The sequence below is a fragment of the Nicotiana tomentosiformis genome, chromosome 2 (assembly GCF_000390325.3).
Source record: "Nicotiana tomentosiformis chromosome 2, ASM39032v3, whole genome shotgun sequence".
Classification (NCBI taxonomy): Eukaryota; Viridiplantae; Streptophyta; class Magnoliopsida; order Solanales; family Solanaceae; genus Nicotiana; species Nicotiana tomentosiformis.
The window spans coordinates 111949780-112012826 of NC_090813.1; the positions used below are offsets into that span (position 1 = coordinate 111949780).

Below are 63047 nucleotides of genomic sequence, written 5' to 3' on the forward strand. Positions count from 1 at the left end.
AAATGCAACTTCTCACTTTAAATGACTAGATTTTACGACAAAATTTAATCTATATCTATATTATAGATTTGTATAGACAATTTGGAATGCTAAGAGTGTATTTGAAATTGAAAGCTAAAATACACAACCTTTAATATTTTTATTAGATTATATAATTTCGAGATTTAGTATATATTTCGAGATTTTATATATATATATATATATATATATATATATATAAATAATTACAAGCAACATAGTAAAAAATATAAAAACCAAAACTATATATTGAAAAATAAAATAGAAGAAAAGTCTAATTTCTTATTACATATAATGCCGAAAACAATATTAAAGATATTGATACATTTTACACAAAATAATAAAATAACATCTTTTTTTGACGAAGTAAAAATCAAAATTAGTATTAACTATAAAATTATTTGAGTTATAGATTATAGATAATATACTAATTTAAATAAAAGAAAGTAAGTAAATAATACTCAATATATTATTGCTAAATTTAGACAATTGAAGAATTAAGAAAGCTTGAAAGTGAAGTCAAGCGTAGTCAACCTTGATATGAAGATAATATATTAAAAGTTATCTAAATTATATTAAAAGGATAGTAGGCAAACTTGATATGAAGCTAAGTAGCGTATTGAGAAAAAGTAAAAATAAAATGATGAGACTTATTTAAATTTGAGATGAGAAAGCGATTTTCAATTATGAAGAAACAAATACAATAGATAATATCACGTAATTAAAATCTTAATAAAATCAAAATCAAATAATATTGAATAATGAAAGAATTTCAAGTAACGATAAATAAACTTACTCATAAGAAAAATAAAAAAATTTATTATAAATCTATAGATAAAACTTATCTGAATTTGAGATGAAAAATTATCTTTTAATTTATAATGAGAAATTTCATACAAATAACAAAACATAACTAAAACCATAATGGATAAAGTCAAAAATAAAAAGATATAGAACAATTAATGAATTTCATGTAAAAGAGTAATAAATTAATAATCAACCTTCTCAGGAGTAAAAAATCTATATTATCTATATTATATTAAAGGAGGTAATAAGCAAGGACATTAAATATAAAGGCAAAGTAATAAAAAATTTACATGATAGTGCAATCTTACTGAGCAACGAATAAATCAATAACGATAATCGAGTAACAAAAGAAGAAAAAATGGTATAAATATAAAATGATAAGATGTATTAGAATTTAAATTCAGAAAGCGTCTTTGAGTTATAATGACATCAAAAATCATACATATGTATATAATCACGTAACTTAAAATCTTAATAGATAAAGTCAACAACCAAAAATATTAAGTAATGAAAGAATATCAAGCAATAAAGCATAATTTTAAAAGATAGTTGACTTGAATAATTAAATCTTAAAAATTAAAATTTTAATGAAAAGTCAAAGGAGAAGAAAATTTTAATTTCTAGGCATAGCATACAAAAATATCGATTATTTAAAAAATTGGTAGATTTATAACTAATAAAGAAATGTTATAAAATAAAGACTGTAAAGTAAAGACAAGTATAGAGAGAAACTGATATATTATTCAACTTCAAACTTATGTACATAATGAACTGAAATCTCCTCTATTTATAGAAGAAAGGAAGATGTTGTGTAAGTTGCTACTGCAAGCTGCTGGTAAGTTGTTTGTAAGATGTCATTGTATCAAATATAAATAATCTTCTACCGGAAGAAATATTTATCCATAACGGAGTACCGAAAGGATAAGCTTCTCCAGGAGGCTTATTTCCAATAGAGTACTAAATAGATAAACATATTTACGGAGGAATCCCATATGGATAAGCTTCTCCAGGAAGCTTATTTACAACAGATTACTAAATAAACATCCATAATATAATATATTTATAACACTCCCCATTGGATGTTCATTAAATAGAAAATGTGCCTCATTAAAACCTTACTAGGAAAAACCCCGTGAAAAAAATCCTATTAAACGAAAAAGAGTACACATATTTAGTAATACGCATAACTAGTTGTCTCATTAAAAATCTTATAAGGAAAACCCTTAGTAAGCGAAAAAGAATATAGCGCGTATTTTACTCCCCCTGATAAAAACCTTATTTTAAATATTTGAGTCTCCGCATTCCAATCTTGTATATCATCTTCTCAAAAGTTGAAGTTGGCAAAGATTTAATGAATAAATCTGTCGGATTGTCACTTGAACGGATTTGTTGCACATCAATGTCATCATTTTTCTGAAGATTATGTGTAGAATAATTTTGGTGAAATGTGCTTCGTTCTATCTCCTTTTATAAATCCTCCTTTTAATTAGGCTATGCATGCAACATTGTCTTCGTATAAAATTGTGGATATTTTATCACATTCCAAACCACATTTTCCTTGAATAAAATGAATCACTGATCTCAACCATACGCATTCCCTACTTGCTTCATGAATAGCTATTATCTCGGCATGATTTGAAAAGTAGCAACAATAGATTGATTTGTGGAGCGCCATGATATGACAGTACCTCCATATGTAAATACGTACCCGGTTTGAGATTGAGCTTTATGTGGATCAGATAAATAACCCGCATTTACATAATCAATAAGATCTGCACTACCTTTGTTAGAATAAAATAAATCCATATCAAGTGTTCCCTTTAAATATCGCAATATATGCTTAATCCCGTTCCAATGTCTCCGTGTAGGAGAAGAGCTATATTTTGCTGGTAAATTAACAGAAAATGCTATGTCAGACCTTGTAGCATTAGCAAGATACATAAGTGCACCAATTGCACTAAGATAAGGTATTTCGGGACCAAGGAGTTCCTCATCCTCTTCTGGAGGTCGGAACAGATCTTTATTCACTTCAAGTGATCGAACAATCATTGGTATATTCAATGGGTGCGCTTAGTCCATGTAAAAGCATTTTTAGACCCTTTATGTATAGGCACATTGATGGATAAAGATCTCATCTGCTAAATGTTCAATTTGCAGACCAAGACAAAGTTTTGTCTTTCCAAAATCTTTCATCTCAAATTCTTTCTTAAGATATTCAATTGCCTTTTAGAGCTCTTCTGGAGTTCCAACAAGATTTATGTCATCAACATAAACAACAAATATAATAAATTTTGATGCCATTTTCTTTATAAAAATACATGGACAAATAATATCATTTGTGTAGCCCTCTTTCAATAAATATTCACTAAGGCGATTATACCACATGAGCCTAGATTGCTTTAAACCGTATAAAGATCTTTGTAATCTGATTGAATACATTTCCCGATATTCTGAATTTTCTTTAGGCATTTTAAATCCTTCAGGTATTTTTATATAAACTCCATTATCAAGTGAACCGTACATATAAGATGTAACTACATCCATTAGATGTATTTCAAGCTTTTCATGTAGTGCTAAACTGATAAGATATTAAAATGTTATGGCATCTATAACATGTGAATATGTTTCATCAAAATCGACTCCAGGTTGTTGTGAGAATCCTTGTGCGACAAGGCGAGCTTTGTATCTTTCAATTTCATTTTTATCACTCTTTTTTCGCACAAAACCCCATTTATGACTAACTGATTTTATACTAGCAGGTGTTTGGACTACTGGTCCAAAGACCTCTCTTTTAGCAAGTGCGTTCAGCTCTGATTGAATTGCCTCTTGCCATTTTGGCCAATCAGATCTTTGTCGGCATTCTTCAACAGATCAGGGTTCAAGATCCTCACTATCTTGCATAACGTTAAGTGCAACATTATATGCAAAAATATTATCTACCATTATTTCAAATCGATTTAAATTAATCTCATCACCAGTAGAACTTATTAAAAGTTCCTCACTTACTTGAGTCTCGGATTCATTGATTTCTTCAGGTATCTCAGAACTAATCAGATCTTGGGTCTCTTCAAAAGATCCCTTCATAGTATCGTTTTGATCATTTGTCGATTTTCTTTTTCGAGGATTTCGATCCTTAGAACCCAAAGGCCTACCACGCTTCAGGCGTGCTTTAGGTTCATAGCTCTCATGCTAGTAGATGATCCTGTTGGGATATCAATTCGGATAGGCACATTCTCTGCAAGGATATATGACTTAGTTATCCTTTTCAAATCAGTAAATGCGTCTGACATTTGATTTGCTATATTCTGTAAATTGATGATCTTCTGGACCTCTTGATTACATATAGGGGTACGTGGATCAAAATGAGATAATGATGGAACTTTTCACACAATTTCTCTTTTGACTTCCTTTTTCTCTTCCCCTAATTGTAAAAAATTTGTTTCATCAAACCTGAGTAGATATCCACACCTTTTCACCAGCTCAGGTATTTTTCTAATTCTCTTCGAGGAAGAACGTTTATTTTAGAGGTGAAGAATGTGATGACCCGATAGGTCATCTTTAAATTTAATATTCACTTATGTGTTCTGAGACCTCAAATAGCATCATTCAGCTTTCCTCGACTTGCGTACACATTCCATATAATTTTTCGGGAAGCTTTTATGTGAAAATTTGATAAAAATATGAATTATGCTTTAAAACTCACTTAAGTTGACTACGGTCAACATTTTGATATCTGCAAATCGAGCAGTAAATAAATCTCTAGTCAATGGTTCAAGATAGCGAATAATAGAGGGTGATTCAAACACAACATATATTCCTAACCTTCTCTGTGGGCCCATCTTACTACATTGTGGTGGTGGTGCTGGCACATATACAGCACATCCGAAAATTCGTAGATGGAAAATATTTGGTTCATGACCAAAAACTAATTGTGACAGAGAATATTTATTATAATGTGTCGGTCTGAGACGGATAAGTGATGTTGCATGCAAGATAGCATGGCCCCAAACAGTAGTGGGCAATTTTGTTTTCATAAGTAGTGGTCTTGCTATCAATTGCAGGCGTTTAATAAATGACTCTGCAAGGCCATTTTGAGTATGAACATAAGCTACATGATGTTTAACTTTAATCCCAACTGATAGACAATGATCATCAAAAGTTTGAGATGAGAATTCTCGAGTATTATCAAGGTAAATAACCTTTATAGGATAATCTAGGAATTGTGTCCTTACTCGAATTATTTGGGCTAATAGCTTTGCAAACGCCAGGTTGCGAGATGATAGTAGTCACACATAAGACCATCTTGAAGATGCATCTATTAGGACCATAAAATATCTAAACAGCCCACTTGGTGGGTGAATAGGTCCACATATATCCCCATGTATACGTTCTAAACAGGCAGGGGATTCAATGCCAACCTTCATTGGTGATAGTCTAGTGATCATTTTGTCTTGATAACAAGCATCACAAGAAAGCTCATCATTTGTAAGAATCTTCAGGTTCTTTAATGGATGCCCACTTGTATTTTCAGTGACTCGTCTCATCATTATTGATCCAGGATGGCCCAAACGGCCATGCCAAAGCACAAAAATATTTGAATCAGTAAACTTCTTGTTTATGATAGAGTGTTCTTCAAATGTACTAATCTTTGAATAGTATAAGGCAGAAGATAAAGTTGGTAACTTTTCTATAATGCACTTCTGGCCAGAAACATCATTTGTAATACAAAGATATTCTACATTTATTTCATCTATCGTCTCAACATGATACCCATTTCGGCGGATATCTATAAAACTCAACAAGTTTCTTCGGGACTTGGAGGAGAATAATGCATTGTCTATAATAAGTTTTGCTCCCTTAGACAGAAATATAGTGGCTCTTCCAGAGCCTTCAATCAAACTTATATTACCAGAAATTGTTGAAACATTTGCTTTTTCCTTATACAAATAAGAAAAGTATTTCTGATCTTTGAATATGGCATGAGTTATTCCACTATCAATTACACAAATATCTTCATGATTGGTCTTTGATCCAAACATAATTTGAGGATTATCCATTTTCTTCAAAATGACATAAACAAAATAAATATGATAGTAAACATCATTATCAAAGCACAACTTTTATTTATGTACAACAATTACATAACCATATTATCTACTACAATCAACAAAAATTAAAATATTTATATTTTTACAAATTCATCACCGATCACATGACTTGCTTTTCCTTCCGAGAGTGCAAAGTAATCAGCACATCCAAATGCATGAAGTCTAAATTATCTTCAGAAATAAAATTTGCTTTAGCATTTTTCTCTGTCTTCTTTAGGGAGGCTTGATAAAGCTCAACCAGATGCTTTGGCGTACGGCAAGTACGTGACCAGTGCCATTTTCCTCCACATCTTTAGCAAGCATTTTCTGCATTTATTGTTTGCACCGCTTCATGCTTTTGTTCCTTCCTTTTCTATTGTTGGTGGTGAGAAGGGTTCTTTGGTGCATTATTATTACCATGATTAGAGTTTCTTCCCCGACCACGGCCATAACCACGACTGGGGCCACGACCTCTTCTACGCTTAGCTTGGTGGAAGTTCGTCTCATTCACTTCAGGGAATGGATAAGAACCAGTAGGTCGACTTTTATGGTTTTTCATTAATAGCCCATTATGTTGCTCGGCTATAAGAAGATGTGAGATAAGTTCAGAATATTTTTTGAATCACATCTCTCGATATTGCTGCTGCAGGAGCATATTCGAGGTATGAAAAGTGGTGAACGTTTTTTCCAACATATCATGATCAGTAATATTATCACCACATAATTTTAATTGAAAAATAATTCCGAACATAGTAGAATTATACTCACTGATAGATTTAAAATCTTGTAGCCTTAGATGAATCCAATCATGACGTGCCTATGGAAGAACGACCATCTTCAGGTGGTCATATCTATCTTTCAAATTGTTCCACAGTATGGTTGAATCTTTAACATTGAGATATTCCATTTTCAAGTCGTCATCAAAGTGGTGGGGTAGGAATATCATTGCTTTGGCACGGTCTTGGTTTGATGCTTGATTTTTGTCCTTGATGGTGTCTAGCAGATCCATCGCATCAAGATGAATTTCAGCATCAAGCACCCAAGACATGTAGTTTTTGCCCGATATATCCATGGCTACAAATTCAAGTTTAGAAAGATTTGACATTATTTAGAAAAAGAAAGTTCGTACCTCTGATACTTTCAAAGTATTTGCTCGAGATGATAGAGTCTCGTACTGATAACGTGTTATAAAATAAAGAATGTATAGTAAAGACAAGTATAGAGAGAAACTGATATATTATTCAACTTCAAACTTATGTACATAATGAACTGAAATCTCCTCTATTTATAGAAGAAAGGAAGCTGCTACTGCAAGTTGTTGTGTAAGTTGCTACTGCAAGCTGTTGTGTAAGCTGCTACTGCAAGCTGCTGTGTAAGCTACTACTGCAAGCTGTTATTGTACCAGATATAGATAATCTTCTACCAGTGATAATATTTATCCATAACGGAGTACCGAAAGGATAAGCTTCTTCAGGAGACTTATTTCCAATAGAGTACTAAATAGATAAACATATTTACAGCGGAGTCCCATATGGATAAGCTTCTTCAGAAAGCTTATTTACAACGGAGTACTAAATGAACATCCATAATATAATATATTTATAACATGAAAAATTAATTTATATTTTTGATGAATTCAAATGAAGATGTACAATGGAGAAAATGTTTCAAGAAAAAGTTTTAGAAGTAAGAAAATACACACACACACAAAAAAAAAAAAAAAAGAGATAATTAACAAAAATATTAAGTCAAGTAACAAACTAATAAAACGTCATAATATCTAATAAAATAATAATAATAAATATAGTAGATTATATAATAAAGAAAAATGAGGAACTGAAAAGTTATTCAATGACCATATGAATTTTGTTTTCCAATTTCATCTGATTTTTTTATTGGACATGTTTCATTGGATAAAAAAAGAAAATTGAAATTTAATTCAAACAATATGATATAATATGGTCAAACAAATTAAATCACACAATATGATTTATATTCTCAGCGCATGCGGGTGCTATACTAGTGCCTTTTAAAGGGTAAAGTGCTGAGTTCCTATAAAAACTTGAAGGGAATGGTGCCCTCTCTTTCAAGTTTTAACTTGTCAAACAGTGCCGCACGGTGTTATGGAGCCTAGAATAATTACAGCAGGAAACCACTATTGTCCATTTTGTTCTTTCCGATTGTCTTGAGACTTTTGATTTCACTAGCTAGTTAGTATCATTCCCATTGCTTTTCCATCACACAGCCGTGAAGTCGTAGATGCATCCGATATTATTCATTAGACTTATAGATTCTAGACAACACTGGAACTGGTTACATCTTTATAATTTTCTTTACGGGAGGAGGTGAATTAGTTATTGATGGTTAGACAATCGTAAAGTTCAAAATGCTCCATTAGTATTTTGCCCAGAAACTTGATGCATTTAGTTAAATGCTGGACCGGTCAAATTATAATACTCTTTTGAGAGAATGCAACCTTCCTTTTTTTTACTTGGGTGAGGGGTGAGGAGGGGGTGGGGGAGAGGAAGCTGAGGCCAATACCTGACACTGTGTCCATCATGTACATTTAGAGGCAGAGTCACGATTTGAAGCTTATATGTTCATGATTCTAAATCTTTTAAGTTATTGGGTTCTAAATTAATAATTTGTACACATTCAATGATTTTCTTAAGACAAATACATAGTTTGGTCTAAAGCTACTCCGTCCTTTCTTATCTCTTTACTAAACTAGTTGAAGAAACCAACAAGAGAGGAGATAAATTCAGACTTAGCTCAAGGTCTACATCACAAAATTGGTGGTGACTTTGCTGACCAAATGCTTTCCGTAAACAGCTCCTTCAAAATTCTTGGTGCCACCAGTCTTCTGTGAACACACATCTAGCGGCTCTATTGCAGCATCAAAGTTTGGCTAATACGGAAGATAAAACACATATCATCAGCAACTAACATTGAGCCATATCATATTTCTTTTACTTTTAACTGACACAAAAGAAAAAAGAGCTTTTAACCTCATAAAAGTAGGCCACGCAAACACGATATTTGGGAGAGTTATTGATGACCCGGTGCAATGTTGATTCATAAATTCCGTTTGATAGGATCTACCAATAGCCACCATACAAGAACAGCTTAAGCAGAGGGGTAAGAATGATAAAAAAAAAAAAGTTACAAAGCAAATTGCATACCTTCAACATATCTCCTATATTACACACAAATGTGCCTGGGATAGGTGGTGCTGATATCCACTCGCCCGATTTGTTTCTCACCTTAAAACAACCCAATATGATTAGTAGTTTGTAAATCGGGATGAACTTCAAATCATAAAACAAAGATGTAAGACGAGGCTTTACAAATTAAATCTAGGGAGTAGGCATGCTTTAAGGACTCGGAAGCCAATCTTCCTCAGTAGCTTTCAAAGAATGAAACAAAATTGGAACGAGGAAACATAATTGTACCTGAAGGGCAACTATGTCGTCATCTTGGTTGACTAATGTTAATAGCCCTGTAAGATAAGAAAACACTTATATCATGGTTGCTAATCAATGGGATAGTATGCTATCCTTGTAAAGATCAGAAGCTTTACCATAATCTGTATGGGCGCCACTGAGATTTATTCGGTTCGGAGAAAAGATATGGACAACAGCGAAAGCCAAAAAACATCACTCATTGGAAAAGAGATACACCAATAAGAGAACAGAAAAAGAAAAAAAAAAGAATATGATAAACAAGAAAAAATGTGATGACCGACACCAGCGACTTACCATCCAACATCATTGTCAGCCTTATCATGTCCATTTGAAATGGACACAGCAGGGTAGCCAATTATTCGCAAGACCCAAAATGGATCACCACCTACTTCACCCTCCATTTCATCCGCTGATCCACCCAATGCCAGAGCAATTCCCCTCATTATCTTTCGTGATAGATCTGTCAGCAGTAGAATACAAAAGTTCACCAACTTCTTTTCAGTTCCGTGCAAAAAACCTTTATCAGTATAGCCACTGCAAAAATGTCAAAGGAGTATGTAATAGAGCAAGGCACCTGTGCAACGGTCAACATACTCCTCCATTAACTGCTTGAAATTTGGAGGGTTACTTGGCCTGCATATGAAAACAATGTATGTAGACCAAACAAAATGAAGAAAGAACAAATCCAAAGTCGTCATTTAGCAGTCAGTAGCATATACCATGGGGAAGAAATGGCAAAGGTTTTAAGATGAACAAAGGGAAAGAAAGGAGGGGGTTAGTGCAAAGACCATGCATTATAAGTAACTCGCTAACCTACCATATGTTGGATCCTTGCATAGCTTTTCCAAGATTTCCATACATCCCATGTTTCACTTCTCTATAGCACTGCAACCAACAAACAAGATAGAGAAAAAAGTGCATCAAGGACGATTTAGTAACAGAAACAGTACAATTACTAATAATTATTAAACAAAGTATTCCTATAAAAGCTGTATCAAGACATATGTGCACATAGAAACTGATATTGAGAGGAGTTCACAACTATACCATTGCAAAACAGCAGAAATGTTGTCCATAGTTGAAGAATGGTTTTTACCAGAAAAAGCTTTTTTTTCTCATTTTTGAGAAGAGCTTAGTCAATTTGTAAATGAATTAATGATAAAGTTCGCAGGTGAGCCAGGAACCCAAATAATTGAAACAAGGCCTCACCTAAAAGGCAACGAGCCCCAATCCCAATAGGTAGAGGGTAAATAGGAATAACGTTACAATCTGTACATTGTTTAAAAGCTCTCTCTCTCTCTCTCTCTCTCTCTCTCTCTCTCTCTCTCACTCACACACACACACACTCTACGTAGAAGATATGATCAAGATGAGGCTAACAGCAGGAAAATAAGTCTTCTCTTTTGGTTTTAACAACTGGCATATCATTTGCTCCATACAAGTTTGATATTGCCATTTCTGGATCCAAAGACTGCATATTTATATACCTAGATTATCCTATAGCACAGTAATTCAATCAGTTCCAGTTTTACAAAACAATCAGAAACTGAGCACACACTTCGAAACCTCCAAATTGTGAGCAAATAATGGCAAACAGCTATCTAATGCATAATGTGTGAAAAATTCTACGCATCCAATCCAAAACATTAAATGGTAGAGTAAAGATAAGCCACAGAAATAGAATCAGTAGAAATAATATGCATTTGGGCCAGAATAAGAAAAGAATATAGCTATAAGCGCGGGCTTTCAGGTGAAACTGTGAAGAAACACAAGAATAATACAACAAGTGGTGCACTTATTTTCTGTAATATATAGACCGTAAGTAATTAATATAACCTACATCAATAGCTTCATGTATATCAGGTATGCCTTTGGTTATATTCTCTCCGATTCTTTGATATCCTCTGCATTCAAGATACATAAGCAATCATTAGTCAAGATAATATCTTGAATTTAAGATACTGGGTAATCACAGGAATAAACCTGTATCCAGTTGCTGCAGAAAGTTTGATTTTGAGTTTCTCCTCATAGGGTTGATGAAAATATTCGCGTGTAATGCTTCTAATCTCTTTCATAAGGGAAATAGGGATACCATGGCCCTTCTGCAAGAAGGGAAGACACAACAATTTAGTTTCTCTAATACAGAAAGTAACAATTAACATTACGAAAGATCCAAATATGACTTAAAACTCAGGAGAAGCTTAGCTTCTTTCACAGTGACAGCACACTGTTTTCCCCAATATTGTAAATTCAATAGATACAAAAAAAAAAATAGGCTGCAATTAAGACCACCAATAACATCAACAGAAAGAAAAATTAGCAGGAGAAGAATAATTACCACATAAAAGAATCCAGCTTCTCTACAAGCCTGACCCAATTGTCTAACAACTTGAGCTACACCTTCGTCATGAGCCAAATTTGGATGATCCCACTTCTCTAAAAGAGGACTTATATCTGTGTCATAGGAAAAAATAAAATTAATTCTCACAGAACCAATTGAACAGTTTTAAGCAAGGTTTGCACAGCCATATCCAAAAAGTGAAGATAAACAAAAGCAAAATAGAAGTAAGAACTTGTAAATAGGGCTTGGAATTGGCTTGAAATTTTCGACCTATTATTGGGATAGACTTGAAATCTGTTGCCATGGTGCTTGGAGTTTTGTGTCTAGGCTCAAGCAACTCTTGCTCTTGCTAGCTCTGTTAGGCGTTAGCAGATTTTTTTGGGTAATATTCCTCGGTTGGCAAATCTAATAATGTAGCCTAGCTGACTGCTCTCTCTCTCTCTCTCTCTCTCTCTCTCTTGACCAATTTTCTAAAATATGTTTATTTAAAAAGTACTTTTTTTTGTGAGAATCAATTTGTATTTGGTTAATTAATTTGAAAAATATTTTTGAGCAGTAATTAGTGTTTGGCCAAATTTTTGAAAACTGCTTCTAAGTGTATTTTTCTCAAAAGTGCTTTGGGAGAGAAGTTACATTTTTCTGTTTCTCAAAAATTATTTTTGATTCTCCACAAAAAAAAAATCTTCTAAAAGCTTGGTCAAACAATTCAATTTTGGCCAAAAGCACTTTTGACCCAAAAAAAAATACTTTGGCCAAACAGGCTATTAGTATATAAACACTCCAATCTATAATTATGGAGCAGTTTACCTGCTTTCACTTACCTAATTTTTACTGTGAAGTCCAACATCCTTTTACCGACTCTATTTAAATAAAAACTTCAAAAAGTACATAAAATCTAGTAGTAGTAATATTATTTTTGAAAAAAGAGAATACAATTTTAAATTAATTATCTATATTATTGTAATTCATCTTTACATTGTATATCCGTTATCCATGTTAGGTGTTTGCTTGGTAGGCCGATCTCCAAAAGATATTGTCTTGCCTATACAAATTGGGCGAGTTTGGTCCTCAAAACACACTTTGCGAGTTGAGCAAACGGGAAGGAATTTGTATGAACTTGTACACCCAAGGGCAGAGCTTGTATAGAGTTTACGGGATTCGATCGAATCTACTAGTTTTTGTTCAAATTTTATATTTATCTTAAAAGATATATTGTATATTAATTTAAAATTCAATAATTTAAAAAAACTACAACCAAAATTATAAGTTTCAAATCTTCTCATCTTTATATAAATCGATAAAAACTACCCTACCCTCTCATAAGGGGGTTGGAAAGTGTCAGATGCTCATTCTCACATTGACATATGAAATTTATAAAATTTAAATTTTGATTCTAATTCTGCTAGCAGTATGTGCAGGATAAAGAAAGGGAATAGGAAAGACATTATATTATCTTGCACCATTTCAATGTAAGATAGCAGCTTTATCATTTAAGTTATGACCATATTCTCCAAAAACCCTCATCTTATCGTTTTGTTCTTTATAAGAATATTATTGCAAATTATAAAATACTACACTGAAGTTCTTGCAACCAGATAGGAAAAAAATATATTTGAATGACGGAATTACATATATTTGTTTTTTGCGCATGTTCCTGCATTACATAATGCTTTATATATTCACTTATTAAATCCTTTTCGTACACAAAGCTTTCATTGTCTCGATTTGTGATTGATCCTTGTCGTTTGAAATAAGAATAATATATTTGTACAACCATCTCGCCAACCTATGAAACAGTCATGAGTCAACATATTGTACAACCACTCGAGTATTTTTTACCAGGAAGATGGACTTATATGTCATACTACTAATTTTTCGTTTCTCTCTACACTTTCGGTCTCAATTCGTTAGTACGTGTCACATCTCTTATATTGTACTTTTTTTATTTCAATTTATGTGAACGTTTGACTAAGCACGGATTTTAAGAAAAAATGAATGATTTTAAAATTTGTGGTCCTAAACAAGTCAAAAAGGGGTTCAGAGTTATAAAAGCTTCATTAAGGGTATTGTAACGCCCCGACTTGTCGTTTTAAGAATTAACGCCCCGTTCAGCAATTTAAGGTCCCGAAAAGTTTCGTAATATGTATTATGACCCGCGTGTGTGATCGAGTTTGATTTTCGAAAGATTCGGAATTAAATTGAGAAAAACAATTCTCATTTTTGAAGCTAATGAAAAGAGTTGACCGGAGTTTGACTTTTGAGCAAACGACTCGGGAATGGAATTTTGATGATTCCAATAGTTTCGTATGGAGATTTAAGACTTAGGAGTGTGTCTTTGTACATATTTTGAAGTCCGTAGTTGAATTTGGCTTGAAATGGCGAAAATAAGAAATTTAAGGTTTGGAAGTTTGACCAGGGAATTGACTTTTTGATATAGGGATCAGAATATAATTCTGAAAATTGGAATAGGTCTGTTATGTTATTTATGACTTGTGTGCAGAATTTGAGGTCAATCGAACTTGATTTGATAGGTTTCGACATCGAATATAGAAGTTGGAATTTCTTAGTTTCATTAAGTTTGAATTGAGGTGTGATTCGTGTTTTTAGCATTGCTTGATCTGATTTGAGACCTCGACTAAGTCCATAATATGTTTTGAGACTTGTTGGTATGTTCGGACGGGGTCCCGAGGGGCTCGGGTGAGTTTCAGAGTGATTTCGGACCATTTCTAGGCCAGTTATAGCTGCTGGTTTTTGGCTACAGCAGTGTGCTATGCGATCGCGTGGAATTGGTCGCGATCGCGATCACGATGAGTAAAATGGGAAAAATTGGCCAGTGATCCGCGATTGCGGAAGGCCATTCGTGATCGCGTAGAGGAAATTTTCTACTGCACTGACCCGACTTTGGAAGCTTATATCTCGCAGTCTATAAGGAATTTGGAGATGATCCAAAAATAAAAGTTGTATCTTTTGGTGTCTAGTTTTCAGAAAGTTAAATCATTTACAATATGAAGTTTTATATAAAAACTAATGGCCATTATACTAGAGGTTGTCTGGAAGAGCTGGGCACTTGTTCTTCGCGATCGAAAGGCAAATTTTGGGCTGAGAAAAATTTTGCTTCGCGATCGCTAAGAGTAAATACCTGGGCAGTAGCTATATTTTGAGGTTTCGGTCATTTTTATGGAGCTCGGATTAAAGCGATTTTTGATGCGATTTTTACTATATGGATTGGGGTAAGTGTTCTATATCAGAAAGTGATTATACTTTATGAATCTATGGTTATATTCATCGTTTAATTCGAGTTTTAATGGAGGAAATTGGGATTTTTGTAAAACTTTTAAAAAACGAAAATTCAAGATTTGGAGAACGATTTGTTATTGGAATTCGATAAAATTGGTATGGTTGAACTCGTATCAGAATGGGTGTTCGAATTTCCTAAAAAAATTATCTGGTTCTGAGAGGCGAGCCCCGCATTGACTTTGGTTGACTTTTTATAATAAAATTTTAAGTCGACGTTTTATTATCCGGAAATATTTATGATAAATTTTAATGAAGTTGTACAATTAATTTGGTTAGATTTGAGCTGTCTGGAGGTCAATTCAAGCAAGAAGACGATTTTGGAATATTAGACTAATTTCAAAACAAGGTAAGTATCTTACCTAACCTTGAGTGGGAGAATTTTTCCTTAGGCATTGAGTCATATGTGAAAATTGTGTAATTGAAACCATGTACGCGAGGTGACGAGTACGTACTTGGTTTATATGTGCAAATTACATTGGTTGAAATTCGTAGACGCCCTTATGTATTAAATTAAAAAATTGTTGGAACATAGTAAATCCTTTATTTGTCATGCCTAAATCCTTGTTTGTTGACTTTATTTTTATATGATAATTGGGTGTGATTGCCATTTTGATTTTTATGTGAATCCGTATTTTTGTTGAGTTGATATTTCGTGGAGATAATTTCATTATGGATTATTCATTTACAAATAACTTATTATGTAAGTTTAAAAGAAGGCATTAATCTATTTGCCAAAATTTTTGATTAAAGAAGGCGTTGTTCCTTGATGAATTACTTTCTAGTTTATGTTGTTGCAATTGGTATTGAGTTATAAAGGTCGTAAATAATATTTGAGGCAAAGTGTTAAATTGTGAAATATTATTTTGTTGAGTTGTTCGCTCCCGAATTTTTTTGTTTAGATTTTTGTGCATATTATGGTCGATCCATGAGCTCCCTATTGTAGAAAATGATGTATTGTCGATTTTTGTGGCAAGTTAAAATATTTAAGCACTTGAGATGCAATTTGCGATATGTTTTGATATTTGAGCACTCGATGTGCAATTTGTGATATGTTGTAATATTTGAGCACTTGAGGTGCAATTCATGAGATGTTGTGATATTGGCACATGATATTGTTGGAAGGATTGTTTGGGTGTTTGCACGAGGTTTCTGTCGTACTATTATTACTATGCGCGTGCAGCGAGACAGGGCAGGCATTTACTTTATTATTGCGCACGTGGCGAGACAAGGTGGCCTATGTCGGGGATTGATTTGTGATGACTTGTGATGGCCTCGGGGCATTGTTATTGTTGATATTTGTGTTGGGACTACGAGGCGGTATCTCGAGTGTGCCCTTTGCTGTACTTGCCTTTGGTTACTTTATTTTTCGTGATATATAAATTCTTGTGTTCTTCCGTGATGTATTATTTTATTTTATTATGTGTTTTGTATTCCTTGTTGTATTGTGTTGGCTTTGGCTCTTTGTAAAAGACTCTTAGGATTTATGTTTATGGTTTTTACTGGGTTTCGAGATTTAAGTTATTTCGAATAAAAGAAATTGCTATTATGTTTTAATTTAATAAATTATACATCCAAATTAGTAGTCATCGGATACTTCATTTTAACTGAAATATCATTTTCTTCACCCAAACGAGTTCAAAAATAAACTCATTTCTTTGATAATTTCGTACTTGATTTAAAAATTGCAAACTTACTTTATTGAAAATAAATTGATCATGCGGATCTTATATACATTGATATTTTGGTACGTGAGTTGTCCGTGCGGTTATGAAAGAAATATGGGCAGGAGGTGCCGTGGAAATATGAACGTGAGCTGAGACCCGTAATTTTTATGATTGTGAAATGAGGTGTCACATGGTGACTTTTACTTGAAAGAAGTATATTCGAAAGATAATTATTCGAAAGATATTTATCTTAAAGAGTTATATGTGAATGATTTATATTTTAAGGACTTGATTGATTGGTTGTACTTGTGTTCCTTATTCGTTTGAGCAATAATTATGATGTTCTTGTTGCCTTGTTGTTTATATCACTGGTTGATTTTATTGTTATCATTGCTAGTTATTTTTCAGCACTATTGTATACTGCTATATTGCACAGGTTATTTGACTAGTGAGTGTCTTGATTGTACCTCGTTACTACTCCACCGAGGTTAGTCTTGATACTTACTGGGTACCGACCGTGGTATACTCATACTACACTTCTGCATATTTTTGTGCAGAGCGAGGTATTGGAGATATCAGATTCGGACAGAGATTAGAGTATGATCGCAAGGATTTAAGGTAGGACTGCTTGATCGTCGCAGTCCCTTGGAGTCTTTCTATTTTATTATACTGCTAATTTCTTATTCAAACAGTATTGTATATTCGACCCTCGAGATAATTCCATGTATTCAGTTAGAGTTCATGACTCAGTATTACCAGTCTTGGGAGGTTGTTCGAATATTTTCGCTGTTAGTTTTGACACTTATCTAAAAAAATGGCTTGAATTGTTATTATAATTGGCTTACCTAGTCATAGAGACTAAGTGTCATCACAACGCCTATGGTGGAATTTTGGATAGTGACAAGTTAGTATCAGAGCTCTAGGTTCATAGGTTTTACAAGTCACGAATGAATCTAGCAGAGTCTTGCGGATCGGTACAGAGACGTATGTACTTATCTTCGAGAGGCTACAGAACTGTTAGGAAATTTTCACTTCTTCCATTCCTGTCATGCGGAATTTGTTGATCTTGGAATCTGAGCCTTTGTATCTCTATTCCCTCACAGATAATGAGGACACGTGCTACCGGGTGAGCTGAGCAGACACCCGCGCATACTGCTAGGGCCGCAAGAGGTAGAGGCCGAGGAAGAGCACGTGCCACAACTAGAGCACCTGTTAGAGCAACAGTTGAGGAGCCGCCAGTAGCTCCAGTTGGGGGACAGGCACCAGAAGCACCTGTTGTTACCCCGGACTTCAGGAGACTTTAACACAGTTATTGAATATGTTTGGTACGTTAACTCAGGCGGGATTGATCTCTGTTGCACCAAATATTTCACAGATTGGGGGAGTAACTCAGACTCCTACCGCCCGTATTCCATAGCAGCAAGTTCACATTGGTCAGGTTCCGGGTGTAGTACCGGTACAACCTATTATTCCGGTTCAGCCTGAGGTCAGGCAAGAGGCATCAGAAAAAGAACAAAAGAGACTAAAGCGATTTAAGAGGTATAGTCCACCTACTTTTAGTGGCACATCTACTGAGGATGCTCAGGGATTTCTAGAAAAGTGTCACCGTATTCTCCGTACCATGGGTATTGTGGAAGTGAGCAGAGTTGCCTTTACTATATTTCAGCTATCAGGCGCAGCGTATCAGTGGTGGCAAATCTATGAAGAAGGTAGACCAGCCGATGCAACACCACCAACTTGGGCTAAATTTTCGAAAATATTTTTGAAAGAATTTGCTCCCCAGACTCTCCGGGATGCATGGCGCACAGAGTTTGAACGGTTGCATCAGGGCACCATGACGGTGTCAGAATATGCTATCTGGTTCAGTGAGTTAGCCCGACACGTACCTATCGTGGTTCCTACAGTTAAAGAATAGGTCCGCAGATTCATTCAGGGACTCGATTATGATCTTAAAATATGCATGGCTCGAGAGTTACAAAATGATACCTCATTTCAGCAAGTAGTGGAGATTGCGAGGAGGATTGAGGGTGTCCTAGGTGAGGAAAGGGAGTCTAAGGAGGCCAAAAGGTCTTGAAGCTCTGGAGGGTTCAGTGGATTTTACTCTTCAGCTATGATCCATTATGGCGGAGGCTCGAGCAGTCGGCTAGCTTAGTCTGCACATTAGATTACTCGGTGTGCTCCAGTAAGTTCTTATAGTACACCACCAATACGAGATTCTTACAATGGTTATTCCAGTTATCCGGCACAGACTCAGTACGAGCAGTCACGACCTCAGAGGGATTGTTATGAGTGTGGTGATACTAGGCACATCATGAGAGATTGTCCCAGATTTGGGAAGGGTAGATTTTATCAGAACACTCAGGCTATGGGCCCCAATGCAGTTACTACCCCACGTTCACAACCAGTTAGGGGTGGAGGACATGCGGGTAGAGGGCGCCCTAGAGAGGGAGGCCCAGCACATTGATATATTTGCTATGGTGTGGCTGAAGCCACTACACCAGATGGTGTCGTTACAAGTATGATACTGATTTGTTATAAAAAGATATTTTTCCTTAATTGATTCGATTTTGAATATTGAGGCGAGTCCTCCTATTATGCTCCGCTTATGGGTGAGCTTTGTAATTTTGTGACCCACTTATATGTTTATTCCTGTTGGGAGGTTTGATGATGTTAGCCCGTATCTATCATTTTTATTTTTGTACACCATTGAGGGCTATAAGTCCAAAAGTAACTTTTTATTATTCACTGTAGTGGGTTTTGATGTGATTTCAGAATAATTGAATTCAATTTTATGAATTATATGCTCTACCGGTATGAGGGTTCATTATGTGTTGTGAAAATTATTTACGGAATTTATTAAAAAGAAGAAAGAAAGGAAATGGAAAATTTCAGTTGGTACAATGTGCAAAATACTTGTGATTCGGAGTTGAGGACGGGATCCTCACAATTGTTTTTATATGATGTGAAATACTTGAACTGAGCTACAAGTCGCGATGGAATTTATATAAGGACGAGATCCTTGTGGTGAAAAACTTATGAGTTTAAATTCTCCCTTTGTGAAATTAAAATTGTACTATAGTATTAATAGGGAGTCATTCCTGTTAGGCTTATTTGATAATTCTATTATGTGTTTATATGCATATTTTGCCACATCCGTGGTGTAAATATTGAGTTTTAGCCTACGAGATGAGTGTCCAGGTGGCATTAAATATGACTCGTTAATTCGGATAAATAATTATGAGGTCTTCATGACTTGTGTCTCGTTGTTAGTAAAGTGGAGGTTTGAAACGAGATTTTTGTTAACATGAGGTTAATTGGAGATATTGTAATCGATTATGAACAATTGTTTAAGACCAGAGATGTGGTTATGGGCATACGCATGTTGTGTGCGTAGGCACGAGTTGCTACAACCGGTTGAGACTAATATAGTGTGTTGATGTGAAAAATCGGGCTTTTTAGAAATGTTTGGAGTGTAACAAATTGGTTTTAAAGTTTATAAATATGGATCAAAGAAGTAATCTCAACTGAGATGGTATGTCGGACCCCTGTTAAATTTATGGTGACGTAGAATCACCCACGAGTATGTGTGCAGTAAATGCATTCAGTAAATTAAGTCCTCAGAAAGATTCTTGGCACGTTCGAGGACAAACGTATGTTTAAGAGGGGGAGAATGTAACGACCCGACTTGTCGTTTTAAGAATTAACGCCTCGTTCATCGGCTTACGGTCCCGAGAAGCTTCGTAATATGTATTATGACCCGCATGTGTGGTTGAGTTTGATTTTCGAAAGATTCGGAATTAAATTGAGAGAAACAATTCTCATTTTTGAAGCTTAAATGAAAAGAGTTGACCGGAGTTTGACTTTTGAGAAAACGACTCTCGAATGAAATTTTGATGATTCCAATAGTTTTTAATGTGATTTCGGACTTAGGAGTGCGTCTGGGTACTTATTTTGAAGTCTGTAGTTGAATTTGGCTTGAAATGGCAAAAATAAAAAATTTAAGGTTTGAAAATTTGACCGGGCAATTGACTTTTTGATATCGGGATAGGAATATGATTCTGGAAATTGGAATAGGTCTGTTATGTCATTTATGACTTGTGTGCAAAATTTGAGGTCAATCGGACTTGATTTGATAGGTTTCGACATCGAATGTAGAAGTTGAAATTTCTTAGTTTCATTAAATTTGTATTGAGGTGTGATTCATATTTTTAGCGTTGCTTGATGTGATTTGAGGTCTCGACTAAGTCTATAATATGTTTTGAGACTTGTTGGTGTGTTCGGACGCGGTCCCGAGGGACTCGAGTGAGTTTCAGAGTGGTTTCGGACTATTTCTAGGCCATTTGTAGCTGCTGGCTTTTGGCTACAGTAGTGTACTATGCGATCGCGTGGAATTGGTCGCGATCGCGATGAGTAAAATGGGAAAAATTGGCTAGTGCTTCGCGATAGCGTAGAGGAAATTTTCTGCCGCACCGACTCTACTTTGAAAGCTTATATCTCACAATATATAAGGAATTTGAAAATGATATAAAAATAAAAGTTGTAGCTCTTGGTGTCTAGTATTCAAAAAGTTAAACCAATTGCAATTTAGATTTTTGTACAAAAAGTTATGACTATTATACTAGAGGATGTCTGAAAGAGATGGGCATTTGTTCTTCGCGATCGCGAAGCATATTCCGCGATCACGAAAGGCAAATTTTGGGCTGAGAAAAGTTTTGCTTCGCGATCACGAAGCATTTTTCGCAATTGCAAGGAGTAAATACCTGGGCAGTAGCTATATTTCGAGGTTACGACCATTTTAAACATATTTGGAGCTATAGAGCTCGGATTGAATCGATTTTTGAGGCGATTTTCACCATATGGTTTGAAATAAGTGTTCTATATCCGAAAGTGATTATTCTTCATGAATATATGGTTATATTCATCGTTTAATTTGAGTTTTAATGGAGGAAATTGAGATTTTTGCAAAACTTTTCAAAAACGAAAATTCAAGATTTGGAAGATAATTTGTTATTGGAATTCGATAAAATTGGTATGATTGAACTCGTATCAGAATGGGTGTTCGAATTTCCTAAAAAAATTATCTGGTTCTGAGAGGCGAGCCCCGCATTGACTTTGGTTGACTTTTTATAATAAAATTTTAAGTCGACGTTTTATTATCCGGAAATATTTATGATAAATTTTAATGAAGTTGTACAATTAATTTGGTTAGATTTGAGCTGTCTGGAGGTCAATTCAAGCAAGAAGACGATTTTGGAATATTAGACTAATTTCAAAACAAGGTAAGTATCTTACCTAACCTTGAGTGGGAGAATTTTTCCTTAGGCATTGAGTCATATGTGAAAATTGTGTAATTGAAACCATGTACGCGAGGTGACGAGTACGTACTTGGTTTATATGTGCAAATTACATTGGTTGAAATTCGTAGACGCCCTTATGTATTAAATTAAAAAATTGTTGGAACATAGTAAATCCTTTATTTGTCATGCCTAAATCCTTGTTTGTTGACTTTATTTTTATATGATAATTGGGTGTGATTGCCATTTTGATTTTTATGTGAATCCGTATTTTTGTTGAGTTGATATTTCGTGGAGATAATTTCATTATGGATTATTCATTTACAAATAACTTATTATGTAAGTTTAAAAGAAGGCATTAATCTATTTGCCAAAATTTTTGATTAAAGAAGGCGTTGTTCCTTGATGAATTACTTTCTAGTTTATGTTGTTGCAATTGGTATTGAGTTATAAAGGTCGTAAATAATATTTGAGGCAAAGTGTTAAATTGTGAAATATTATTTTGTTGAGTTGTTCGCTCCCGAATTTTTTTGTTTAGATTTTTGTGCATATTATGGTCGATCCATGAGCTCCCTATTGTAGAAAATGATGTATTGTCGATTTTTGTGGCAAGTTAAAATATTTAAGCACTTGAGATGCAATTTGCGATATGTTTTGATATTTGAGCACTCGATGTGCAATTTGTGATATGTTGTAATATTTGAGCACTTGAGGTGCAATTCATGAGATATTGTGATATTGGCACATGATATTGTTGGAAGGATTGTTTGGGTGTTTGCACGAGGTTTCTGTCGTGTTATTGTTACATGCGGTATGATAAGGCGGGCTATATATGTGGGTTTGCGCATGTGGCGAGACAAGGTGGGAATACTATTATGCGTGTGCGGCGAGACAAGGCAGGCATTCACTTTATTATTGCGCACGTGGCGAGACAAGGTGAGCTATATCGGGGATTGATTTGTGATGACTTGTGATGGCCTGAGGGCATTGTTATTGTTGATATTTGTGTTGGGACTACGATGCGGTACCTCGGGAGTACCTTTTTTTGAAATTTATTTATGATTTGGGACTATGAGGCAGTATCTCGGGAGTGCCCTTTGTTGATATTTTTCTATGGATGTACTTGCCTTTGGTTATTTTATTTTTTCGTGATATGTAAATTCTTGTGTTCTTCCGTGATGTATTATTTGATTTTATTATGTGTTTTGTATTCCTTGTTGTATTGTGTTGGCTTTGGCTCTTTGTAAAAGACTTTGAAGATTTGTGTTTATGGTTTTTACTGGTTTTCGAGATTTGAGTTGTTTCGAATAAAAGAAATTACTATTATATTTTAATTTAATAAATTTTAAATCCAAATTAGTAGTCATCGGATGCTTCATTTTAATTGAAATGTTATTTCTACACCTAAACGAGTTCAAAAATAAACTCCTTTCTTTGATAATTTCTTACTTGGTTTAAAAATTATAAACTTATTTTATTGAAAATAAATTGATCCCGCGGATCTTATATACATTGATATTTTGGTACGTGAGTTGTCCGTACGGTTATGAAAGAAATATGGGCACGGGGTGTCGTAAAAATATGAAAGTGGGCTGAGACCCGTAATTTTTATGATTGTGAAATGGGGTGTCACATGGTGACTTTTACTTGAAAGAAGTATATTCGAAAGATATTTATCTTAAAGAGTTATATGTGAAGGATTTATATTTTAAGAACTTGATTAATTGGTTGTACTTGTGTTCCTTATTCGTTTGAGCAATAATTATGATGTTCTCGTTGCCTTACTGTTTATATCACCAGTTGATTTTATTGTTATCATTGCTAGTTATTTTTCAGCACTATTATATACTGCTATATTGCACAGGTTATTTGACTAGTGAGTGTCTTGACTGTACCTCGTCACTACTCCACCGAGGTTAGTCTTGATACTTACTAGGTACCGACCGTGGTATACTCATACTACACTTCTGCACATTTTTGTGCAGAGCGAGGTATTGGAAATATCAGATTCGGACAGATATTAGAGTATGATCGCAAGGATTCAAGGTAGGACTTCTTGGTCGTCGCAATCCCTTGGAGTCTTTCCATTTTATTATACTGTTAATTTCTTATTCGAATAGTATTGTATATTCGACCCTCGAGATAATTTCATGTATTCAGTTATAGTTCGTGACTCAGTATTACTAGTCTTGGGAGGTTGTTCGAATATTTCCGCTGTTAGTTTTGACACTTGTCTAAAAAAAATGGCTTGAATTGTTATTATAATCGGCTTACCAAGTCTTAGAGACTAAGTGTTATCATGACGCCTGTGGTGGGATTTTGGGCTGTGACAGGTATAATTGAAAGTTTAAGCTAAATTGTTTTCAAATTTAGAAAATGATCATTCTTTTAGAAACAAATCAAAATGGAAATAGGTTCGCATAAACTGGAACGGAATTAATATGTATTCTACTAGAAAGGAGTTCGGAACTAAAATATTATAAATTTTGACTCAAGAGACAAAAATAAGTGGAAAAAAAGTTTTGAGGACCATATTATGTATAATGCATTTAAAACATGTGTTCTACCTTAATGGCCAGTTACCTCGTTATAATATAGTGCATGTAATATATGTGTTATACTCAATATTTGAAGCCATAATAATTGACTACATAACGTATCAATTACATATGCTATGTATAAATATACCCCCAACCCCCACCTTCTTCATGATATACTTGTATAGAGGCTAAACTTAAGGGTTGTTTTTGGTTGAACATTGGAACTATCATTTTATGTTTGATCTCTAATGCAGTAATAGTCGAGTTGAGTGACTTGGAGACCTTTTTGTATTGGGCAATTAAAAATGATGACTTTCACAAAGAACAAATGATAACCTTCTTTCTAAAAAGCAGAGTATTAGCCTAACTTTTTATACTAACGACAAGTATGTTCCCCAGAAGATAAATTAGACTATGGCATTGAAATCTACGTACCTACCTCAATCTATTTATACTTAAATATTTATACTAATTCTTAATACACATTACGCCAGAGAGTAAAATAAGTCAAAAATTCACAAATACATGAAAATACAAAAATTCATAGAGTTACATGGGCTAATTTCCAAGTTAAATTGTTAGTTATACCGAAAAGATAACTCATAAATCATGTTTTATGTGATTTTCTTGAAATAAAGAACATATTAGAGATGATAAAGTATTGGACTAGGGCATTGAAAACTACATACCTACCTCAACCAGCTTACACTTAAATATTTGTACTAATTCCTAATACAGATTCTGCTTGAGAGTAAAATAAATCAAAAATTCACAAATACATGAATATATCACAAATACATGAATATACAAAAATTCACAGAGTTACATGGGCTAATTTCCAAGTTAAATTGTTAATTATACTGAAAAGATAACTCATACACCACGTTTTATGTTATTTTCTTGAAATAAAGAACATACCAGAGGATTTGGAGGAGTATGCATAGCGCATATAATTGATGCGCTATGCAGTCAATTATTACGGCTGCAAGTACTGAGTATAACGTATATATACATGCGTTATATCTTAACGGGGTAACTGGCCGTTAAGGTATAGTGCATGTTTTAGATGCGTTATACCTAATATGGCCCTCAACACTTTTTTCACATATTTTTGTCTCTTGAGTCAAAATTAATATTTTGGTTCCGGACTCGTATCTAGTACCTTTTTGAGTTTTATAAATATCTTAATAGAATAAAGTTAATGTTAGAAACTAAATGAAGTAAAAAAAAATATTTAGGAGTGAGAAAGAAAATTTTTGATTACAACATTGAAGGTTAGGCCGACTATTTTAGTCTTTGAGATATCTTAATAAATCATTGTAGGTAGTCTTTGGAAGAAAAATGGATCTCATATTGTGACCTTTGAGAGGAGAGGGCAAAGAAATTTGATGATAATGAATAGGACAAACTGGCGGATGATGCAAAGGAAGGAAATCCCACACCATACCATATGCTTTTGAGCTATTTTCCAGCAAAAGGCAGATCTAAGGGCAATCATGAAAGGATGCCCAAAAGTAAAAAAGCTTTTTACTCAAAACAAATATCCCTTTTTCCAATATTTTAATGCTCTTCATCAATTTTCTGTTTGTTCTTCCATTTGTTTTTGCTGAAACTGCATCATCACGAGGAGAACGATTTTCTAAATATGTTTTGTAAACGTATACAAATTTTTGACAAAACAGTTGCCTTTTTCATTCAAGGAAGAATACATTTGACAATACCAAAAGAGAAGTTATTTTTACGCAGGATCCCTCCTTCCCCCTAGCATAACAAGTCCAAAAATTTGCAACATCTTTAAATAAATGACACAGAAAATGAAACTGATATATCGCAATTACAACCAATATGCTAAGAAGAGGAATTCGCCATTGTCGAGTTATGGTTGCGACAGAATTGAAAGCTGTTAGCATCCATTCTTTCCAACACAAAATGCCCCAACATGTCCTTTGACTTCACCAAATTCTCTTTACATAAGAACTCATCACTTGTAATTCTATCCACTTGCTGATTAAAATCATGCACAAAAATATGTGTCTTTGAATTACCACCTTTCTTGCTCCGCGCCAAAACGCTAGCAGTAAAAATAGCTGACATTCGGCCAGGTGCCTCAGGCCAGTATCCTCTTGGACCATCTACCAAAATAACATCCCAATCAACTTCGTAAAATTGATTTGGCAAGTCATTTAGCCCAAGTTTGCACTCTGAAAACAACAAATTCTGCACTGGCCTGCACTCGTTTCGCACTTGTTCCTTAACTCCTGCAATCAGTTCCTTCATTTCACTCAATTTGGTTGTGTATTGCACGTCATAAGCTTCAATTTCTGGATATTTTTCCTCTATATAAGCCGCATAATAACGATTTTCGTCAATAAAAACCGTTCGACCATTGTGATTCAGGGCTTTCCAGAGACGAGTCTCGTGGGTAAGTCCAAAAACAAGTAAATTACAAGGTTGAGAACATTTTTGGAGAACATCAGCAATATATTTCATATCTGTATAAGACATGTGTTCTGTATTGTTAGAATTTGAAGCGTAATGGACAAGGGCCATAGCCACAGCCTTTGACAATGGAGGGGTACTTGAACTAGTAATTGTAGATGCAGAAACTACAGAGGCCGTGATTTTAGATTCTCTGGTGTAAATCACAGTAAGGAGCGAGGCAAGTGTCAAGAATGAAACAAAAGCCAAAGCCCAAAAACGATTGGAACTTCCCTGTTTTTGGATATAAGGGTGAAGGAGTATTAGCTTTGTGCTACTTCCAAGACTATTCTTCATCTTTGTGTTTGTAAGGAAAAATAAAGATTTCCCTTTTTGTAAAGATGGATTTGGAAATTCTTGGAAATTGGAATGAGTTTCTGAGAGAAACAGAAGCTGAGTTTTAAAGTAGAATAGACATGAATTGGCAGATTGTGGAGATTAATACTAATCATGACATTACAATCTTACCAATATTTGATTAAGTAAAGCAAGGTCTCCTTGGCAAAGAAGAAGTTGACTTGTTGACCATCTGGCTGTGATTGGCTAACTCAAGCTTTGTCTAACCACCTCATTTTTTTCTTGCTAGAATTGGTTTCATATTGAAAATGGAGTAGTTGGAGAGAAGGTATTTGGTAAGTTGCTAGCGACTCAGTAACTAATTTACAAGCAGGAAGTCGCTTTTCCTTGCTCATTCCATCTTCATTTCTCACGTAACCTCTACTTAATAAATAAACACACATTTTACTCTTGGGAGTAGACGAATCAGTTGCCAGCAGATTCCATTTCCGCAACATAATAAATACATTAAAATACCTTCACATGTATCGTACAAAATTAGAGTTAGCTGACGACATATACTAGTTTTTAAAAGAAGGATCTAATTTGTTGCAACTTCCGCTCTTTGATTATTGAATATTAAACTGAAGTTCTGAATGCAAGGTGCCAACTATAATATTAGTTCAGTTAGAACAATCAACTAAAGTTGAAAATTCTCTAAATTTAGTACAGGTCATTTGCTACTGACTTTAATTGAAAATTTTATTGTCAGTCCTAAGGTTCAAAATAAAATTTAATGAGTCCCTGTTGCCCCACTATGACACAGTGCAAAAGGGTTCAATTTTCATAAAACGTATGACAATGCAACTTATCTAGAACCTCTTATATTGAAGTTTGGGCAGTTCGAGTAAGAATTCAAAAACGGTTAAAATGACGTATTGAAGCCTTAAATATTAACATACGTTTGCTCGTTTTTTGGTTGGTATGCTTTAATTTTCTGAATTGTCTCTGTCATCTATGAATTTCCGAACGTTAGTAAATTAATGTAGTAATGGCAAGACCAGTTTCAAGAATAGTAAGAAATGTTGAGGCCTTGTTCAGAACCAATTATCATTGTGGGCCTTGTGATGTCATTGATATTGGCGAGGACACAGTTTTGGGTCCGGGTCATAGAAATTCAGCCTCAGCCTTGTCATGAGTAATTGTCTGGATCCTTGACCAACACTACACCAAGCACTGTAATTCGTTTTGGATTCAAAAAATTAAGTTAGCACGTCAAGTATAACTACATTTAGGGGTGTACATAAGTCGGGTTGATTCGAATTTTTTAATTATCAAACCAAATCAATCGTGTAGGGTTATTAAATCTAAAGATCAAATCAAACCAATAAAGTCGGGTACTCGGATTTTTTAATCTCGGGATTTTCTATTTTTTTTCTTCATAAAGTCTTCATAGTACAAAACATAGAATTTGTGCTCCAGAAATTTCTTTGATCCTAGTAAGACATATCTATATAAGGTGTTTTTCAAGAAAATAACATAAAATATGAGATGAGCTATGGCATTGTACTAAAATATTCAACAATAAAGCTAATAAAATCGCATAAAACAAATATTATTAATAAGTCATAATGAAAATAAACATAATCTAAAATTAGTAAGTTGCTAAAATAAGTACGAGTAACAAGTACTATTTTTACATGACTAAATACTATAAAAAATAAGTTGTGCATTTTATCTAAACCATGAAAAAACTTAAAAAAATAGATATCCAACACTATTGTCATTCCTAGTACAATTTAATTGAATGTCTTTTATTAGCATTAATATTGACTATAAAACTTATTGTAGCATTCAAGAAATATAAGTTCAAGTTTAAAATTATACGTTAAAAGATAAAATTATGAAAATATTTAAGAAATATTTATAAACTACACTACAATAAATATTTTTATGTATTAAATATATTTAAAACTTCTATAGAAGTAATGTCGGGTTGGTTTGGTTTCGATTTGACTTTTTTTAGTTAAAACCAAACCAAACCAATTATGGTAGGGTTTTTTTCCCCTAACACCAAATCAAATCAAACCAAACCATAGGCGTAAAATTAGTATAAATGGATATTTACATATATGTATGTAAATGGATAGTTTGAACTACATATATTGTACTAAGTCAATAATAGTTTGCATAGGCACACCCCTGCTAGAGCTATAGATGCCGTTGGTGTATAGATATATCTATGGCACGTTAAGTAGAGATCAAAACACTCACTCCCTATCAAAGTAGTTTTGTTTAGCGAGCAAATGATGAGTAATCGCCCCTTTCCACAAGAGTTGCTTCTACTCAAGTGTGCCATAATTGCTAATAAAGCGAGGAAGTGGTGATGGCCAAAAATCAGTGTCATATTGAGCACTCAATTTGTGCTTTGTTTTTTATAGCCGCAGAAGAATTATTGGCAATTAGAAGTTGCTCAATTGCCAAAAAAAAAAAGAAGGTAAAGCATTCTCTTTAACTTTGTAAATTGGCCCACGGTGGAGGAGAAATGACAACTCTAGAGGTAAAGGAACTTTGTCGTGCCTCAATACATTTGTGAGGGATTAGTATCGTCTTTTTATGAAATAAAAGACGCTACTTTTTGGGAAAAGAAGGATTAAGGGTGGCAAACTTTGGTTGACGCCTTTGAAGTTGAAAGTTGAAAGTTTGGACTTTAAGAAAAGGAAAGATGCCATTTTCCTCCGCGGTCTCCAATTCTCGCAAAGAAGCTAAAGAAAACAAAGAGAAAAGAAAAGGAACAGCTTAACGATATAATACCACTACAACGCCCTGCCCATTTTCGCTTAATTGGGAACTCTATCTGAATCATTCAACTCTTCGAGATATTAAGTGTATCTATTTATTTTCACCACCACCAGCTACTATCGCCATTAGCTTTTAGAGTGTGCTTTATCAAATAAATTATTCCTAAATACTGTATAAATTAAAATTTTCTCTAATATTTTGTGGATATACTAATATTTTGGTTTTAAGAAACAGTTTTGTACACTTTTTGAAAGTAAGCTCGAGTGCGCGGAGAGTAATCACTTACCTCAGAAAATCACGCCATGATTCTCTTAAAATGGATGTGCTCCTAGTCAAAAAGGCATATAGTAGTGCCACTGCCAGGTCCCTATGGCGACTCTCTTCTAGTGAAATAGTGTTGCGAAAGCGAATTCAATGTTAGCATAAATGCCAAATATTCTGAATCAGTCTTAACCGAACTACAAAACATCCAATTGTGTGTAATATCATTTAGAAAAATAATACTATCTTTTAAAACATTTCTTTTCTTTTTACTCTGTTTATTACACAATGTGCTATTGATACGTGAAATTGATGTTTATTTGAAAGATTTTGTGATATCCATGAGTACACCAATGCGAACCTTTTGAGAATTAGGTGAAATTGAAAAAAAAAATTATATACGGTCGACCGATTTCATAGGCACGAGGAGCTGCCTCGAGAGTAAGCTCGTAATAGATTGGGCTCGAGCTCAATGGCAGAGTATGGAGCATGAAGATCGAAGTGCTCGCTGAAGATCGAGACCGAGCATAATAACGGAATGGCGAGATATTAGTAACCGACCGAATATCTCGGCGAAAATTCCGGAACAGATCGAATCAAGCGGTTATTGATACCAATCATGAGATTTGTTTCTGTTATTAGAATTATAACTTATTTAGGATTCATCTACTATATAAAGAGGGACCCCATTCATTTGTAGGGAGGATTTTTGACTGATAAGAATATATACAAATACTGTTCTCTATTTCACTTACTATCCATTACGGTTCATCATTGTTTATTTTCTGTTCTTTACTGTTCTTGTTACCCAACCTCGAGACCATTTTAAATCGAGGTCGAAAGCACTGCTAGAATACTGGTTTGATTTATTTTACTATTCAGATTATCTATTCAATTTCTTGTTTATCGATTGGTATTAGATTAAATCACGTATCCTTAAAATCACTAAATAAGTTTAATTGTTACTCGAATTTCTGGATAAACGGTTTGGCGCCCACCGTGGGCTAAGGATAATAGTGATTTTTCAGTACTGATTCTGATGAAATACACTATTTTACGCTTGTTCTTGTCAAGTATCTTTGCTTTCAGGTTAAAACATGTCAAACTCACAAAACGCATCCACACACGATGATAATGGCCTCGGATTCCATGATGAAAACAAAAATGTGATTGCTCCAGGAATCGAAGTGCCACAGGCTAATCACGAGGGAGCACCGGTTGCTAACCCTGTCGATGTCAGTTCGCACGTTGCTCTAAATGCGGACCTAGGCGCAGATCTCGATAGGAGTGTATGCAGAGAAGGACGATCTAGTAGCCAAAGAACACAGGGTAGAGGAGGCGAGGGAGTCAGTCTCTAAGTAATATTCGAGATGCTTCAGGCTGAGCAAGCCGCTATTGCTCAGTTACAAAATCAACATAGAGCTCTGAATAGGGTCGAGCCGAAAATTACTCGTCGTACAGAGCCAATACCAGAGAGGCCGAATGGTAACGAATCGGGAACTGATCCTATGATAATTAAAATGCTCGAGGAGCTCACCAAAAGAATTGAATCAGGGGAGAAGAGAATCGAAGCCAACGATAAAAAAATGGAGACATACAACTCTCGAGTTGATCAGATACTGGGGGCACCGTCAATCTTAAAAGGGATGGATTCAAAGAAGTTTGTACAAAAGTTATTTCCTCCAAGTGCGGCTTCGAAGCATATTCCAAAGAAGTTTCGTATGCCAGACATACCCAAATATAATGGTACCACCGATACCAACGAGCATGTTACTTCATATACATGCGCTATCAAGGGTAACAATTTATAGAATGATGAAATCGAATCTGTGCTGTTGAAAAAATTTGGAGAGACCCTTTCGAAGGGAGCAATGATTTGGTATCACAACCTGCCACCAAATTTCATAGACTCATTTGCTATGTTAGCAGATTCTTTCGTAAAGGCACACGCAGGGGCCATAAAGGTCGCAACGAGAAAATCAGACCTTTTCAAGGTAAGACAAAGGGATAATGAAATGCTGAGGGAGTTTGTGTCCCGATTTCAAACGGAACGCATGGAGTTGCCACCGGTCACAGATGATTGGGCCGTTCAAGCTTTCACCCAAGAGTTGAACGAGCGGAGTTCGATAGCATCACGTCAGCTGAAACAAAATTTGATCGAATATCCAGCTGTAACTTGGGCAGTTGTGCACAACCGATACCAATCGAAGATCAGGGTCGAGGACGATCAATTGGGAGCCCCTTCCGGTTTAGCACATCCAAACAGGTCGGCAGTTAAAAACCAGAGGGACGTTGACAGAGAGCCAAGGTCGAACAGAGACCGATATCAACCATATACCGCATATCGAAGAAACAATAAGGATAATAGTTCAGGACATAATTCCGCCCATAACGATCGAAGAAGTGATCGAGGACAGAATTCTCGGGGACTTATGAGCAAGAGTGGTTTTGACAAGTACGTTGATCCCACAAAAGCACCTCGGATATCGGAATATAACTTTAGCATTGATGCATCAGGCATTGTATCGGCAATCGGAAGGATCAAAGATACTAGGTGGCCCAGATCCATACAAACTAATCCTTCTCAAAGAAACCCAAATTTGATATGCAAGCATCATGGCACGCATGGTCACAAAACCGAGGATTGCAGGTAATTAAGGGAGGAGATAGCCCGTCTATTCAATGAGGGCCACTTTTGAGAGTTCCTCAACGATCGAGCCAAGAATCATTTCAGAGAAAGAGACGCCAACATGAAAAATGAACAGGAGGAACCCCAACATGTCATTCATATGATCGTCGGTGGGGTCGACATTCCACAGGGACCCATATTCAAACGCACTAAGGTATCAATCACTAGGGAAAAACGAACCCGATATTATGTGCACGAAAGCACTTTATCATTCAATGACGAAGAAGCAGAAGGCGTTTCCCAGTCCCACAACGACGCTCTGGTAATTTCTATCTTATTAAATAAAGTTCAAGTTAAGCGTGTTTTAGTGGATCTAGGTAGCTCGGCGAATATCATCCGATCGAGGGTCATGGAGCAGCTCGGCCTACAAAATCAAATCGTGCCCGCAGCTCGGGTCCTAAACGGCTTCAATATGGCCAGTGAAACAACTAAATGGGAGATTATTTTACCGGTGAACGTGACTGGAACCATTCAAGATACTAAGTTCCACGTGATCGAGGGCGACATGAGGTACAATGCCCTAATCGGAAGGCCTTGGATTCACAATATGAGAGCAGTCCCTTCGACTCTCCACCAAATGATAAAATTTCTAACATCAGATGGTGTAAAAACAATATACGGGGAGCAGCATGCTGCAAAGGAAATGTTTGCGGTCGATAAGGTAACAACGATATCAACATTATCAACCTCGGAAAGGTCGAGCATCAAAGATAAATAGGAAGTCAAATAGCAATCACAGCCACCAGTCTCGACCGAATAGGGGAAGCGAGAGATATAAGAAGAAGAGGAGGATTTTCTGACCCCTCGAACTTATGTTGTTCCCGAAGATATTGACGCCACCAAATCAACGGTCGAAGAGCTGGAATAGGTTATATTGATCGAGTACCTGCCCGAGTGAAAGGTATACCTGGGAACGGAATTAACCCCCGAACTCAGGAAAAAACTTATTCAATTTCTTGTTGATAACATAGATTGTTTTGCCTGGTCCCATTTAAGATATGACAGGGATTCCACCGGAGGTAACGACACATCGGCTATGCCTGGACCCTAGATTCAAATCGGTGAAGCAAAATAGAAGACCCCAGTCCGAAGTAAAGCACGCATTCATAAAGGACGAGGTAACTAAACTTCTCAAAATAGGATCCATTCGAGAGGTGAAATATCCCGAATGGTTAGCCAATGTAGTTGTAGTCCCTAAAAAGGGGATAAACTTAGAATGTGTGTAGATTATAAGGATTTAAACAAGGCGTTCCCCAAAGATTCTTTTCCACTGCCTAACATCGATCGCATGATCGATGCCACGGCCGGACATGAGATCCTTACTTTTCTCGATGCCTATTCCGGGTACAATCAAATCCAAATGAACATGGAAGACCAAGAAAAGACTTCATTTATCACCAAGTATGGAACATATTGTTATAATGTAATGCCCTTCGGGCTAAAAAATGCAGGAGCTACTTACCAACGCCTAGTGCATAAAATATTTGATGAACAAATAGGTAAATCAATGGAGGTTTATATTGATGACATGCTAGTTAATTCCCTGCGCGCAGAGGACCATTTGGCTCATTTGCAGGAAACGTTCGAGATTTTAAGAAAATACAACATGAAACTCAACCTCGAGAAATGTGCTTTCGGGGTTGGTTCGGGTAAGTTCTTTGGCTTCATAGTATCGAATCGGGGGATCGAGATCAACCCCGATAAAATCAAGGCCATCGAAGACATCGCCGTCGTGGATAGTGTAAAAGCCGTACAGAGGCTAACTTGACGGATAGCTGCCTTAGGCCGATTCATTTTGAGGTCATCGGATCGAAGCCACATATTTTTCTCTTTACTCAAAAAGAAGAACGATTTCGCCTGGACCCAGAATGCCAACATGCATTGGAAGAGTTGAAGCGATACCTATCGAGCCCACCACTTCTTCACACTCCAAAGGCAGATGAGAAACTTTACTTGTACTTTGCAGTATCGGAAATAGCGGTAAGTGGTGTCCTAGTTCAAGAAGAGCAAGGTACGTAATTTTTCGTTTATTATGTAAGTCAAACCTTAGGAGAAGCAGAAACTAGATATCCACACTTAGAAAAAATGGCACTTGCACTGATAAACACCTCTAGAAAGTTAAGACCATATTTTCAATATTACCCAGTATGCGTATTAACCACTTACCTACTTCGTAATATTTTGCACAAGCCCGAACTGTCGGGCCGATTGGCCAAATGGGTCGTCGAACTCAGTGGGTACGACATCGAATATCATCCTTGGACGTCCATCAAGTCTCAAATTTTAGCGGACTTCGTGGCCGATTTCACGCCAACCCTCGTACCCGAAGTTGAAAAGGAACTGTTGTTTAAATCGGGTACGTCATCGGGGGTATGGACCCTTTTCACAGACAGTGCTTCAAATATGAATGGGTCCGGGCTAGGCATCATTTTGAAGCCGCCCACGGGTAGCACTATTAGGCAATCTATCAAAACTTCTAGGTTGACTAACAATGAGGCCTAGTACGAGGCCATGATTGTAGGTCTAGAGCTAGCTAAAAGCTTGAGGGCGGAAGTCATTGAAGCCAACTATGACTCTTTACTGGTTGTAGGCTGTAGCCTTTAGTTTGGCAGTAGCCTTCGGGTATGCCTCTTAGGATTATTTTCCAATAACATTTCGAATTTGTTTGAAATGTTAGTCCCCGAGAACGGTGGACTTGGCCTATAGATCGAGGGGCGCCTCTTTCAGGTCTTATGAATTTGAATTTAGATAACTCGAATATGCCTATCATCGATGGCAGTCCCCGAGTGCATATTTACACTTTGGCTCTTGAGCCGTTTCTCACAATTTCATAAGCTTGAGGTTTGTATAGTAGAGAATTTTCTTCGAGACACAAAATGTTTAATGAAGAGAGAATGCTTCTTTGAATAATTTATACATGCGCACATGATTTGCCATCGGGGCTCGACTAATCTATATAGACACGGTTTACTTGACCGTTTGGCCCATTACAAAGCTTCCCTATCGAGGCCCTTTGATACTATTCTTGAGAATATAACATCTGAGGGTGATGCCCTCCAGTATTCGAGGTTGATTGCAAAGAAGCCTTGTGTCACAACTCGCATTTTGGAGTTGTGATTTCGGCCAAGAACTGGTGAGAAAAGGTCCTTCTAATGGTCTGACGTAGAGCAGTCTACTCGGGAAACTTGGGATTTTTCATTTTAAGCATATATAAGGGGGGGGTATAGGTGATGAAAGTTCCGACCTGCCTCCCCCATGCGTGCTGTCACCGAGCCGTATAGAACGAGCTACCTTGGGGGCAACCTCAAGGGCCTGCCTAGATAACTCAAAAGGAGTGTCAAAGGCACCCATACGAGTTAGGGAAACTCTATGGGCGGCGCAACGCCTTCGGGCCTGCGTTGGGCATCAAAGTGGTGCTGGAGGATCGATGTGTGGAACGGCCAGCCCCGCGGGCTGCCGAATGTTAGAACGAGACCTTCGTGCCGATTGGATACTTGACGCACCTGTCATAGGGGCATCATGTGTCGACTTGTGAGCATGGCTTTGGTTCAACCATGCAAGCAAGGGTCCGTTGGCCTAAAGGTGCAGGTATGGGCGACACTGCACTACTTCAGAATGGAAGCATGCTGTAAGAGGGCTATGTATGGGCATGGCACGAAAGACGCGCATGACAATGGCCAAGGGCTAAAGGTTGCCTTACTCGGGCGAGGCACGAGCTAGTCGCGGATGCACTAGGCGAGTGTCAAGCTTGAGGATTGGGCTGTGCACGCGGGAGTGATGCTCAGTCTTAGGCTAAGGACAAGACATGTCCTAAGCCAATCCCCCAGGGCGCGCATGGATTGTGATCCTAAGATGAAGAGCCACGACATGTCTAGGGCCAAGGACCTAGGCATCTTACGGGCGGCACAGGTTGGGGCGAGCCTGCGGGTGAGCCCCACCAACAGGCACAAGATCGTGCTTGGGGAATCCTGGGACAGGAAGTAGGCTGGCCCACGGCGAGGAGAGCCGCGGGCGCCGCACGGGCGAGCAGGTGCCGCTACCCAACGTGAGGATTTGGGCCCGTGACACTTGGATACTATTGAATTGTCCTCAGGTAGCACATAATTGTTGCCTCACCGGAAAAACCCAGTTGGGATAAAAACCAATCTAAGGAAAAAAGAGTGCAACACGTACTTTAAAACCTGAGGTATCGATGTCATTGGTCGAACTCCTACAATGAGTTAGCGTCGAATATATATAAACGAAAGAAGGGAGAAAGTCATACCTTAACAATAATATCGTTTGAGAAGTGATATGTTCCAGTTGTTTGGCAGTGGTTCGCCGTCCATCGTTCCGAGTTTATAAGACCCTTTTTCCGACTATATCAAGGACTTGATAGGGTCCTTCCCAATTCGAGACGAGCTTCCCTTCATTAGGATCTCGAATGTTGATGGTGACCTTCCTTAGGACTAAATCCCCGACCCCGAAGTAGCGAAAGTTAGTTCTTCTATTGTGGTACCTTTCGATTCGTTGCTTTTGTGCAGCCATTCGAACGAGTGTCGCTTCTCATTTTTCATCTAATAATTCGAGGCTAGTATTCATAGCCTCGTGGTTCGATTCCTCCGATGCATGTCGAAACCTTGTGCTGGGTTCTCCGACTTCGACTGGAATTAAGGCTTCAGAGGCATATACTAAGGAAAACGGAGTTGCCCCTATACTGGACTTTGATGTTGTTCGATATGCTCAAAGGGCTTCAGGCAGAATTTCTCTCCATTTCCCTTTAGCTTCGTTCAACCTTTTCTTCAGGTTTTGGATGATAGTCTTGTTCGTCGATTCGACTTGTCCGTTCCCACTAGGGAGATACGGTGTTGACAATATCCTTTTTATTTTATGGTCATCGAGAAATTTTGTCACTTACTGCCGATAAATTATTTACCATTGTCGCATACTATTTCTGCGGGTATCCCAAATCGACACATGATATGATCCCAGATGAAGTCTATAACCTCTTTTTCTCTCACTTTCTCGAACGCCTGTGCTTCAACCCATTTAGAGAAATAGTCAGTCATAAATAAAATGAACTTAGCTTTACCTGGGGCCGATGGAAGAGGGCCGACGATATCCATCCCCCATTTCATGAATGGCCATGAGGATAAGACTGAATGAAGTTGTTCTCCGGGCTTATGGATCATCGGTGCAAACCTTTGACATTTATCATATTTTGGAACAAACTCCTTAGTATCTTTTTCCATGTTATCCCAGTAGAATCCTTCTTTAATGATTTTGTGAATCAGTGATTCGGCGCCGGAGTGGTTCCCACAAGTGCCTTCATGGACCTCTCGTAAAACATAATCGGTGCCTCATGGTCCTAAGCACACTGCCAATGGTCCATCGAATGTTCTTCTGTATAATGTTCCATCTTCAGCCAATGTGAATCGAGCAGCTTTGGTTCGTAGGGTCCTCAACTCATTAGGGTCCTATGGGAGCTTTCCATTCTTCAAGTATTCAATATATTTATTCCTCCAATCCCAGGTTAATCTTGTAAAGTTTATCTCGGCATGACCTTCCTCGATCACAAATCTCGAGAGTTAAACGACAGTCCTCGAGTTGATCTCATCTTCCTCGATCGATGACCCCAAGTTTGCAAGTGCATCAGCCTCACTATTTTGTTCTCGAGGTACATGCTATAAAGTCCATTCCTTGAAACAGTGCAAAGTTACCTGCAGCTTGTCCAAATACCTTTGCATTCTATCCTCTCGAATTTTGAAGGTTTTGTTTACTTGGCTACAGCCTAAATAACGCGGCTCGGACACATCCGAATTCCGCAATAACGATAGACCTTCAAGTTCTTTGAAAAAATGGTTAAAAAAGGCTACCCTCGGCAAATAATCAAATGAGCTTCGATAAAAATAGCCCTCGAAAAACCTTAAGCGGTATCAAATTATCTTAACACAAATGTACTAAGGAGCAAAAAACAAAAGGGTTTCAACCGACATCGGACCCTCAAAAACCCAATGGGTAAAAAAAAAATACATGCTAAGGCATAAAGAAATTTTTACTAAGTCTTTTAAGCCGTAAGGGGAAAATAATAGCCATATTTTAGAGGCCATATGGGCCCAACCTAAAAGGGCCTATGGGCCAATACATTTAGAGTTCTAGACCTTGTTCTCACTCAACTCGGACCTAAGGGATCCACTATTCCGAGTTCAAATAAAGCTGACTTGAATTTAGCTCAAAGATCCGCCATAAAACCTTAAGGGATATGTTACTGTAAGTTCAAAAATTACCCATTATTTGATAAAAAACCTAAGGGTTTGTTCTATTCTAAGTTCGAAACTTACTCGAACTTAGTTATAAAAATAGTGCGGTCATGGCATCGATCAAGCCATCCGAAATCTCAAACATATTATTGAGCTCAGGGACTCGCCCCTTGCGTGCCTACAAAACCTAAGGGTTTGTTTTAAGTTCGAGCTAGTGTTCACTCAATTACAAAGGCTGTAACAACAAAATTTTCACAAGGCAAAAGCACAAAATATGTTTGAACATAAAACTGAGAAGACATTCAAAAGAAGTTTTTTTATTATATATTGATAAAAAAGGTTATGTACAAGAGACCGATCAAGGTCTTACAAAAAGAGAAACTAAGTCCTAACTACGGCCGGTTTCGACCTCTTCTCCGGGAGCAACTTCTTCTTCAGGCCCCTCATCAGATCCGCCTCGACTGCCTTCTTCATCATCGTTTTCGTCATCGAAGGAGGCAAACTGCTTGGCTTCAGCTTCAAGCACCTTGCCTCGGGCTATCTCTTCGGAGAGGTCAAAACCTCGAGCATGGATTTCCTCGAGGGTTTCCCTCCGGGATTGACACTTTGCCGAGTCAATGATCCATCGCTCTCGGTCAGAAGCCTCCCTTACCTGCATTGGAGCAGCCTCAACATCGGCCCGATATATGGCAAGGGACTTGTCCGCCATGACCTTTGTCTTTTCGACCACTGCCTTGGCCTCAGTAAGCCCGGTTTCAAGCTCCTCGATCCTCTTAGCTTGGGCCGAACTTTTCTTTTTGATGCCCCGAAGTTGAACCTCGGCCGATGATAATTTGTTCAAGGTAGTTTCGTTTTCTGCAGCCAGGCGGTCTATATTCTCCTTCCACCGATCACAATCGGCCTTGACATGATCGACTTCTCCCCGAAGCAGCTCGATCCTTTCGACATTTTGTTGCAGCTTAGATAGTGAAGTATTAGCCTCCACAGTTGGGTCGAGTCCATACTCTATCAAAAGGATGGTTACCTGCTTATCTAGCTCGGCCTCTTCCTCATGAACCTTGGCCAAATCCGTGTGAAGGTCCTTTATAGTTTCGTCCTTTTTGGCCACAAAGAAACTTCAGAGCGTTCCTCTCTTCCGAGACCTTTTGGAGCTCGGTTTCACACTAGCTAAGGTCAGTTCGAAACTTGGTGAAGGCCTGTACAAAAAAAGGAAAACACAAGTCAGATTTAGAGAAAAAAGAGTAAAGAAAAGAAGTGCAGTAACTGATTCTTACCCGAGATAAGAGACGTTGGGCCTCTTCTAAAAGAATAGAAACGTCACTAGTATCAGAGGCATCATCGAATCTAGTAAAGCAATCCCGAAAGGGATCCCCTGCACTAGAGCCTCCGCCTATATCAAGGGTCTTCAACTCTCGAGCCTCACTTAGTGCCTCCTGAGAAAAAGTCGGAAGAGAAGGCAAGTGACATGCTGTCATGGTCCCGAACAAGTCGCTCAGGAAGCTCTGACCGATCTTCGGGGTCTCAGAACCGGCCCCGCCCGGTGTAGTTGCAGATGGCCGAGAAACGATCTCAACCTCTGATGATTCGGGATCCTCACCCGATTTTTTTTGGAAGCCTCCTCAACACGGGGCTTGATTTTAGCAGCCGCCATTGGCTCAGAAGGTTTGGTGACCTCGACGGCTTTCCTAGGTCGGGCCGTCTGTGCTAAGGCATTTTCCTTTTCTTCCTCTTCTTCGTCTCTCAGTTTTTGGACCGAGTCTATCATGAGAGCGATTACTTTTATCCTTACCCTTCGAGGTTTGGTCTTGGGGTCCTCGGACTGCGAGGCACTCTTCCGCTTCTTGTCTTTCCCCGGCTTCGGAATCGGGGACTTGGTTACCTCTTTGCCACTCGAGGGCCTCAAAATGACATCCTTGGTCAGTCCTGCATGAATGAAAATTAGTGATGAATGAAGTACAAAAAGTGTTTCAGAACATGAAAAATGAGATCCTTACCATGGTTCTTGGTCTCCCATATGCCCCTTGCCAAATCACGCCATGCGCGTTCGGCATAAGTGGAAGTTGAGGCTAACTTCCGAACCCAATCTTCGAGGTCAGGCACCGCTTGAGGCATCCAAGGAATAGCTGCATGTCGAAAGGGTATATTAGGTGAAGTCGAAGAAGGGACGAAGAACAAAGTTTAAATGATCACTTACGGTCGAAGTTCCACTCCTTAGGGAATGACATCTTCTCCTCCGGGACAATGTCGCGAGTCCTTACCCGTATAAAATAGTTCATCCAACCCCGATCCTTGTCATCGTCGATGTTTGAGAACAAGGCCTTCGTTGCCCGGCGTTGGAGCATGATTAGTCCTCGATAGATTCGAGGCCGTTACAACCGCATGAGGTAATTTAAAGTAAACTCCAGCCCCTCGGCCTTGTTAGAAAAGAAGCGCAACATGATTACTATGCGCCATAGAGAAGGGTGGATTTGGCCAAGGGTGATCTGATATCTTTTACAGAGATCAATAATCACTGGGTCAAGGGGACCCAATGTGAAAGGATAAGTGTAAACACTTAGGAACCCCTCCACATAAGCGATGATGCTTTCTTCGGGGGCAGGAATATACACCACGACCTCGGCCCCCCAGTTGCAGTCCCTCTTCATGGACTTGAGGTGGCTCTTCGTTATCGAGCACATGTACATCGATACATGCTCGCATCGGCCCAGGATCGATGAAGGGTTTTTGACCTTAAAGTCAGATTTTAGAGTGCACGGGCCGGGAACGTACTCGTGGGGAAGCGGCTCCACCGGCGCCTTGTCGCCGGATGGCCGGGAAGAGGAGCAAGAAGCTTTCTCCTTCTGCGGTACAGTCTTTGAGGTTTTTTCCATTGGTATAAGTAAAGAAGGGCGAAAGAAGATGAAAAACTAGTGGTTTTGGTGCTAATGAAGGTGGCTCTACAGACGACGAAAAGGAGAAGACGAAAAGAGTGAGAAGACTTAGAGGTTTGATTAGAGCAAAAGTAAAGTTTGATTCAATGAAGGAACGGGTATTTATAGGCTCACGACGACGGTTCGGTGGCGCTAGTGGCCGATCGCTAACTAACAGGCATTAATGATTTGGGGAACTGAACTGATAGGACGTTTCGGTCACATCCGTCGCTTACGTCATGAGGACGACGTCATGATCGAGGTTTCAGAAAATTGAGGCTCAATCCGTTTCTTATCATTTTATTCCAAGAAACGCGGGGGCTATCTGTATACGGTCGAAATCGGGCATGTCCGATTTCATAGGCACGAGGTGCTACCTCGAGAGTAACCTCATAATAGATCGGGCTCGAGCTCAATGGCAGAGTATGGAGCATGAAGATCGAAGTGCTCGCTGAAGATCGAGACCGAACAAAATAACGGAATGGCGAGATATTAGCAACCAACCGAAGATCTAGGCGGAAATCCCGGAACAGATCGAATTAAGCGGTTATTGATACCAATCATGAGATTTATTTCCGTTATTAGAATTATAACTTATTTAGGATTCCTCTACTATATAAAGATGGACCCCATTCATTTGTAGGGAGAATTTTTGACTGATAAGAATATACACAAACGCTGCTCTCTATTTCACTTACTATCCATTACGGTTCATCATTGTTTATTTTCTGTTCTTTACTGTTCTTGTTACCCAACCTCGAGACCATCTCGAATCGAGGTCGAAAGCACTGCTAGAACACTGATTTGATTTATTTTACTATTCAGATTATCTATTCAATTTCTTGTTTATCGATTGGCATACGATTAAATCACGTATCCTTAAAATCACTAAATAAGTTTAATTGTTACTCGAATTTCTGGTTAAACAAAAACAATTCTAATTCAATGAAAATCCACCTTCAAACAAAATTATAAACTTAAAAATTGATTAGCACATAATCTTTTATATATATATATATATATATATATATATATATATATATATATATATATATATATATATATATAATTTATTATTTTACAATGTCCCAAGTATTTGACACATTTTTATCAAACTTGAAAATTTCATAATTAGCTTCATTTAACTATTTAAATCCAAGTTGGTTACTATAAGAATTTAGCATTCTGTTCATTAATGCAAAAGCAAAGAATTTTAAATACAACAGGAATGGGGAATGTAGGTAGCAGTGTGTTAAGACATTCAAAAATGTGAAACATTCACGGGCCTTTGAATAAACAAAATGACTATAAAATTAGCAGAAGTTTCAGAGCGACGGACGAATGACTATACCCAAACAATTTCCAAATTTTCTTCAAAACTCTTACCTTTCACGTGACAACTGACCCATGTTTTAAGCCAGCTGCTCCGCAACAAAGTACTACTTCTCCTTCACCCCCTACTACCCCCCTTTTCTCCCCCCCTCTCGGAAACCGATAGCTCACTGTCTCCCAAAATTCAGTCCATTTTTTCAAACCTCGTTTCTTACATTAAACCAAACAACATGACAAACAAACACTAACTTGACCTTTAGTCACTAAACCAAACACTGGCTTTTGTTAGTTGAAAACTTGCAATGTTCCCATTGATGCTTGTTCTCTGCTTCCTTCAACTATTTTCTAGTTTCTACTTTTGTTCTTCTTCTACTACACCATCTGCACCTTTAAACTCTTTACTTCCCTCCGACGCTGTTTCTTTATTATCCTTCAAATCCAAAGCTGACCTTGACAATAAGCTTCTTTACACACTTAACGAGCGTTTTGACTATTGTCAATGGCAAGGAGTGAAATGTGTGCAAGGTCGTATTGTACGTTTTGTTCTTCAAAGTTTTGGTCTTAGAGGTACTTTCCAGTCCAACACTTTAACTCATCTTGACCAACTCCGAATCCTTAATCTTAGGAACAATTCACTTTCTGGTCCTATCCCTGACCTTTCTGGTCTTACAAACCTTAAAACTCTGTTTCTTGATCATAACTTTTTCTCTGGAACTTTTCCTCTTCCTCTTCTTTCTCTTCACCGCCTCATTATCCTCGATTTGTCCCATAATAATCTCTCCGGTTCACTCCCTGTTGAGCTTACTGTTCTAGACCGGTTGAACTATCTCCGGCTTGATTCTAACTGGTTCACCGGTTCGATTCCGCCCTTGAACCAAACCCAACTTCAAATCTTCAATGTGTCAAAAAATAACCTCACTGGTTCAATACCTGTTACTCCGACTCTGAAGAAATTTAACGAACGCTCATTCTTATGGAACCCTAATCTTTGTGGTAAAGTTATTAATACCCCTTGCCCGTCAACTCCATTCTTTGATTCGCCTTCAGCTGCTGCCTCCCCCCGGCCCTCACCGTTATACCAAGATGCACAGTCACAGGGTCTACTTCTTACTCCTCCGCCTCAGCATAAGCACAAAAAAGTTGGTGTCGTTTTGGGTTTTGTGGTCGGAACTTTGATTTTAATTGCAGCTGTTCTGTGTCTTTTTGCTTTGGTGAAAAAGAGAAGAGAAGAAAGTGAAACTGAACCGAAAGCAACAAAATGTGCCATTGAGACCATTACGAACAATGCAGTGAACGCGACTACTTCTGCTCCAGCTGATAATAGCCAATTATTAGAGATTAAATTAGAAAAGGAAGTGAAAGTGGCTCAAGTCTCTCAACAGCAATTAAAGAGTGGAAATCTGATATTTTGTTCAGGGGAAACAGAGTTGTATAATTTAGAGCAACTAATGAGAGCGTCAGCAGAGCTACTTGGGAGGGGCACAATTGGAACAACGTATAAAGCTGTAATGGCTAGTCAATTGATAGTTTCAGTAAAGCGATTGGATGCTTGTAAAACTTCAATTACGAGCGGGGAAGCGTTTGAGCAACACATGGAGGAAGTAGGAATGTTACGGCACCCGAATTTGGTAGCAGTTAGGGCATACTTTCAGGCTAAACAAGAAAGGCTTGTTATCTATGATTATCAGCCTAATGGCAGTCTCTTCAATCTCATTCATGGTAAAAGTTTCTAACTTTGCTGATTACTCATTTGAAATGGTTTTATTTTTCATTTTTTTTGTGTGTGTGGTCATTTTGTTAATTGGTCTATGTGGACTGTGGAGTCAATTTGGTGGACCTGTGGAAAGAGGAAGCAGTGGAAGAGTGAGTTGTCTGCACCAAACAACTAGTAGCATTTTTCTCTTTTGTGGACAGAAGTGGGCTGTAGTCTTTTGGATCATTCAGTGGTTGCAGTAGCAGAGAGTCTTTTTTTAGCTTTTAGTTTGGATGCTTAATATGGGATCCCACTGAGCTCACTACCGACAATTGCAATGTTTGCGTTCACAGGGCAGTCAAATAGTAGTGTGTTTTGGTTTCAGGCTGTCACTGACTGATCCGTATGGGTTGATTGCACTAGTCTATTTCCCCCAACTACCTTTCATTTTTTATTAAGGCAAATGGTCCTTGTGTCTTTCTTTTGATATTTATGTTTATGTGTTTGCTCCGTCTCTCCTTTCTGTTGACTAGAATATTTTCCTTAGTTTTGTTTTCTCTCGAGCCCGCGCACACTAGCACATGTACCGGTTTTCATCCACTTTTGATTGTTAGCCACACCCTTGGGTTAATGTTGTTTATGTTATCCTTAATTTTTGTGTTTCTTTTCCTTAACCAAAATGTGCTTACATTCTTACATATTCAACTTACCTATGTGAAAACCGTTAGATGAAAGGTTGTTAATTTAGAGAAGAAAAAGTTCAATGATACTATTCTAGAGCACCCTGTTCCTTCGTGTACATCGGATAAAATTAGGAAGATACATAGGAGCACTCTATATCGCTCTTCCATGTTCGTTGTTATCAATGGACTTTTTATGTAATTTGTGTGTTTAAAATGATGCTTCCTTCACCTAAATACTAAGATTTTGTTGTATCTTACCTATTGTGTCCTATTTTCTGTTTTACGTGGCAGGGTCAAGATCGACAAGGGCAAAGCCCCTTCACTGGACATCGTGTCTAAAAATAGCAGAAGATGTGGCTCAGGGTCTTGCTTACATACATCAAGCATCAAAGCTCACTCATGGCAACTTGAAGTCCTCAAATGTGCTTCTAGGGTCTGATTTTGAGGCCTGTCTAACAGACTACTCCCTCATCGCGCTTGCAGACATTTCTTCCGATGATGATCCTGATGCAGCTCGCTATAAAGCACCAGAAGTTCGCAAATCTGCACGAAAAGCCACTCCAGGGTCTGACGTCTATGCCTATGGCATTCTGTTATTAGAGCTTTTAACGGGTAAACCTCCATCTCAGCATCCGTATCTCTCTCCCCCTGATATGGCAGATTGGGTTAGAGCTATGAGGGAGGATGATAATGAGGAGGATAGATGGCTCGCAATGCTAGTTGACCTTGCTAGTATATGTAGCTTGACATCACCAGAACAAAGACCAACAATGAGGCAAATCTTGAAAATGATACAAGATATAAAGGATAATGCAATGGTGGAGAATAACAAAAGGGATGAACATACTGGATATTCATAGCTTCTTCTGAATTGCAGTTACACCATTAACCAGCGAGGGTGCATGGTCAATTGTAAGTGTCACACCTGAAAACAATTCGGATAATGAAATCATTTATCTGTGTCTCCTCCTTTGGCAAAGTGCCATTAATTGACAACAGATTGGCTATTGACTTTTGCCCAGATTGACCAAATGACTCTTCAGCTGTTAATGGTGCTTGTATCTTACTACTCAGTAAACAACCTAAAACCGATAGGTTAAGGTCGATCTGCTAGAACATAAGACAACTTAGTCATTGATGATTATGGCACACATTTTGTACCCCTCCTGAAATCCTTCTTTTTTTTTTTGTCACAAACATATGGAGGCCAATATTTTCAGGGAGAATTGTTTGCATCTGCATAGTCTATATATTACTAGGCGGTTTTGGTTAGTTCTTTCTCTAAGGAACTTTAAAATGCACTTGCTTTATCCTTAATGGCAGAAGGATGTTGTATAATCTTGAATGGTAAAGCTACCCAAATCTGCAAATCCTGAACTTCTAGTGGAAAGCCTTTTCTGCATGGCTTGGTATCAACTTAGCAGAAGAAGAGGATAGTAAAGTGTGTATACCAAGAGAAATCATGTATCAAAGTGTTGCGAGTTTTTCCTTTTGTTCGTTCATAGCACGAGTATTGCCACTAGAAGGGGGCAGTCAGTATCTATAGGGTTAGAGAGTCTAATGACTATATAAGCCCCTGGGAAATAAGAATAGTCATACACTCGGTCTCAAACAAACAGATGGGAGTTATCTAAAAACCTGTCTGAATCGAATTAGAACAGCTCCGGGGTTTAATAATATTTTTTTTTGGTAAGTAAAATGATTTTATTTACCAAGTATAATTATTTACAATTCATACAGATCAGACTATCCTTAGCGCAACTCCAACTGGACATGGTGCCCCAGGTATGAGTTGTCTATTCGTTCCAGCATTTCCTACCATAGTACTTCTAGTCTTTCTAGTATTAGTCAGGATACCAGTTCAGCTTGTTCAGGTTCCTCACTAGTTTAGGAAACAAACTTGCCCTGACATGGATCTCCTGAATGATAAGTCTTAGGATTGCTGTGGCCGACCTCTTCTTACTCTGGAAATCACATTGTTCCTTTCTTGCCAAAGATGATATACTGTTGCTGCTAGAGTCATTCTGCATATTGATGCCCCTCCACTCTTGCCTTTGCCAACCTGCTCTATCCATTTCAGCTCCTCTTGCCAATCCTTCTTCCTTCTCTATATGCTTTGCCATTGCAGCAACTTCTGCCATATATAACCAGTCACTTCACACTTAAAAAATAAGTGTTGCAGTGTTTTATTCTCACGTCCACACAATGAGCATATGTGGTCTGAGATAATGTCCTATTTTGCTAATCTCTCTTTTGTAGAGAACCTGTCTTGCAGTGCTAGTCGTAGGATGAATATCCATTTAGGTAAAATCCCTGGTAGTTGCAAATCAGTTTCCTCCATGGCACCTTCTAAAATTCTCCTTGCATGGCTTTGTACATTCTCTTAGTAGAGAATACCTCCATCTGTTGAACATCTTCCATGATATATCCTGTTGCTTCTAGGTAATGCTTTGCCTTGAAGATCTTTTGGATAACCCCATGATGCACTCTTTGGGCATGTATCCCATACAATCTTTGCTTTGATGCAGTAAGAGTGCACCCATATTACCCACAATTTCTCCTCCTTTGTGCATATATTCCATAAGAGCTTGCAATGGCTGCTTTATTCCATAGTTCCACATTAATGAAGTTCAACCCACCTGCCACCTTTGGGGTGCACATCTTGTCCCGAGCAATCAGTGCCTTCTTTGTAGGCTCAGCAACACCAGTCCACAAAAATCTCCTACAAATTGCCTCTATGAACTGAATGATTTTCTTAGGCATGATGAACACTTGGTCCCAGAATATTTGGATAGAGAATAATACACTCTTAACTAGCATTGCTCTTCCAGCATATGACAAAAACTTTGTTGTCCAGCTATTGATTCTTCCTAACATCTTCTCTATCAAGGGTTCACACTGGATAACTGTTAATCTTTTTGTGCTCAGTGGTACTCCCAGGTACCTAAAGGGTAGATCCCCTTTAGAGAACCCCAACATATCCATAATGTGTTGCTGAGTCATGCTACAAACACCACCAAAATAAACACAACTCTTGCTAGCATTTTCTATTAGCCCTGAAGCTGCAGAGAAAGCCTGGAATTTTTTGTGGAGAACCTTCACTGATTGCAGGTCTCCTTTGCAAAATAGGAGGAGATCATCAGCATTTCCTAATTGTACTATGTTGACCTTTGCACATTTAGGATGAAATTAAACTCCTTACTGTCCTTCACGGGCTTCAGCAGTCTGCTTAGGTATTCCATAGCCATCACAAAAAAGGAATAGGGATAAGGGGTCCCCCTTCCTCAGTCCTTTCTTTGCCTCAAAAGGTTCAGATGGCCTACCATTAATAATTACTGAGTAGGATACTGTGCATATAAATATCCATTTGACAAAGATCTCAGGGAATCCCAGAAGCTTCATACTTGCTCAATGTATACCCACTCAACATAGTTATATGCGTTCTGCATGTCTATTTTGAGCATGCATCTTGGTGAAATATTCCTCCTTCCATATCCTTTGACTAGCTCATGGATCTTGATGATGTTGTCAGTAATCATTCTACCTGGCACCAAGGCAATCTAACAATTATCTATAAGATCTTCCATAACTCCTTGTAGTCTAGATGTTAGGACTTTAGATATTATCTTGTAAAGCACTGTGCAGCATGAGATTGGTCTGAACTCCTTAATGGTGGAAGGGTTCTTTACTTTTGGTATCAATGTAGTGGTAGTGCAATTGATAGCTCTGTACATTTCTGTAGAAGTAAAGAATTCCACTACTGCTTTAGTGACTTCCTCCTCAATAATTGGCCGTGTCTTCTTGAAGAAGAAAGCATTGTATCCATCACCCTGATGCTTTGTTATCAATATCCATTACAACCTGCTTGATTTCCTCCTTTGTGGCTGGTTGAATGAGCTGCAGTTATTGGCTTCGATTGAGTGTGTATCCATTATGCATTATATCTGGTACCACTGCAGGTAGTTGAGGTGCTGCAGTGCCCAGCAATCCTTTGTAGAACTTTAATATTTTCTCTTTCACTTCATCCACATTATGTATTATTTGCCCTGCACTGTTGATCAACTTGCTAATATGATTTTGTGTCTGCCTGTTTTTCATGCAAGCATAGAAGTATGTAGTATTTGAATCTCCTAGTTTAAGCCATTGTACGCTCGACTTTTGTTTTAATATGCTCTCTTCTACCATCGACCATTTTTCCAGTTCCATTTTGGCTATCTTCTCCTGTTGGATAGCCTCTGAATAATTGTCTGGGGTACTCATCTGTGCTTGTATGGTCTCCAACTTCTCCTAGCCAGCTTTATATTACTACCTACAATAAATTCTTGTTTGTTCAGCTGTTGTAGGGTCCACTTCAGTGCTTTGAGTTTTTTTCTAGACATTAATCATAGTTGACCCCTTGCCATTGCTTGTAAAGCATTGTTCTACCACTGTATTAAAGTACTTGTGGCTTGCCAGACAATTGAAAAATCTGAAAGGTCGTGTTCCATCTTTTGATACACTTCTGAAAATTTGAATAGCTATGTTATGTCATTTATGATTTGTGTGCAAAATTTGAGGTCAATCGGATTTGATTTAATACGTTTCGGCACGAGTTCTGTAAATTTGAAACTTGAAAACTCATAAGTGCGATTCGAGGCGCAATTCGTAATTCCGATGTTGTTTGATGTAATTTGAAACCCCGAGTAGGTCCGTGTTATGTTACGAGACTTGTTGGTATATTCGGACAAGGTCCCTAGTACCCCGAGTGTGATTCGGATCGAAATCGGATTAATTTTTAGACTTAGGCAAATTCTGAAATTTTGCAGCTTATGATGTCATCGCACCTGCAGAGAGATTGACCGCAGGTGCGGACTCGCACAAGCGAGCTGTGGCTTGCAGAAGCGGACAAAGGGTTGCCTAGTTGGAGTTGCAGAAGCGGAACAAGCTCCGCAGAAGCGAAGGCACTTCTGCGATGGAATGAACCGCAGAAGCGGGAGATGGGGTCACACCTGCAGTTGCGGAGAAGAGGATCATTGTCCGCAGGTGCGAAGGGAGCTTTCCAGTGCTTCTTCGCAGAAGCGGAAATGCGGTCGCAAATGCGACTCCGCAGAAGCGACAATTGGTCCACAAATGCGAAAATACCTGGACAGAACATATAATTCGGGGGTTAGTCATTTTTACCCATACTTGGATTTTAAGAGCTCGTGTGAGGTGATTTTTCAAGGAAAACATTAGGATAAGTGTTCTTAACTCAATTTTGGTAAAAGTACCCGAATCTATGATAATTGTTAACATTTAATTGGTGGATTATGTTGGAAAAATTGTGAAGATCCCTAAGTTTAGATTGAAGATTTAAAGGTCGAGTTGATGTCAGAATTTAGTAATTTTATTATGGTTGAACTTGTGGTTGAATGAGCGTTTATATTTTGTAACTTTTGTCGGGTTCCGAGACATGGGCCCCACGAGCGATTTTTGAGTTAAATTTCGGATTTTGTTGGAAAATTAGTATTTCCATATGGAATTAATTCCAATAATTTGTATTGACTGAATCGAAATTATTATGCCTAGATACGAGGCTTTCAGAGGCCAATTCACGAGACAAAGGCATAACAGAGTAAAAAATTTCACGGTTCAAGGTAAGTGACTTGTCTAACCTTGTCTAACCTTGTGGGGGGGAAATTTCCCTTAGAATTGGTATTGATATGATAATTGTGATGTGTTGAAAGTCATGTACGCGAGGTGACGAGTGTGTACACTGACTAAATGTGGAAAACTCTGGTTTTAAATTGTGTAGATCTCTGTTACACATTAATTAAATTATTTTATCCAGTTATATTAATCATTGATCTATTTTTATATTTTGAAATTTGCCTGACATTTTTCCTGCTAATTGCTTTACCTGTTTAGTTGAAATTTTGTTTCTTTTATTTTGTGCTCATTATTTGAAAGTTGAATTTCTTAATTGAATTATTATTAATATGAAGTATTTGACATTAAAAAAATTTGGTATTAAGGCAAAGTGTTAAATTTGTGAAATATTATTTTTGTTGAGTTATTCACTTCCGAATATTTTGTGAGATTTTGTATTCATTGTGATTGAGCAGTGAGTTCCTTATTGTGGAAATAATGTTGCTGATTTATATTGGCAAGTTGAAATATTTGGGCACTTGAGATTCAAATTGTGATATATTGTGATATTGATACGCATGTGGTGGTATAAGGTCTGAGTGTTGAAACGCATGCAGTGAAATAAGGGTGGCTTGTTACGCGTGGCTAGTAAGGGAACTACTAGAAGTCATGCGGTGTGATAAGGGTGGCTAAAACGCGGGATGTTATTTCGGAAAAAATATTTTCTATAAAATTAAATGTGAAGGCTCCCGCGGTGATATAAAGAAAAATAAGATATTGCGATTTTATTTATGATTTGGGACTACGAGGCAGTACCTCGGGAGTGCCCTTGTTGATATTTCTTTTTGGCTGCATTTGCCTTTGGTTATTTTGTATTTTCCTTAAAGTTATAAATTTTTGTTTTTCTTCTGCGAGGTATTATTTGCTCTTATTCTTTGTAGTTAAATTGTAACATACTATTTACTTGATTAATTTCCATTGTTATTTTATTATTATTATATCGTTAAACTTTTTATCCTGTCTTTTATTATTTTCAGGAGGGCTTGATCTGATTTCGTCACTACTCTACCGAGGTTAAGCTTAGCACTTACTGGTACCGTTGTGGTGTACTCATACTGCGCTTCTGCACATCTTTTTGTGTAGATCCAGGTACTTTCTATCAGGTCAGGCATCAGTGAACTAGTCGTATGCGGAGACTTAAAGGTACATCTGCCAGCGTCCGCAGGCCTCGGAATCCCCTTCTATCTTTATTATGTTGCTTTCCTTATTCTCTTTAGACCCTGATGTATAGAGACACTTAGAATAAATTGTTAGAAGCTTGTGACTTATTTCTACCGGATTTTGGGAGTTGTAACTATTTGAATCGCGGTTTGATTTATTTTATATGTTGAGATTTGAGTTTCAGTTTTGTATCCGCATAATTGATAGGCTTACCTAGTCCTAGAGATTAGATGCCATCACGATATCCTATGAAGGAAATTTGGATTGTGACAAGTTGGTATCAGAGCTCTAGGTTCATAGGTGTTATGAGTCACAAGTAGGTTTAGTAGAATCTCGCGGATCGGTACGAAGACACGTGTACTTATCTTCGGGAGGCTATGGAATTGTTAGGAAAATGTTCACTTCATTGATTCCTTATCGTGCACATTATTGACTTCGAAATTCTAAACCCTTGCCTTTCTATTCTCTCATAGATGGTGAGGACACGCACAATTGGATCCGATGATCAGACACCCGCGCCCTCTGTTATAGCCACAAGAGGCCGAGGCCGAGGAAGACCACGTAGTGCGGCCAGGGCACCTGCACGAGCTGCTGCAGAGGAATCACCAGTAGCTCCAGTTGGAGAGCTGGCACCTGAGACGCCTGTTACTACCCCTGCACTTCAGGAGACTCTTGCTTAGTTTTTGAGCATGTTTGGCACTCTAGCTTAGGCATGGTTGATTCCACTTGCTCCTCCCACATCTCAGGCCAGGGGAGGAGCACAGACTCCCACCGCCCGTACCCCAGAGCCACGGGCCCAGGTTGACTATGCCCCAAAGACTATACCAGTGCAGCTAGTTGTCCCAGTTCGGCCCGAGACTAGGGCAACAGTTTTGGAGGGGGAGCAACTTAGGCTCGAGAGGTACAAGAAGTACCACCCTCCCACTTTCAGCGGTTTGGCTTCAGAGGATGCTCAGAGTTTTCTTGAGGAATGTCCTTGTATCCTCCGTACTATGGGTATTGTGTAGTCTAGTAGAGTTTCTTTCACGGCATTCCAGCTTAGAAGAACGGCCTACCAGTGGTGGCGAGTATACGAGTTGGATAGTCCGACTGAGGCAACTTCACTCACTTGGACTCCGTTTTCAGATATGTTCTTGAGGGAATATGTTCCTCAAAGTCTTAAAGATGCATGGCGCATAGAGTTTGAGCAGTTGCGCCCGGGTTCTATGACCGTGGCAGAGTATGCGGTCCGATTCAGTGATTTCGCTAGGCATGCACCAGCCCTGGTTCCTACTATTCGAGAGCGGGTTTGCCGATTTATTGAGGGGCTCCACCCTAGTATCATATTCAGTATGGCCCGAGAGCTAGAAATGGACATCGCATACCAACAAGTGGTGTCAATTGCTAGGAGATTGAAGGGTATGCAGATCCGGGAGAGAGAAGAGAGGGAAGCTATGAGACCCCGAGATTCTGGCACATATAACAGTTCTCGTGCCCCAGCTGCAGCCCATCATGGTAGAGGCTATGTGAACCGTCCTATTTATTCAGCACTTCCAGCTTCCAGCGGTATTCCGGCTACTCCCAGACCCCAGGTTCTATATTATGCATCGCCAGTGTCTACTGTACCTCCTGTATGGGGTGCTTTCAGCGGGCAGTCCAGTCAATCAGGCCCGAGCCAGTTTCAGCAACCACGTCCTCCGAGGGCTTGTTTTGAGTATGGTGACACTCGTCATATAATGAGGGATTGCCCAGATTTATGAGGGATTGCCCAGATTTATGAGGGGTGCATCTCCACAGATTTCTCAGGCCCCACCCATTTCACAGGGCCCTTAGGCTTTTCAGGCCATGATTACTGCACCAATTGCTACTCCACCTGCACAGCCAGCTAGAGGTGGAGGTCGGACAGGTAGAGGTCGCCCTAGAGAGGGAGGCCATGCCAGATATTATGCCCTTCCTGCTAGGACGGAGGCAGTTGCATCCAATTCTGTTATCACATGTATGGTTTCAGTCTGTCATGGGGATGCATCAGTCTTATTTGATCCAGGCTCCACTTATTCTTATGTGTCATCTTATTTTGCCCCGTATTTAGGCATATCCCGTGATTCTTTGAGTTCTTCTGTTTATGTATCTACACCTGTGGGTGATTCTATTATTGTTGTCCGCGTGTATTGGTCGTGTTCGATTGTTATCAATGGTTTTGAGACCATAGCTGATTTATTATTGCTCAATATGGTGGATTTCGATATTATTTTGGGCATGGACTGGTTGTCGCCCTATCACGCTATCCTTGATTGTTACGCCAAGACGGTGACATTGGCTATGCCAGGTTTACCGCGGCTAGAGTGGAGAGGTACCTTAGATTATGTTCCTAGTAGGGTTGTTTCATTTCTTAAGGCTCAATGAATGGTTGAGAATGGGTGTGATGCGTATTTGGCCTATGTGATAGATGTTAGTGTTGATACTCCTACCGTGGAGTCAGTTCAGGTAGTAAGGGATTTTCTAGATGTATTTCCAGCGGATCTTCCGGGTATGCCGCCCAACAGAGATATTGACTGGCATTGATTTATTATCGGTCACTTAACCCATTTCTATTTCACCATATCGTATGGCCCCGGCAGAATTGAAAGAATTAAAATAGCAGTTACAGGAACTGCTTGATAAGGGTTTTGTTCGGCCTAGTGTATCACCTTGGGGTGCTCTTGTCTTATTTATGAAGAAGAAGGATGATTCCATGCGTATGTGTATTGATTACTGCCAGTTGAACAAGGATACAGTGAAGAACATGTATCCATTGCCACGTATTGATGACCTATTTGATCAGCTTCAGAGTGCTAGAGTATGTTCGAAAATTGATTTGCGGTCAGGGTATCATCAGTTGAAGATTCGGGAACCAGATATTCCAAAGACTGCCTTCATGACTCGGTATGGTCATTACGAGTTCCTTGTAATGTCATTTGGGCTGACCAACGCCCCAGCAGCATTTATGCACTTGATGAACAATGTATTTCAGCCCTATCTTGACTCCTTCGTCATTGTGTTTATTGACGACATTCTGGTGTACTCCCGGAGCCGGGAGGATCATGAACATTATCTGAGGACTGTGCTTCAGACTTTGAGAGAAAAGAAGTTGTATGCAAAATTTTCAAAGTACGAATTCTGGCTAGATTTAGTGGAATTCTTGGGTCATATAGTTTAATGCAAGGGGATTAAGGTGGATCCGAAGAAGATTGAGGCAGTGCAGAGTTGGTCCAGACCGTCCTCAGGTACGGAGATCCGGAGTTTTCTTGGCTTGGCGGGGTATTATCGTCAATTTGTAGAAGGTTTCTCTTCTATTGCTGCACCTATGACTAAATTGACCCAGAAAGGTGCTCCGTTCAGGTAGACCGAGGAATGTGAGGAGAACTTTCAAAAGCTCAAGACAACTTTGACTACAACCCTAGTATTGGTATTGCCTACAGGTTCAGGGTCTTATACAGTGTATTGTGATGCCTCGCGTATTGGTCTCGGAGTAGTGTTGATACAAGACGGTAGGGTGATTGTCTATGTTTCTAGATAGTTAAAGGTACATGAGAAGAATTATCTGGTACACGACCTTGTGTTAGCAGCTATTGTTCATGACTTGAAGATTTGGCGTCATTATTTGTACGGTGTCCATTGTGAGGTTTATACCAATCACCGGAGTCTACAACATCTGGTTAAAATGAATGATCTTAATTTGCGACAACGGAGGTGGTTGGAGTTGTCTAAGGATTATGATATCACCATTCTCTATAATCCCGGAAAGGCCAATGTGGTGGTCGATGCCTTGAGTCGTAAGGCGGAGAGTTTGGACAGCTTAGCATACTTAGAGGTAGCATAACGACCGGTTTGTCAGATTGGATATTTCCGAGCCGAGCCGAGTTTTGGCTTGTGTGGTTTCTCAGTCCTTTCTTTATGATCGTATCTGGGACCGTCAGTATGATGACCCCCATCTTCTTGTCCTTAAGGACACAGTTCAGCACGGTGACGCCAAGGAAGTCACTATTGGAGATGACAGTGTATTACGAATGCAGGGTCGGCTATGTGTGCCCAACGTAAATGGATTACGTCAGTTTGATTCTCCAAGAGGCTCACAGTTCGCTGTACTCCATTCATCCAGGTGCTGCAAAGATGTATCGGGACTTGAGACAACACTATTGGGGGAGGCGGATGAAGAAAGACATAGTGAAATATGTAGCTTGGTGCCTAAATTGTCAGCAGGTGAAGTATGAGCATCAGTAACCGGGTGGATTACTTCAGAAGTTAGAGATTCCAGAATGAAAATGGGTGCGGATCACTATGGATTTTGTTGTTGGGCTCCCATGGACTCAAATGAAGTTCGATGCAGTTTGGGTAATTGTGGATCGATTGACCAAGTCACCTCATTTCATTCCTGTGGTTACTACTTACTCTTCGGAGCAGCTGGCTCAGGTTTACATTCGTGAGATTGTCAAGCTTTATGGCGTACCGACATCTATCATCTCTGACCGGGGTACGCAGTTTACATCATGGCTCTAGAGAGCTGTACAACGAGAGTTGGGTACTCGTGTGGATTTGAGTACAACATTTCACCCTCAGACGGACGGACAGTCCGAGTGCACTATCCACATATTGGTGGATATGTTTCGTGCGTGTGTGATGGATTTTGGGGGTGCTTGGGATCAGTTCTTGCCACTTGCAGAGTTTGCTTACAACAATAGCTACCAGTCAAGCATTGAGATGGTTCCGTGTGAGGCCTTATATGGGAGGCGGTGCCGGTCTCCAATGGGTTGGTTCGAGCCGGGCTAGGCTAGGCTATTGGGTACAGACCTGGTTCAGGACGCTTAGGAAAAAGTTAAATTGATTCAGGATCGACTTCGTACAACCCAATCTAGACAGAAGAGTTATGCGGATCGAAGGTTCGTGATGTTGCATTCAGGTTTGGTGAGCGGGTCTTGCTCCGGGTTTCACCCATGAAGGGTGTTATGAGATTTGGGAAGAAGGGAAAGTTGAGCCCTAGGTATATTAGGCTTTTTGAGATTATTGAGAGGGTTGGAGAAGTGGCTTACAGACTTGCACTACCACATAGTCTCACTGCAGTTCATCCAGTGTTTCATCTCGTGTGTTAGACTTCAGCTCAGTCCAGTTAGACAAGGATCTATCTTATGTTGAAGAACCATTGGCCATTTTAGACAGACATGTTAGAAAGTTGAGATCGAAGAGCATTGCTTCATTAAAAGTACAATGGAGGGGTCATCCGGTCGAGGAGGCGACTTGGGAGACCGAGCATGATATGCGTAGCCGTTATCCTCATATTTTCACCACTTTAGGTATGTCTCTATACCCGTTCGAGGACGAACGTTTGTTTAAGAGAGGGGAGAATGTAATGACCCGACCGGTCGTTACAAATACTTTAACCCCGATCCCCTAACTTATTGTTTCCTCAATACTATATCGTGGTGTTGTAACTTGCCGGGGTGTTTTGTTTTTGGATTCAGAGTGAAATCAAAAACTTAGTTCCAAGATTTAAAGCTTAAGTTGAAATAGTTGACTGGATGTCGACTTATATGTAAACGATTCCGGAATAATATTTTGATGACTCCAATAGCTTCGTATGGTGATTTGGGCTTAGGAGTGTATCCGAAAAATTATTCAGAAGCCCGTAGTTAAATTAGGCTTGAAATGACGAAAATATGAAGTTTAAGTTTGAAGTTTGACCGGGGTGATGACTTTTTGATATCGGGGTCGGAATCCAATTCTAAAAATTTGAATAGGTCTGTTATGTCATTTATGACTTGTGTGCAAAATTTGAGGTCAATCGGACTTGATTTAATACATTTCGGCACGAGTTTTGTAAATTTGAAACTTGAAAACTCATAAGTGCGATTCGAGACGCAATTCGTAATTCCGATGTTGTTTGATGTAATTTGAAACCCCGAGTAGGTCCGTGTTATGTTACAGGACTTGTTGGTATATTCGGACAAGGTCCCGAGTACCCCGAGTGTGATTCGGATCGAAATCGGATCAATTTTTTGACTTAGGCAAATTCTGAAATTTTGCAACTTCTGGTGTCATCGCACCTACGGGGGGACTGACTGCAGGTGCGAACTCGCACAAGCGAGCTGTGGCTCGCACAAGCAGACAAAGGGCTACGGGCTACCCAGTTGGAATCGCAGAAGCGGAACAAGCTTCACAAAAGCGAAGGCGCTTTTGCGATGGAATGAACCGCAGAATCGGGAGATGGGGTCGCACCTGCAGTTGCGGAGAAGAGGACCATTGTCCGCTGGTGCGAAGGGAGCTTTCCAGTGCTTCTTCGCAGAAGCGGAAATGCGGTCACAAATGCGACTCCGCAGAAGCGACAATTGGTCCGCAAATGCGAAAATACCTGGACAGAGCATATAATTCGGGGGTTGGCCATTTTTACCCATATTTGGATTTCAAGAGCTCGTGTGAGGCGATTTTTCAAGGAAAACATTAGGATAAGTGTTCTTAACTCAATTTTGGTAAAAGTACCCGAATCTATGATAGTTGTTAACATTTAATTGGTGGATTATGTTGGAAAAATTATGAAGATCCCTAAATTTAGATTGAAGATTTAAGGGTCGAGTTGATGTCAGAATTTAGTAATTTTGTTATGGTTGAACTCGTGGTAATGAGCGTTCATATTTTGTAACTTTTGTCGGGTTCCGAAACATGGGCCCCACGAGCGATTTTTGAGTTAAATTTCGGATTTTGTTGGAAAATTAGTATTTTCATATGGAATTAATTCCAATAATTTGTATTGACTGAATCGAAATTATTATGCCTAGATACGAGGCTTTCAAAGTCCGATTCGCGAGGCAAAGGCATAGCGGAGTAAAGAATTTCACGATTCAAGGTAAGTGACTTGTCTAACCTTGTGGGGGGGAAATTTCCCTTAGAATTGGTATTGATATGATAATTGTGATGTGTTGAAAGTCATGTACGCGAGGTGACGAGTGTGTACACTGACTAAATGTGGAAAACTCTGGTTTTAAATTGTGTAGATCTCTGTTACACATTAATTAAATTATTTTATCCAATTATATTCATCATCATCGGTCTATTTTTATATTTTGAAATTTGCGTGACATTTTTCCTCCTAATTGCTTTACCTGTTTAATTGAAACATTGTTTCTTTTATTTTGTGCTCATTATTTGAAAGTTGAATTTCTTAATTCAATTATTATTAATATGAAGTATTTGACATTAAAAAATTTTTGTATTAAGGCAAGGTGTTAAATTTGTGAAATATTATTTTTGTTGAGTTATTCACTTCCGAATATTTTGTGTGATTTTGTATTCATTGTGATTGAGCTGTGAGCTCCTTATTGTGGAAATAATGTTGTTGATTTATTTTGGCAAGTTGAAATATTTGGGCACTTGAGATTCAAATTGTGATATATTGAGATATTGATACGCATGCGGTGGTATAAAGTCTGGGTGTTGAAACGCATACAATGAGATAAGGGTGGCTTGATACGCGTGGCTAGTGGGAAAACTACTAGAAGTCATGCGGTGTGATAAGGATGGCTAAAACGCGGGATTCTATTTCGGGAAAAATATTTTCTTTAAAATTAAATATGAAGGCTCCCGCGGTGATATAAGAAAAAATGAGATATTGTGAATTTATTTATGATTTGGGACTACGAGGTGGTACCTCGGGAGTGCCCTTGTTGATATTTCTTTATGGCTGCATTTTTCCTTTGGTTATTTTGTGTTTTCCTTAAAGTTGTAAATTTTTGTTTTCCTTAAAGTTGTAAATTTCTGTTTTCCTTTCGCGAGGTATTATTTACTATTCTGTGTAGTTAAATTGTGACATACTACTTACTTGATTCATTTTCCTTATCATTTTATTATTATTATATCGTTAAACTTTCACCCTGTCTTTTATTATTTCCAGTAGGGCCTGACCTGACCTCGTCACTACTCTACCGATGTTAGGCTTGGCACTTACTAGGTACCGATGTGGCGTACTTATACTACGCTTCTGCATATCTTTTTGTGTAGATCCAGGTACTTTCTATCAGACCAGGCATCAGTGAACTAGCCGTACGCGGAGACTTCAAGGTACATCTGCCAGCGTCCGCAGATCTCAGAGTCCCCTTCTATCCTTATTATGTTGCTTTCCTTATTCTCTTTAGACCCTGATGTATAGAGACATTCAGAATAAATTGTTAGAAGTTTATGACTTATTTCTATCGAGTTTTGGGAGTTGTAACTATTTGAATTTAGGTTTGATTTATTTTATATGTTGAGATATGAGTTTCAGTTTTGTATTCCGCATAATTGATAGGCTTACCTAGTCTTAGAGACTAGGTGTCATCACGACATCCTACGGAGGGAAATTGGGGTTATGACAGTAACACACTTTCCTTATTAGTCAATTCCAAAAAGAATGAAACGTTTTTATATTTTGAAATAAATTTAACTTTAAACTTTTTATTCTACCCAATTTACCCTTAATGAAAAGCTTTTATAGCCACACAAGTATCATGGTCCCACAAAGCTTTTACCCCTTAACCTTTAAGATCACATGTTTCAAAAGTTTTTTTTTTCTTAAACTTTGTGCGAAGTTGAACTACCCCATCTCAATTGAAATGAAGGGAGTACTTTATTTTCCTTGCAAAAAGTTTTTAATTCTTTTTGCTTATACATCTTATCCAGCCCCTAACATTCCATGCTATGATGTTCATCGTAATGTTATGGGGTACAGACAATTGAAAAATCTGAAAGGTCGTGTTCTATCTTCTGATACACTCTCAAAGCAAACATAAACTGGGTTGTGATATGAAAACCCAGGGTTCATAATAATCCCCTCCATGTGAGCCCACTTCTGTATCCACTCAGAGTTAACTAGTATCCTCTCAATCCTGTTGTGAATGTGGTTGTTTGTCTAGGTGAATTTCCTCCCCACAGTCCTTAGCTCTTCTAGCCCCGTCTCAAGTAGGAAGTTCTTGAAATCTCTCATTGCCACCTCTTGGACTAGGTTTTCTTGTATTCTATCCTCACTATATAGAATGGTGTTAAAATCTCCCATCACTAGGCTTGGTCCAGTCATTCCATTCATAGGCATCTTCAGGTCCTCCCACCGCACTTTCTTATCCTGAATTGTATGCATTCCATATACTGCACATAAGTTAAAACTTGTACTATGTTGCAACATATTAACCTACCCCTGTATGAACTGATTGTGTGCTTTTATCATAGTGAAATTGACTTGTGATTGATTCCATACTACCCAAATTCTTCCTCCTGGTGCTTCAGCATAGTTATCTACCCATTTCCAGTTATTCAAAACATTCTTAATTATTTTTGCTGCATTTTCCTTCTTGACTCTATTTTCTATAATTGCCATAAATACTACTCTCCCTGTTTCAATTTAGATGACATATTTTTCTTATTAGTCCATTCCAAAAAGAATGACACATTTATATATTTAGAAATAAATTTATTTTTAAACTTTTTATTCTACTCATTTTACCCTTAATGAGAAGTTTTTATAGCCACACAAGTATCATAGTCCCACAAAGATTTTATCCCTTAAGCTTTTAAGGCCACATGTTTCAAAAGTATTCTTTTCTTTCTTAAATTTTGTTCCAAGTCAAACTACCTCATCTAAATTGAAACGGGGGAAGTACTTTATTTTCCTTGCAAAAAGTCTTTTTGCTTATACACCTTATCCAGCCCCCTAACATTCCATGCTATGATATTCATCGTAATGTTATGGGGTATAGATGTCCACCTCCTCTTCCACTCCTACTAGTCTGTCCCTTGTCAAGCTGATTCTCAGATAGCTGCACTGCCTTTTTCGGCTGTGTCAACTAGGGCTTTGAAAGCATTGCCAATGTCAACTTTAGTCTCCTTTAAGGTTCCCATATTCTTCTTCGATGCAACTTTCCCCCTAGCAAGCTGCCATTCTAAGTTATGTTCATGTTCAGGCATTTTGTCTTTTTCCACAAGCTCCAGTTGTTCAAGGAACCTCCCTTGAGCATCAATGTTGTCCACTGCATGGTCGAGGTTTCTTACTATTCTCCATCCTTGCTTATGTTTCAGTTCTATGCCTCTTTGTTGTGGGTCATCTTGCTTCTGCTTCTTCTGATCTTTACATGAGTATCCTAGTTGGCAACATGTTTGGCGTACTATAGCTTCTAATCGTACAGCACCATATGCATGGTGCTCCACTACCTTGCCTTTGGGATCATTCAACTTGATTTTTTCAAGTAAAGGTCTAGTAATGTCCATTTCAATCAAAAGCCTAGCATAGGAAATTCTGTAAGTACTTGTGGTACAAGCGTCAGCATACAAGGGCTTACCCAAACCACTTCCAATCTTTACTCAAAGCCTGTTT

The 63047-nt window shown here is 38.2% G+C and overlaps 5 protein-coding genes across 5 annotated transcripts; 1 reads left to right on the forward strand and 4 right to left on the reverse strand.

The window, feature by feature from the left end:
- Positions 1 to 8496: 8496 nt before the first annotated feature.
- LOC104095499 (probable 2-oxoglutarate-dependent dioxygenase At3g50210) lies at positions 8497 to 12146 on the reverse strand. Its single transcript, XM_009601640.4, has 12 exons — positions 11988 to 12146; positions 11715 to 11830; positions 11360 to 11478; positions 11217 to 11280; positions 10194 to 10261; positions 9951 to 10009; positions 9671 to 9836; positions 9493 to 9512; positions 9365 to 9411; positions 9095 to 9175; positions 8921 to 9010; positions 8497 to 8820 (listed from the first exon to the last, which is right to left on the reverse strand). Exons 1-12 carry the CDS (start codon positions 12019 to 12021, stop codon positions 8692 to 8694), a joined length of 993 nt encoding a protein of 330 aa, XP_009599935.1. The 5' UTR covers positions 12022 to 12146; the 3' UTR covers positions 8497 to 8691.
- A 14033-nt stretch (positions 12147 to 26179) lies between these two features.
- LOC104095496 (protein IRX15-LIKE-like) lies at positions 26180 to 27633 on the reverse strand. Its single transcript, XM_009601638.4, has one exon. The coding sequence runs from the start codon at positions 27285 to 27287 to the stop codon at positions 26361 to 26363; it is 927 nt and encodes a 308-aa protein (XP_009599933.1). The 5' UTR covers positions 27288 to 27633; the 3' UTR covers positions 26180 to 26360.
- A 12012-nt stretch (positions 27634 to 39645) lies between these two features.
- Positions 39646 to 40732, reverse strand: LOC104095503 (uncharacterized). Its single transcript, XM_070193929.1, has 2 exons — positions 40532 to 40732; positions 39646 to 40353 (listed from the first exon to the last, which is right to left on the reverse strand). Exons 1-2 carry the CDS (start codon positions 40730 to 40732, stop codon positions 39646 to 39648), a joined length of 909 nt encoding a protein of 302 aa, XP_070050030.1.
- Positions 40733 to 43398: 2666 nt separating this feature from the next.
- LOC104095495 (probable inactive receptor kinase At5g67200) lies at positions 43399 to 47148 on the forward strand. Its single transcript, XM_009601637.4, has 2 exons — positions 43399 to 45217; positions 46166 to 47148. The coding sequence occupies exons 1-2, from the start codon at positions 43801 to 43803 to the stop codon at positions 46732 to 46734; spliced, it is 1986 nt and encodes a 661-aa protein (XP_009599932.1). The 5' UTR covers positions 43399 to 43800; the 3' UTR covers positions 46735 to 47148.
- Positions 47149 to 48418: 1270 nt separating this feature from the next.
- LOC104095501 (uncharacterized) lies at positions 48419 to 50134 on the reverse strand. The gene is made up of 2 exons (XM_070193930.1): positions 49826 to 50134; positions 48419 to 49042 (listed from the first exon to the last, which is right to left on the reverse strand). Exons 1-2 carry the CDS (start codon positions 50132 to 50134, stop codon positions 48419 to 48421), a joined length of 933 nt encoding a protein of 310 aa, XP_070050031.1.
- Positions 50135 to 63047: the final 12913 nt, after the last annotated feature.

Bases quoted from the DNA above. Each gene is read 5' to 3' on its own strand.
- LOC104095499 (XM_009601640.4), bottom strand. From the start codon at position 12,021: ATGGCAACAGATTTCAAGTCTATCCCAATAATAG. The intron at 9,412-9,492 runs GTAAAGCTTCTG...CTTATCTTACAG, and splicing joins TGGCGCCCATACAGATTATG to GGCTATTAACATTAGTCAAC. The intron at 9,011-9,094 runs GTATGCAATTTG...GGCTATTGGTAG, and splicing joins ATATAGGAGATATGTTGAAG to ATCCTATCAAACGGAATTTA.
- LOC104095496 (XM_009601638.4), bottom strand. From the start codon at position 27,287: ATGAAGAATAGTCTTGGAAGTAGCACAAAGCTAATACTCCTTCACCCT.
- LOC104095503 (XM_070193929.1), bottom strand. From the start codon at position 40,732: ATGACAGCATGTCACTTGCCTTCTCTTCCGACTTTTTCTCAGGAGGCA. The intron at 40,354-40,531 runs GTAAGAATCAGT...GTGGCCAAAAAG, and splicing joins CCCAACGTCTCTTATCTCGG to GACGAAACTATAAAGGACCT.
- LOC104095495 (XM_009601637.4), top strand. From the start codon at position 43,801: ATGTTCCCATTGATGCTTGTTCTCTGCTTCCTTCAACTATTTTCTAGT. The intron at 45,218-46,165 runs GTAAAAGTTTCT...TTTACGTGGCAG, and splicing joins TCTCTTCAATCTCATTCATG to GGTCAAGATCGACAAGGGCA.
- LOC104095501 (XM_070193930.1), bottom strand. From the start codon at position 50,134: ATGAGTACCCCAGACAATTATTCAGAGGCTATCCAACAGGAGAAGATA. The intron at 49,043-49,825 runs GTACCAGATATA...AAATGTGCAAAG, and splicing joins CACCTCAACTACCTGCAGTG to GTCAACATAGTACAATTAGG.